We start from the raw sequence: 60,948 nt of genomic DNA on the forward strand, positions 1-60,948 counted from the left end.
TGGCTCATATTTGTGGTTCACATTCTATTTCTGTTGCATGGCGCTGGTCTAGAGTCTGAAGCAGTGGACAAAGCACAGGCTTTAGGGTCAACAGCTCTGTACTCCAGTCCAAAGTCTGTCATGACCAACTTTGTTGACAGGGCAAGTCATTGAAGTCCCGTGGTGCTCGATCTTCCCGTATGTGAAGCGGAGGTAAGAGTGTATTTCACAGTGTTGTGGCGAGGATTACGTGGAATCAGGTACAGAGAATGCCCAGCAGGAGTTTGTTACCTGGTAGAAACTCCATAAATGTTCCTTTCTAACCCCCTGGTTAGTAGGAAGAGAAAACCATGCTGTCACTTCTTCTTAATCAGCACCAGCTGGAGGGCTAGTGGCTTTGCGAAGATGGAGTTCTGGGCAAACGCCGGGGACGAGAGGAAGCTAAACCACACGACGTCCTCAGTGTGATTGTGTGTGCGAAGTTTAGAGTTCAGGGGCAGAAAGTCTTTATTTGAATGTCTCTGCTTGTATTTCTTGAAAGCTTGCTCTAAAATGTGGCATTTGCCCTTGAGAAGTAGAGAATTGTGATGGCTCAATGTCGGTGCCGTGTGTTTTAAAGATGTCACAGCTGCCTAGAGCATGTTCAGCCCTGTCCTCCGCGTCCTACACGCATCTGTGTGGTGCCCTCGTCTCCCGGGTCACAGGCTTCGCTCTGCCCACCGGGAGCTCCTGGAGCTACACATGACAACACCCATGGAGACTTGTCAGGCATAACCGGTCTCGTTGAGCCAGTCCTATACATGTTATTGAGATGAAAAGCAATTGAGAGAATTGGATATCTAGTCCTGGAGAGAAGGGTCTTAGCTTAGCTTAACTTAGTTGCCCAGATGTTCATATTAAAAGCCTGGGGCAGTGGTGGTGATTGTGGACTGTAAGTTGGGTAAGGACCACGGTGGCCTGCGACTTGCCACACTGCTCAATGCAGCAGAGTCTGGAGGCACGGGGTGTTCAGAACACAGATGCCAACAGCTCCTGGGTGGGGGGGGTTCATCTGAAGAATCGCCTAGTTCTCTACACCACATTCTATGAGGGAAATTGAAACGCGGAGCTTGCCCTAAGGAAGATAAGCAGGTAGGAACCAGGCCAGCAACGGAAACAGTGGGAGGGATGGGAGTGCTTCATCCAAAAGGAGACCTGGAAAGTCTATAAACGTTGGATTCACTGCATGTGAAGAAAGTTCTAGCCTCACTCTTCTGGCCCTTTGGGTGGGACAGTAGCCAGCAAGTGACATCTCTAGAAGAGAGACGATTTGCTCCCATAAGAAAGAGTGTATTTATTTACCTATGGCCTCCCTTATTCCTAAAAAGATGTAAAAAAAATGAAAAGAACAGTGTGGTCCCCCAACGCGACAAGCTGTTTTGTTAGGCTGTGGGCTCTGTGTCTCTGGAGACACCCCAGTCGTTGTCCTGTGGGATCCAGAGTGGAGGGCTTCATTGAGTGAGGCCCCCCAACCCTGGGCTTGGAAGTGCAGACACAGCTGCTGACAGCAGGTGGGGTGTTCCCAGGAAGCTCAGGGGGCCTGCCTGCTGCCTGCTCCTCTGAAGCGCTGACGCCCACCCTCAGCTACACTGCAGGTTTGTGAAGCTGGAAAGTTGAAAAAAGTGAAACCGCCTTCTCTCCTTTACTAATGCATCCTCCTTTAGTAAAGTTCACTTTTCCCGGACCTTCCCCAGGCCCTGATGACCTCAGGGGCTCCTGGCCCCATCATCAAGCTGAAAGGGACTCCCAGACCAACCTTCTCTCCAGTGCTCAAATACAAAGGAAAAGTAAAGCCAAGAGAGGAAAATGAGCACCTGGTGTGGATGGAGGAGGGGTAAGACAGGCTGGAAGAAGAGTCTTTGATGCCCCAGGGGACCCTGGGCTGGGGCAATAGCGTGTCCCCACCCTGGCCGGGATGTTGATGTTTTTGTCAGCCCTGCCTGGACGCTGGACTGAGTGAGCCCCAGGGAAGGGCTTCTGTTGGGCAGGGTGGAGGTGATTTCAGTGTTTTTAAGTTGCAGTTGCCTTTGGGGATTGGGAAAAAGTGAGTCAGATGAGTTCTTTGAACCTGGGACCCCTGGCCTGAACTTTGAGGGGACAGGAAGGCACTCTGGTTAGTCACTCTGTTTCTGTAGGGCCATGCTGGGGGCAAAGCCTGCTCGTGGGTGTTGGCACTATGGGCCTTTCCACGGGCAGGACCAGCATGCTCAGGAGCAAAGGCTTCTGGTGGAGTTGTCCAAGGGTAGTGAAGCGCCCCAGCCTAGAATGCTCTTCAACACCTCTAAAGACGCTGCCCACAGCTCTGGAGGGTAGACGAGGATGGAGAGTGAAGAGAGCCCCTTACAGAGGACCAGGTGGTCAGACTCGGGCCACTGTGCTGGGCTAGGACCAGTGGACAAGGGTTCTGTGAACAGAAGACTCTCACTGCTCCCTCTGGGCAGACGGAAGGTGGAATCCTAAGGTCAGCCTTTCCCACAGGAGATCAAGAACCCAAAAGTGTTCCAATCCTTTGAAGTGACAGTTCCACTCTGGGAACTGACCCTAAAAAATAGATCCCAAAGTTAAAAAATAAACTTCCCAAAGATGGTCACTGCAGGGTTATTTATAACAGCCAAAGCTTAAAATGGATAATTAACCAACAATAGGGGATTGCCTAATTAACCTCCTGCATGTCCTCAGCCACTACTTGCGATATTTAGGAAAAATTTGTAATCACATGGGAATATGTTTACGTCTTTCCTATTTTTTAGGTAAAAAATAGGAAATCATGATATGAAAGTGTGCAATTGTATAAGCATAGCTGTGCAAAAGGACAGAAACATACACAGGAAAAGTCAAGGATGGAAAGATAGCAAAAGGGTAGTTAGCACTGTGCGATAGGAAAGTGGATTGTGTTTTCTTTTCTTTCTGGTATTTTCCAAACTGCCTCTGATGAGTGGCTATGTTTGATAATTATTTCTATGTTTTACAAAGTAACTTCAGGCTTAAAGGAAATCGGCAGCCCTTCTGTGCCTCTGTAAGTGGCTCCCAGGGTGGTACGAGAAGAAGCTTTTCAATGCAGGAGGCTTCCATGTTGATGGGACTTGATGAACTTTGAAGACACATAATCCATAGAATTTTGCCTGAGGACGAAGGTGCTGGTTCCATGATGCGGCTGTTGGTCATGGTTTCACCCTCCCATCCCCCACAGGACGGCCCACAAGGCCTCAGAGAAACCCAACCATTCTCCAGAGGGGAGGCTCGGTCTCCTGTGGGATCATAGTGGAGGGGACGCCTACCCTCCTGGGTGCCCATTGACACAGCCCATGGATGGATGGACCCAGAGAGTGAACTGACCATGCATTCCTAGCCCCCCAAATTTCAACTCTGTCCCCTCTTCTCATGTTGAGGGTCACAGAATGATTTCCTCACTCTTCCCATGGGTCTGTCCCCAGGACAGAGAGACACAATTGCCACATGTGTCTCATTTACTGGCCCCAGAGACCCTGACCTTTGTGGTGCCAGAGAAGTGATGCGATGACTCACGTGTGGCAGGACTTGGCACACGTCTTTGTGTTTCTTCATCGCCACTGTTATTTTCCTGTTATTCCCACCAAAGGAGGATGTTTTTGTCCTTCAGTTGGGTGTGCTTCTGTAGACTTGTGCAAAAATAGTATCATGGTCCCAAAAAAGAGCATCCCAAAATCTCCTACTGATCAACTTGAAGACTCAAGTATTTTCAAATAGGACAGCTGAGGACTTTGACAGATGGTGGGGCCCCTTGGGCCAGGGATCATTAGAGCTGTGTACATGAGGAACTTTTATGCTCCACAGTTGCTCCTGATACAGATGGGGAAACTGAGGCTTGGAGAGAGGCGAAGTGGCAGGCCCAAATTCTTTGCAGAACCAGGACAAGGTCTAAGATGCATCACACCATTGGCATCGTGGACACCTAAGGACCACTTCTCCCATGAATGCAGTCAAGCTGGAAAATGACCCAGGGGTCACGGATGTTTGGAACTTCATGTACACTTCTTCTGGATGGTGGGGTCTTTCTAGAATCTGTGGGATCTCCAGAGCTAAAAGAACTCCTATTTTCTACTGTAAGCTCTGTCATCAGTTGCCAGCCAGTGGGCCACCAGTCCCCACCGCCACCACCACCACTCCATGACACATAAAGGAAAGGAACTTGTTGTTCTTCCCTCCTGCTCTCCATGATGCTCAGACCCATGGGTTCCTGTAGAAACAAGCCCACCTTCTGCCGGAAATCTCCTGATGTCCCCAGAGTTCAGGTGGTGGGTCTGGAATCTGCCTCCACCCCTGAGCAAGGGGGTGGAACAGCTGGGCTGAAGAGACCCCAACCAGAGGAAACCTCACAGACTCTCCCTGCTGTGGACACTCAGTTGGATCACAGAGCTGTGACTAAGACGTATAATATATCTCTCCGTGATGGTGCTGAGAATCCCTAGCTACGTGTCCCTTAGGAAAGGAAAACAGCAGAGAGTGAGCACCTACCATACGCTTGGTGGGCTGGGAAGGGGCAGGGTGAACATCTCCATTTTACTGCTGGGGAAACTGAGGCTCAGAAAGGTTGAGGGACTTGGTCAAATTAACCTAGTCAGCACGTGCTGGGGCCAGGATCCAATCCCAGGAGAGCCTACCTCCGAGCCCCATCCTGCCTCCCCCTCCTGGCTGCCTCCAGGAGCTCCCTTGACCACAGGATCATCTCCCCACATGAAGGAGAAAACTGAGGCTGGGAGAAACGGTGGGCTGTCGACTTCCATCAAACATGGTGGGTAGATGTGGCATGGTGTCTACTTACTCCCCAAATTCCAGGAAGATGGCCAAAAGGAATTAAAGCTATAAACTTATATGGGAAAAAAGAAAAAGAAAGACGACAGCAGATTAGAGATGTCGAAAGAATCTGGGGAAATTAGAAAGGTGAAAATTAAGCTTCCAGTAAGGAAGGGAATAAGAAATCAGCTGATTTCTCCCAGTAAAACCTTGGAAAAGATCTGGAATAGGAGGTGCCAGGAACCACGAAAGTGGGGACAAGACATGGATCTGAAAACAGTTTCTGTGACCACTCTGAATAAGGAACGTTATGTCCCCCCATCCTCTCCCCACACGGCACAGCCAGGTGCACTCCCTCCAGAGCACTCAGAACACCCACAATGTCCTTTCTGGGGAAGCTGAGGAGAAGCAGCTCTGAATTCAGGGGCAGCAATTACTGCTGAGGGCTCGGGGAGCCACCTCACTGAGGGGGGGATTCCAGAGCCCCTCCCCCACTCCACGTCCTCAACCCTGGCAGCCACACCTGCCCCTCCCCAGAGAGCAGGTGGGGACACTCCTGACCTGCCCTTGAGAAAACAAACTGATGTTTTGGGTGCCCCAATGGAGTGGTCATGTCCCCACATGGTCACACTGCTTGGAAGTGAGACCAGCCCAGCCCTCACTCCCATACACACCTTGTACCCAGAGTTTCCAAACAGTTTTGGTCCCTCAGCCTGGATTTCAATTTTAGACTTTGTTTTGATTTTAGAATGATGAATTCGAGTCAGTTGAACCCCTCATTGAGGGCGCACCATTGGTCCACAAGCCTCTCCTTTGTGTTAGTTTGTTTCTCCTCTAACCTCAGTCCACAGTCCCATCCCCGCTAAGCAGCCATTCTGATATATTTAATATCATTTCTGAGCTTCCTCAGGTCTCATCAGGTGTCTCCTCCCCTGACAGGCCCCCGGCCACCCTGCCATTGCCATGCTCTCCCAGAGGTCCCTGCTCCCAGCCTTTCCTAGAGCCTACCCTCCCGGGAACGGTCTTGTTACTTTGTCTGCTTACCTCCGCTGGAACACAAGCTCACGGGGCAGGACCCTGCTGCCCGTCCCGAGTTCCCAGGGCCGAGAACAGCCCTGCCAGGGATTGGAGGGACCTTGCTGAATGGACCAGTGACACTTCCTTGGTTCAAAATCCTTGTGGCCCTGAAGCTCCCACCAACCCCAGGCTCCCAGGAGCCTGTCCTCTGCCTGCCCGCCCACATCCTCTACCCCCTCTGCCTGGCTCAGCCCAGCTGTTTCATGAGCAAATGGAAACAAGCATCTCAGAAGAGAAAAGGCCCAGCCAGAGAAGGCCTCATCCCTCTGTCCTGTGGCTGGGCCAGGAGGGCAGCCCCAGCGGCCTCTGCTCTTGGGCAGCACAGCCAGGAGCACAGATGCTCGCAGCTGACCACAGGCTGCGTCAGATGCACATCTGCCTGGCCACAACATAAAACCCTAACTAGGCACATAAAAGCTGCCTGCCAGCCCACCGGATGCCTCCGCTGGCTCCAGAGAGGCGCTGACCGGCCTCCAAGACAGACAGGGGCCAGGACGCAGCAGCACCAGGCTACACAGGTCCCCGGATGCCTCGCACCTCGGGACAGAGAGTAGCTGTGGCAGGGCTGTGGTGGCTGGTTTGAAGAACGCCACCTGGCCGTCCTATCACTCGGAGGCGGAAGGGACCTGGCATCATGGAGAGTGATTTAAGAAATGACGTTTAAACCTTGCATCCACCAGGCGAGGCAAATATTACACTAGACGCAGACACTGTGATGGGGAGGTGAAGGTTGTCCAAGGTCACCCAGCCAGACAGGCAGAGTCTCCTTGTCCACCCCTTGCTGTCTGGTGGGGATGGCCACTCTCCCTGCCCACTCCCCTCCGTGCACCAGGCTTCAGAGAACCAGCTCTGGGTCTGTGGGAGGCCAGACTTCCTCTCCCTTGAGAGCAGAGAGCTGTTGTCTCCAGAATCCCAGCTCCTGCCAGGGTCATGGGCTCTAGCCAGGGATGGATGGCAAGATGAGACTGAAGTCCCACTTCTTGAGTCGTCTGGTTCACTGCCCCGCCTGCAGGCAGCCCCCAGCCCTGTGCCTCTGCCCATGAATGTCTCTGTGTTTCTCTGAGCTGCCCTGCAAAGCCACGTCTCTGCTTCACAGACCCCATACGCCTCTTTCTTCTCTCCCAGTGGCCTAACTGAGTGGACCTGGTGGCTGTGATCTTTTGAAAGGCCTACAAGGACCAGGGGTCCCCTTACCTCCCACCTTGCTTACAACTGCTGGGAAGACCATGCTGTTCCTCTCTCTCTTTGACTCTGTATATACACTCCCTTGGCCTGGAACGCCCTTCCTTCTTCTTTCTTATGTTGCTTTCTTCTCAGTCCAGTCACCAGCTCCTCCAAGAAGCACTCCAGGGCCTCTCCACCCAGGCTCAGTGAGGGCCTCTCAGTGAGATTTCTACCATCAAACCCACCTCATCTTGTGGCCAACCCCACCTTGCTCTCAGTCTCTAGAAGGACCACCCTCCCTATGGCCTTGAGCACCCCTGCTCTTTGTTTCTGCTGCCCCAGTGCTACCTGCCCAGTGCTCGGCTCCTCACAGATCCTCGGGAAACATTGTCAAATGATGTCGAAGAGGAGAAATCTACAAATCTCACTGGGTGCAGAGAGGCCAGAACCAGGACTCCGAAGGGCCCTGTGCACTGGGCTGGGTGAGGGCAGGGCCAGGGCCAGTGCCTCCTTGAGCTGTTCTTTAGGAAAATCCTGGCACCTGCTCCAGTCTCCTGTCAGGTGCATGTGGAACCAAACCTCATGCCGGGGGAGAGGCTGCCCAGGATTGGGAGGGGGGTGGGGCACAGCCTGGCTGCTTGGGGACCTGTGGGTGCCCCAGAATGAGGCTAGAGTGCAGGGATGCAGAGAGAATAACTGGACCACCCAGGGAGGAGGCCTCCTCTGCCACACAGTTGCGGGGGTTGCCCCTTTTACAGCACAGCCCTGCCAGAGGGCTGCCCAAAGCATCACAGCATCCCATACTTCCTTACAACCCGCAAGGAAGGCCCTCGGCTCCCCCAGGAAGGATGCGCAAAACGACTGACAGGTTCAGAGGAGGGAATGTGGCTGAGTTTATCCCTAACTTTCATGCCCCAGGCAAGTTCTAAGCCAACTGAGAAACCAGCCACCTCACCTCACATGGTGAGCCAAAGATGTACCCACCAGACCAGACAGACAGCTGTAACAATGTACAATAACGCAAAGGAAACAAAACAAACCACACAAGAAGACACTGTAATTGACTATTTAGCCTACAGAAGAAGATGTGACAAGGTTTAAAAGTATCAATGATATCGGAAGCATTTTTATTAAAAAATGTGAAACTTGATACATTAAAAATGTAAGCTTAGTAATGTCAGCATTTTATTGGATATCAGTTTAAAATAACAGGCACAAAAGCTCTGTAAATATTCATACTCTTTCATCAGATAATTTCACTTCTGGAAATCTGTTGTTTGGGATTATTTAGCAAATCATTTGCCAAAGCCACAACAATTCTAAATATGGAAAAAATATTTATGGCACAAAGATGTTCCTTTTGGTATTGTTTACAAGAGGAAAAACTAGAGTAATCAATAAAGAATATTGGTTAACTGCCCTCGTGGTAAAGCTAACCAATGAAATATGCAATCAATTAAAATGTACTTTTGTAAAGTTTTTTGTGATATAAAGAAACACTTATGTTTCAATGTTTATTGACAAGAGGAAAATCCAAGGAAGTGAACACAGAATGATCTCAACTGTGTGAAAACAACAGACATTCAGAGTAAGGATGGAAGAGAACAGAACCAGCCATGGACAATGAGATGGCGCTACAAGAATACAGTATTCATTTTTGTGTGTGTGAGGAAGATCAGCCCTGAGCTAACATCTATTGCCAATCTTCCTCCTTTTGCTTGAGGAAGATTGTCACTGAGCTAACATCTGTGCCAATCTTCTGATATTTTATGTGGGATGCCGCCACAGCATGGCTTGATGAACCGTCCATAGGTCTGCACTGGGATCCGAAGCTGCAAACCCTGGGATGTGGAAGCAGAGTGCACAAACTTAACCACTATGTTCACTGGGCCAACCCCCAAGGGTATTCTTTTTATCTCTGCCTTTTATATTTTCCATATATTCTCCAATGAGTTTTAAGTATATTTATAAGAAATAAGCAAATCTCTCTTTGCAGCAAAGCTAAAATTATTCTGCCTGTGTCAGTTAGCATTTCTGCTCTGTTGTCTGATGCCATGCTGACTTAGGAGTAGGGAGCTAATCCAGCGCCATGGGCGCAGGGTCCCTGGTCACAGAGGGTGCCCACCGAGCTGGGACAGACACCATAATCTGCATCATGCACAGAAGTGGGAGACAGTGAGACTAAGCCACACAAAAGAGCACAAACTGAGAAGCGCTACATTTGGTGAATTTTACCTGAAGGAGGCAAATTTAATAAATACAGTAGCCCCCCTTATCCACGGGGGATATGTTCCAAGCCCCCCAGTAGATGCCTGAAACAACAGATAGTACTAAACCCTATGTATATATATGAATGTTTTTCTTATACGTATACACCTGTGATAGAGTTTGATTTATAAACGAGGCCCAGTAAGAGATTCACAACTTCTCTTTGGCACATCCAAATTGCCAGCGTCACTTCTCTTGTGCTTTGGGGCCATTATTAAGTCAAATAAGGGTTTCTCGAACACAGGCCCTGTGACAGCATGACAGTCGATCTCGTAAGGAGGGGCTACTCAATGACTAACGGGGGGTAGTGGATCTGCTGGACGAAGGGGTGACTCACTGCAGACAGGACAGAGCGGATGGCGCAAGATATCATCACCCTCCTCAGAACAGCATGCAATTTAAAGTTTATGAATTGCTTACCTCTGGAATTTTCCATTTTATATTTTTGGACCATGGTAATTTGGTTGAGTTGAATTTGAGGCAAGGGCACCACTGGGCAAACTGGCCTGAGAAGAATGGACCAGAGTCCAGTTTGCTTTGAGGGGAATTGCCTTTGACTGTCTGTCAGCTCGGCCCTGGCAGGGGGAATAGTGGCAGGGGCTGAGGACGCTGCACCCTGGTGTGACAGGCTGCATGTACAGCCCTCAGCAGGCACTGCGACCCTGGGAGGACAGAAGGCCTGCAGTCCTTTCCAGGAAGCAGGTAGTAGGGGACTGGGGAACAGTCCCTTACTACCTCTCGCCTGGGGCCCCCTGGCCCAGTCCCTCCCCAGCCAATCTTCGGGGCCCCTCCCGATCCAGCCCCTCCCTTCTGGAAAGCCCCCTGTGGCCACGGGAATGTCCAGAGAGGATATCAACCTGCAGCCTGGAAGTCTCGTTTCCTTCTCAGCCCAGCCCTTCCCATCCTGTTTCACCCAGTGGTCTCTGTGTTCAGCTCACCAAACCATTTACTCTTCCCCCGAAAATAGCTAAATGCTGAGGAAAAGCCTGAATGGGTGTCATCACAAATAGCGGGAGTCCCCGAGAGGCAGCGCCCGGCATCCAGAGAAGGAAGGAACGGGTGTGGATGGAGCCTGGCGAGGCAGGTGGGCTGCATGACGCCCTGGCAGTGCAGCAGGATGCAGGCGAGAGCAGAAGGGGCCGCTGGGGGTTGGAAGTTTCCACTGGCACGTTTGCCCCGGGGCCCGCAGGCAGGCCCGAGTGAGCATCAGCACGAACACAGGGGAGCCAGGACTCAGGTTTGGTGGACACCAGGGCATGGCCGCAGCCCTTACCACAGGTCCTGCACCCTCCCGGAGGATGGCCCAGAGGGGGAAAGCTAAGGCTGAGGCCAGCACACAGAAGGATGGAAGACTGCAGAATCGTCCCTGGGGTCTTAACACAGTGGGCCAAGGAGCTGTTCTCCACAGGACGGCCTGCGGGAGTCTTGAAACTGGACACGAAGCGTGTGAGGACCTGAGTCCCGTGAAGGGGCCACACTGGGAGAGGAGGAAACCCGCGTAGCACTGACTACAGGGTTCGTCAGCCCAGGACTGAGGGTGCAGGACTTTCAGTGTGAAAACTGGGTTGGAATCCCAGGACCGTTGGAGATGGTTGGTCACCCCAGTCCTGTGAGGACCCAGAAAGAGTGCTTGTTACCTCAATTGTTTACTCCTCACAACCCCCCTGTGAGTTGGTCCATTATTATCTGCACCTTACAGAAGAGGAAATAGAGCTTGCTGAGGTCTCACGTCTGCTCCAGGATGAAGCCAGGGCCAGACGCTGGTCCACAGATCCCAATGTGGTCTCTTCCCAGTGGGTCATGGTGCTTCCCAAGAGGCTGGGGATTTAAATAGTGCCCATTGAGGTCTCGGCTGAGGCTGGATGTGAATGGAAGCCAGAAAAGGGGAATAGTCAGCCAGGCCAGACAGAAGGCCCAAGAGGAAACTCCAGACAGGTGGGCTGACCCTAGAAGTGAGCCAGGCATTGGGTCATGGGGCAACCAGGGAAGGAGGCAGAGGGCAGGGTCTCCTCTGGGGTCTCTAAGGTACGAGGGGTTCAGCCACCAGCCTGAATCCACAGCACTGCTTGCCTGGGCCAAGATAGATGCCCAGGTCTGTGTTGGGCTGGGCTGGGTCCACAGGAAACTCACAGCATACACAAAGGTGGAAAGGGGTCAGGGGATTGACTGAAATTCTGATAGGAAACAATAGATGATGGAACATGATAAGAGAAAAAAACTGTTTTTTTAAAAAAAATTATGTGATAGTAATAATTACACTGATTTCACAAAAGTTGAGCTACTGTCAAGGGATATGGAATGTACTGGATGTTGACAATTTTATATACCTCAACAACACACCCTTCATCTGAGAAATGGCACATTCTTCCATCACCAAGAGCCAGTCAGATAACCCCTCCCACAGGCCTCCTGGAGAATGATGCAGAGTTGAGTATCTGACTAGGGCCAGGCCGAAGTCCCCCACTGGGATTCTCAGACTGGGCTGGGAGGGGGTCATGCCTTTCCTCATTGGCCTTAAGCCATGGAGGAGAGACCCTAGAGTCATGGACCCATGACCGCTGCACTCCCACCCCTCCACTCTGCTGGCATAGGAGAGAATGGAGCTGACACCTGAGGCAGAAAGAAAATGTGCACACCCGCAGCTGGCAAATTACAGCCGATGGGCCACATTTGGCCCACCACTTATTTTTATAAATAAAGTTTTATTGGTACACAGCCATGCCCATTCATTTACATATTGTCTGTGGTTTCTTTCACAGGCAGAGTTGAGATCTTATGGCCCATAAAACCTAAAATATTTTACTATCTGGCCCTTTACAGAAAAAAATTTGCTTACCCTTGGTCCAGACGGTAACCAGAATGTTAATAGGGTTCCCTTATATGTTGTTAAATTTTTTACTATAGCCAAGTAGTAACTACACAATCAACTAACATTAAAGCTGTTTTCATTTTGAAGAGGAAGGAAGGAAAGGATGGAGGGAGGGAACTAACAATGTTGAGGGCCCCAGTTCGAGGTTTCCCGAAGACTGGCTGCACCCCTCCCTCTGGGCAGTTTGGTCCTCTGAGCCGATCAATCTCTCCTTCTCGATTGTGCTGGCTTCACTGCTTTCTGTCAGTCACAGATGCCTGAGTAAATCATGGAGGATTAGAAAATCCTTCTAGAACCCGAGGAAAGTATCCATGTGCTCAGAGCTGACCATTTCCAGCCTGTTCCTTTTCCTCCCTCCTGCCTTGTGATGAGGGGCTCAGAGGGGAGGTGAGAGGAAAGCAGGGGGCAAAGAGCTGTGAATAATTGGAGAAGCATCACCCGCACACCTCAGGGTCCTCCTCTCCCCTCCCTTGGCCCTGAGTATCACCACAGGACAGACTCTTATCAGCTATGTGTCCCCAGGAGCTCCCAGTGTATGAGGGATGGAGCACCCGTAGGAACACCTCTACACAGGGCCATCTGGAGCAAGGCCCCTTCCTAGGGCGGAGAGAGGGGCTTCAGAGGCATGGGGTTCTGAGAGGGCTTCTGGGGCAAAATGGAACTTGACTCTGAGACCTGAAGGTGGGAGAGAAGATTGGACGATGAGTGTCGGGTAGCAGGACATTTCAGGCTGAGAGACGGTCTGTGCTTGGTAGAACGGAGAGCACAGGCGGGAAGTGAGAAGCAAAATGGGGGTGCCAAGAGGAGAGGATGCAGAGGAAATGGGGTTGGTGGTGGGTGAGGCCAACTTGTGAGGGCCTTCTATGGGCCTTATGTCAAGGGCGAGGAGAGTGAGTGATGTCATATAAACAGAAGAGTGACAGGGTCAACTTGGGCATTAGAAAGATTACCCTGCTGTCCATGAGGAGAGGGAGTGAAGGAGTAAGACGGATGGGGACAGGAGCAAAGATGACAAAGGCCTGGATAGGGAGATGTCCATGTGCAAGTGTGGGGTGGGTGGGAGATATTTAGGAGACAAGCTCTACGGGACTGGCAACTTTAGGCATGTGGTTAAAGTGAGGAGGAGCCAGCAATGAACCTGAAGCTTCAGGTCTGCATACCTGGTGCCCTCCCCGCCTCCCCGACAGGAGGAGGAGCAGGTGTGGAGAGAAGAGCATGCGATCCGGGAAGAGCATGCGATCCGGGAAGAGGTTTGATATCCAGGAGCTGATGGGAAACACCGGCTGTGATGCAGACCTGAGTCTGGGTGGAGATGCAGCGTTGGGAAACAGGTGGAGACATCCAGACAGAGAAGGAGAGAAAGCCGAGAAACCTGAGCTCAGAATCTAGCAAGAAACTGAGGCCCTTGGTCCAATAGCCTGCAGCAAACTGAATCCTGCCAAGAGCCTCAGGAGGGAACTTTGAAGCAGATCCTGCCCTCGTTGACCTCAAGATGACTGTGGTCCCAGCCAGCACCTTGACTGCAGTCTTGAGAAAGACGCTAAACTAAGCCACATTCGGATCTCCCCCTATGAGATAATGTGTATTGTTTAAGCCACTGTAAGCTTGGGGGCAATTTGCTACACAGCAGTAGATTACTAATATACCCTCCCTCCCCTCCACTCTTGTCTTCATTTCTCCTCCTCCTCTCCTTGGCTGGTGCAGGTTCCTTCTATTAGAGATGGGTCTCTCTGGCCCACATCATTCCACCTTAGCAACCTGACGAACGGGACTTTCCCCAACAAATCTGCTTAGAAAAATCCTATAGAACAATGACTGACCCAGCTTAGGATTCCTCCCTGGGACACACTGTGACCAGGACACGAGTTAGGATGGGCTAGGTTGTGAACCCAGCCCACCAGGATGGCAAGAGGGCAGCCTCTCAGACACACAGCCCTGCTGACCCCCACGCATGGTTTTAGGGTCAGCCTTCCTCCACGGGAAGGAGAGTGCTGTCTCAAAAAGGAGAGAAGCGGAGCTGGATGGATAAAACCACAGATGTCCACGGCAGGGTTTTCTCAGCGGGGTGATCCACTGAGGAGAGGAGGGCTGAGCAGATGTGGAGCTGAAGGACAGTGGAGAAGGTACAGAGAGGAGATGCTGTGGTGGGGCTGGTGGGGTCAGGGAGCAGGCGGCCTGTGGTGGTCATCACACCAGAGCCAGAGTAGGGGTCTGGGAAACCCAGGGCCAGGACTGGCAGGTGGCCTGAAGGAGCTCTGATGCTCCCGGTTAGGGGTGGGGCAGCGCGGTGGCAGGTGGGGCGAGGGGGTTCTGAGCACACTGGGGCGGAGAGGGCAGGCCTTCCAGGGTGCTCAAGTCAGAGGTCAAGGGTGAAGGACTCACTGGGGCAGTAAGGGAGAGGCACTCTGCCCTAAGGCCAGAGGGATCATGGGAGGAGCAGCAGGCCGGGTCCACCCCTAGCTCAGACCTTGCAGGGAGGCAGGGCAGGGGGCGGAGGCAGGGGGATTGACTCGCAGCTGCAATTAGAAAAGAGAGAGGAGATGGGGATGTCTTCCAGGGAGTGACCCAGTGGATGGCATGGGACACTGGTCAGCGCTGTAGCGTGCAGGTGAGGGGGCCGGCTCAGAGGAGTGCCCGGGAGATTCTCCCTTCCTAACTGACAGAGGGCAGTGCTCAATCTGCTCCTCATCTGTGCCAAGTGAGGTAGGGGCAGTTGGAAGGGTACTGCAGACCCTAACCTTCCCTTCCCACTCACCCCATTTTCCCCTGCGAGAAAGTTCCTACCAATCTGAGGACAGACCAGAAGCTGGTGAGCGGATTCGCTCACTCAGCTCCTGTCTGCCAAGGCTGCTAGTTGGTTTGCTCTTCCTGCAAAACAAATTTCCACCAATTTAGTGGCTTAAAATAACACATTCATGATCTCATGGCTTCCACGAGTCTAGAGTCTGGCGTGGCTTAGCTGGGTCCTCCGGTCAGGGTCTCACAGGCTGACACGTAGGAGGTGGCCAGGCCGCAGCCCTTGCTGGAGCTTCAGGTCCTTGTAGTTATGAGACTGAGGGCCCCGCTTCCTTGCTGGCTGTCAGCTAGGATGGCTCTTGACTCCTAGAGGGCCCCACAGTTCCCTCATGGGTCCTCTCCCAACATGGCAGCTTGCTTCTCAAGGCCAGCAGGAAGCGCTCTGTTCTCATGAAGGACCCAGGCCTTCTTTTAAGGGCTTTCCCCTGATTAAGACAGGCCTACTCAGGATAATCTCCCTTCTGATGATCTGACAATCAACTGACTTGGGGCCTTTATTACATAGGCAAATGCCCGTCACTTTTGCCATATAATAGAAGCTAATTACAGGAGTGACACGCATCACAAAGATCCCACTCCACTCAAAGGGTGGGATTATAAAGGACATTTGCCCTGGGGGTGGGATTCCAGGGGCCACCACAGAATTCTGCCCACCCCTCCGTGTCTTGGCCCATGCCGAGTGCTGGATTTACAACAGAGAGGAAGAGGAAGACCAGGCAGTCAAGGCCTTCACTGACCAGCTGCAGAATCCGACACGGAAACTGACCACGCCACACAGTGAGACGCATTTTATGGGAAGGAATGAATATTTCTGCTTAATGCAGGGCCAGTGGGCTTCACAAAGAACAGAGTTGTGGGACTAGTGCTTGCAGGATGCTTGTTCACCTGAAGCGGGGCACCAGACAGGAGAAATCGCAGGCGTGGGTGTTTCCCACATCACCATTCTTCAGTTAATTACGTTCAGCCGCTCCCGCCACAGCTATCATTTACTAAGTATCCTTTTCTTTAAACCAACTCACTTTTTTTTACTGAAATTTATTTTAAATAGAATCTATACATCTCAAGTATAAATAGAAGACCAGCAGTCCTTGTTATAAATAGAAGTTAACCATAAAAATAAATAAAAGAAACCCAGGCTTATAAATTTCCAGATCTGAACCTGTGGCCTGCTCTTTGTTAAAAAGGGGACCTAGGAAGTATGAGAAAGATGTCAGAGAAATAGCAGAAGGCAAATGATCATTTTCCTCAGACAGGCTAAAAGAGAATTAGAAGCAAGCGGGCGTCATGTGGGAACCCACCGGTTCACTGCAGATGCCTGAGAATAATTGTCGCACACCCGGCCACCCAGGAACCAGGCTGGGAGATGAAGACTCAAGTATAGCAGTTTATGGGGCAGGCAACTGGGAACATCCCCTGTGAGGGGCGAGGAGCCCGGCCGGACAACAGGGGAAGATGACTGAAGTGGTTACAATGGGGCTGTGGCTGCTCGCACAGGGGCGTCAGGAGCTGGGATGGCCCCTCAAAGTGGTCCCGAATGAAGACAAGGGAGCCCAGGCTTTCATACCACCACACAGAGCAGCTTTAGGACACAGGGGCCCTGGGGAAAAGGACGTATGACCTTAGGTGGCTCTGCAGGCAGCAGAGGGCAATCCCTGGGGAGGGTCTCAGCCGTGAGCCATCAGCAGCCAGCGCTCCAGACAGCAGGGGGGAAGAGGAGCGAGTCCTGAAGGGGTGCTGGGCAGCCACAGCATCCACTACAGTCTGCCTTCTCTGCGCCGGGGTCCATTTGCATCCTATCATAAGCCCTCCCATCTGGGAACAACTCCCCAGCAGTCCGCTGGGTCTCTTCTCCTGGGAAAACTTGTAAGAGGAGAGTCAGAGGGATGAATACAGCCCCTCTGCTGCAGCTGGCTCGGCCCGCCGGTGCTTTGCATCTCCCTCCTCTACTACGCACTCTAGATTCTTCTCCTTCTCTGCCAGCACCTCTGCTGGTCTCGGGGGCTTGGCTCAAAGGGGGGGCGACCCTGATTCTCACACTTGGAGGTCATCATGCCCTTTTCAAGCTGTGGCTCCTGCCAGTGTCTATTTGCCGTCAGAACTGTGCAGGGAGACCAGGAGAGGTACAAGTGGGCCACCTGGGTGCTAAACACAGCCTCCCTGCCCCAGTGTGCGACAGCACAGGGCTGGTACCCATGCAGGCTGGTGACTCCTGTCCCTTCCTATGGTCTGTAGGCACAGGAGCTGGGAGGGACTGGGCAGCACCTATTGCTGAATGTGGAAAGGGAACCCTGCTCCGTGACCTGGTGGAAGCGTTCCTTCTCTGGGTGCCAGGACTTCTAGACCCCCGGTGCCTAGATTTAGGGGTTCAGGGAGCACAGCTGCCCCTCGTGGGCCACCAAGAGGGAGGGTGAGCAGTCCCAGTCCTGCATCTATGCCCTGGTGCCTGGACCCACGTGTGCCACCAATTCAGGGCACAGCATCACCTATTGGTCATTGACTGAGGGGTGTATCATGTTCTGGAGGATGGCATCCCATCCCGTCAGAGCATCATCTCAAGATGTGCTTCAGCTACACTTTCCAGTGCTCTGCCAGGCTGGAAGCTGATGCAATGTGACAGGGCCAAAGGATCCCATTGGCCCACGTCCACTGCTGTAAAGTGAGTCCCTCGCTTCAATGCTGTGTTACATGGGATCCTGTATCAGGGTAGAGGATCCTTTCTTCCCACTGTGTCAAACCCTCTGTAAGTCTGGTCATCCTGGCTGAAGATGGCTGGGCCTTACTCCAAAACCTTGCTCCCATTGGGCCTTGCCATAAATTCCACATGGTACCTTTTCTCCACAGATTCCTTGATGCCCCGGGGTCTGACAGGTCCTAGGGTCCAAGCAGCAAGGCTACAGAGCCCTTTCCTGCTCTGGGTCCCACCCAAAGCTGGCAGCTCTCTGTGTCCCTCTGAGTGAGAGCAGTATTCCCAATGGTGGAATCTGTAGTCTCCAGAACCCCAAAAAGCCTACCAGGAGTTGTGTTTCATTTTTAGAGACAGGAAGTACAAGATATAATGTGTCACCTAGTTTGGAGGGGATGTCCCAGCATGTTCAAACCACTAGTCACCTAATAGTCTCACTGATGTGGCAGACCCCAAATCTTCATAAGGTTTATCTCCCATCCTCTGGAGCACAGGTATCTTTCCAGGGTCTCCAAAGTACTTGCCACTTCTCGCTGATTCAGTCTGCTTAACATAATGTCATTAATTCAGAGGACCAATATGATGCTCAGTGGAATATCCAGAAAGTCCAGGTCCATTCAATCTCTCACGACGTAGGCAGTGGAGTTAATACGGCCCCAGGGAAAGAAATACACACACCAGTAAATGTATACTAGTGCCTGCCCCACGTGAATCCTAAGTGCTTCTAAATCCTTGAAAGAGATGGAAAAGAACACACTCACATCATCAAAGGTGCACACTGCGTACCCAAGGCCACATCAAGCTGCTCTGGCTCAGATACTGCATGTAGCACCGACGCTGCAATTGGGGTGATTAACGCTACACTTGGTGGAGAATCTGCTGTCCTTCTCCAGCATCTGTCTGGTTTCTGCAGGGGCCAGTCTGGTGAAGCATCCTTTATGTTTTTAAGAATGGTGCTAATCTCTGCCATCCCCTTGGGACACAACACCGATTTTGATGTTTTCATCTGGCAGGGGCAGGAGAGAGAGGACAATTTCAGAGGCTTCCACTTGGACTTCCCTACTGGGGTAACTCTTACCCCACAAGCTTTCACTTGCCTTCCCCACCACCATGTCTTGTACCCTGCAGCCTATGGAACCAATGCAAAAGTTCTGGCGGCTACCAAGGATGTTCATTCCAGCTATGCATTTGAGGTTTGGGGAAATGTCTGGGATGAGCCCGTGGGTCCAGGGCGCTTGGCCTGTATCAGGATCCATTTATCACCTAGCCTCCATAAAACTGTGTTCTAACAGGGGGTTAATGATGCTTTGGGCACCCAGTATCAATGTCAACTTCAACCCTGTGTCCATCCATCCTTGAAGTGTCTGGATGACCCCCCGCCCCCATGTACAGTTGTTCCCTGAATCAATGGCCATAGGTCCCTTTGGAGAAGGATGGGGAACCATCACCAATCATCCTTGCTGTGTTATTGCAGGCTCCTTTTTTCTTGGAACCCAACCTCACTAGTCAACATGCCCCAGGCCCCAAAACTGGCCCAGGTCCAGAAATTGGGCAAGATGTGTGGCTTTTATTGGGGTGGCTGCCCTCCACCTCGTTCATCCATTATTTATTTAGTTTTGATGGTACAAATTGAGCAATACTCTTGTTGGCTGCCCATCTAGTGTCCCCTAGGGACTCCATGTTCTGGTAAGTACCTCCGCAGCCCTGTGTGAGTCAGGCACCCCGGCTGCACACTGACCATGCCTTTTGTTTTGATGATTGTGTTCACCTTGATTTGGACCGTTAAGCACTGCATTCATTTCAGGATACTTTCATCCCATTTCTGCTGGGGATTCCAGTTTAGTAATAAAACCTCCTACCCTGAGCCCTAGCCCACACGGAACAGCCGTCACTGAGCCTTTCATGATGTTGTTGCCCCCTCACCATTGAATTCCTTGTCTCTTTGGTGAACGGAGAGTCCTCCGAGCCTTCCACAGAACATACCGGCTTATGCTTCTCTGGCCTTGTGTACTGTTTCCACTCTAGCATGTCCACTTCCCTGGGCCTCTGATCTGCTCCTGTCACTTACTGTGGCAATTTTAGCATTGATACTTCACTTAGAGCAGGCCACTGCTTTTTCCAAGCACTCAAGAGCCAACCGAAGCGTATTAGCCCATCTCTTGATAGCCCTGGCCATGGTGTCAGTCCTGCAGCATCGACAGTGCCTCTGTGTTGATAACTTTCCCTCATCCAACCCAATATCCCGGCCGCCTTGAGCCAGCACCCCCAGGACTAGGTCCCAATCACACTCTCCCAGGTCCTGCTGGTGCATGTTGACTTTGTACTTAGACACTCCAACCTGCAGTACCTTTCCCCGTGGTGGGCCCAGTGCTCCCTGGCTGAGTTAGGTGGCGCCATGACCCTAGTTTTCATCTGGTGGCCAGGAAGGGAGGTGTGGGTAGTTTATGAGAGGGACACACGTTATGCCTGCATCATCTTTAAACAAGGGTGTGGGCTACTTACTCAGGCTCAGGCTACTTCCTAAGGTCTCGAGTGCATCAACCAAGATGCCCCCATCCCATTTCAGCATCCCACTCCTTCCCAACCAAGGCCCTGACGTTGGCGTAACAGACTTGCTGGGGTTAAGAATTCAGCCATCACCGGGCCTCTGCTACCTTCACATTTAAGTCCCAGACCTGATCTTCAGCTGTACCTGCTGCAAGAGTTTATTTGCCGCCAAGAAGGCTCTCTGATTTGCACACTTTGCCTTAAATTAGTGATTAATCACTCTCACCCTTTCCTTATCTATCTCCTGTAAATCCATCTTGCTCAGCAGGAGCCACCATTTCCATTGTCTTTATAACAATCACTTTCCTTGAACTTTTAATATTTGAGATATTGAATGCCCAGTTCACCACTGCACATGCCAAGGGCCATCCAGACTCCAGCTACACCGGTCAGAGAGTCCTCTTTGCCACTAGGCATTAGATGACTCAGCCCCAGATCCCATCTCATAGCTCACTTCCTCACGTCACTCTTGGCACCAACTATCTTAGGTCAGGTGTCCCTGGAAACAGACTCAGAGACGGAGACGTGCATGCAGAGTTATGGCAGAGTGCTTGTGGGAACTGGGATTGGTCAGAGGGAGATGATGAATGGGATGTGGCTGCAACAGGGGCCTCAGCAGAGCCCACAGGGAGTCCTAGAGCCAGACGGCCCTTCAGATCTGTCCTGCCTTGGGACAAAGGGGCCAGACCTTGGCACCCTTTAGGGCCTAGTCACTGCATTTGGGCTTCCTGGGCAGGAGGCAATTCCTGGGGAAGAACTCAGCTGTGAGCCATCAGCAGACAACACCCTGGCAACTGGGGGAACGAGGGCCGGGGTCCTGGAAGGGGTATCGGGTGGGACACCACAACACGACTGCAGGAAAGCACTGCAGGAGGAGGCTGGGAGGTATCCTGAGAGAATGGGCCCTCTAATTCCTGGGGCAGCAGAAGACTGGCAGGAAGAGACTGGAGAGAGGCTCCCCTGGGACAGACAGAGACAGTCGGCCAGAAAACAAGGGCTTGAATGCCAGGACAAGGATGCAAGGCTCTGTCCCTCCTGAAAACGTTTTGAGGAGGATGATTATTTGTGGGTTGTAAGAAGACCCTGAAAGGATCCTAATTTCCAAAGTGTCCCTTTGGCTACCTCCCCAAAAGACTTCTCTGAACTGGCTTGCTCTGGCCAACTCACACACACCACTGCCCCCCTCCCCCCAAATCGGCTGCCTTCAGATTGTCACTCCCCACAGTGCAGCATTCATGCATCAGTTCTAAATAGTCCCACTGTTCAGCTTTAACGAGAAGTAATACCCATTCCCATGTTTGCTCAGAGAGCACCATATTTCAGCAAACCAGAGGCCATGCCGGCTCAGATTACCGAGCGAGACAATGTTCTGTAATCCTGGTTTATTCACATGTCACGGGTATTTTAGCAAAACAGAAATGAATGGCCCGAGCCACCCTAGGAAGCAACGGGAGAGTTGGGTTCCCGCCCAGGAGAAGTCATGCTCTCTCCTGCCCCAGTTCTCCACGGAGCTCACTTTGATGCTCTGGGTTTTTTCCCAACCTTAAGAAAGAGAATATGGGCTGAGGAGGAGTCACAAAGTGGGTAGCTATTTCCCTATAAAATGTTCACTCCACGGATGGATTTTGCCAGAGCAAAAATAAAATCTGTCATTGATTATAAAGTCCTTTGTGCTTGTTATTTCACAGATTTATTGCACTCGGCCCAGCGGCCTGGGGAGGCCCTGGGATTCTTGTCTCTTGCGCCCCAGCAAACCCTTCAGCCACCTTTTCACAGCTCATGCCCCAAAGGGGAGCAGGGGCTCGCTCACATTTCTTTTGTGCTAAGGGCCAAGAGCTTTGGAAAGCTAGATGAAGAGCTGTTTATCACCCTCCCATCTTTGGACAGGGGACCCACAGACACTGATCATAAAGGCTTGTTGGTACAGCTGTATGACTTCCTAATCAAGGAAATATTCTCTCTCCTTTTCCTTTTCTTTGCAGCTCTTGGCCCTGTGTGCTAAGAAATGGATTTCCTCCGCAGAGTAAGGAACGGCCAGGCTGAACCTCTCACTAAGTCTCCCGGAGTCTGGGTCCACTTTAAATAGGCTACAATCTTCTGAACGCGGGAGAAATAAAAAGGACAGTAACAAGGATCAATGTTGTTTAGTTCCCTCTCATGTTAACACCTTACCTATGATGCTCATAGTATCCCGCTCTTGTCCCCATTTTAGAGTTGAAGAAACCAAGGACCACACGAGTCAAGTAACATGCTCAAGGCCACACAGCTAGGTAGTGGTGAAAATAGGGACACGAACCGTGTCCAGGTGACTCCGAAGGGTCATGTAGACTCTCACGTTCTGGTTGACATGAAGCCACAGACCCTCTGGAGCTGAAACAGAGCTCGGGGTCAGCCTTCTCATTTAAACAGGAGGCCACTAGGGTTCCAAAGAGGCGATGGGACTGGGCCAGGATGAAGGGAGCGAGATAGGGCTGCAGACTGACTCTACTACAAATTGACAGGGCGATCTCATGAAACAATTGCTCAGCAACATTTCTTCCGGGGGTTGACTTGGGAAGAGGTTTGGATGAAACCAAACGAGCTTGCTTCTCAGAACCATCTAGAGTTTGCTTTCTCTTTTACTCAGGCATAGAGCTTCGTAACTAAGGAGCCTCTCCCTCCTTCCTCAGGGTTTTCTGAGCTTATGGGAAATCTCTACCCTAGAGTGTGTGGCAGAGAGGCCCAGAAGACTGAGGGCCCAGGAACCTCTCTCAACCCTGGAGAGAGCATTCTCCATCCCTGTTTGCAAGTTTGAGCCCTCATCGCTCCTGGTAAAACCGTGTACGCCTGACACCACCGAGACTGGGATAATCTTAGTAGCAAGTCGTCAGAAATCACAGATCTTAGGACATGAATCCGCGGCCCACCATCTCAAAGCTTATTTCGAGCTGCAGCCTGAGCTATTAAAAACAAAACACTCTCATTGGCAAGCTCCACAATTAGCCTCACTTCCACGCTAGAAACACTGTTCTGCATGAGCTGAAATTGCACAGCGATTGTTTCTCGTCTTAGTGATGCTGTTGCAGGCCGTGCTGGGAGCCAGCGAGGATGTGACCCGGTGGTAATCTGAATTGCTTCACCAAACACATTTTTATCCCATCATCTCGGCTACATGAAAGGGGGCCATAGTGCTCCAGCGTTCGAGACTTTACAGTCCTGCTGTTCAGCAATAAAATGAGGCAAGAAATATTAGCTGTCCCCAGCTGATGCCTTAATTCTTTCCCCACAATGTCAGAAAATCTGTACCCTACAGGTTTTAGTGCCGGCTGAAGCCTGACCCTCGGGCCGGCTTGAATGGAGCGAGAATGAGTTAAGGAGAGCAAGAAGCCTTTAATGGACACAGATCCCGAATAGCCCAGCTTGTCCCGGCCTCCTGCAGGCTCACCCTCCTTTTCACAGGCTTCGATTGTGTATGGCCCCAGCAGAGACAAAACTACCCAGGAGCAGAGGTTACCCCCAGCCGGTACAGGTCAGAGGCATTCTAGGGGAGAGGGGAGAGGGGGGCAGAGGGGAAGTGAGGGGCACATGGAGAAGGAGGGCCGTGGGGGTGGGGGTGGGGTGAGGGAGCCGTAAAAGATGGTGCAGTTCATTTATAAGGAGCAATTCATGCAGTCCAAGGCCACGACTTGATCATCTCACCTCCCGGCGAACCATTTTTGAAAACGGTTTTGCAGAACAAGCGGGAGCTATATTAACGGGAAGATGAATGCCATGTGAGCTAATTACCAAAACAAATAAAATGCTTCTGGATGGTTTTCCAAAAGCTACAGGCCTGCGGTCCAGGGGCTCTTAATAGGATGGCCTCTAATTTGACACAGCAAGATTTTAAAAAATTACAAATGGGTTGTCTTTTACCCACCGACGGAAGCTTTTTCCAGCAATTCTTCAATTATTGCATTGTGAGCCCTCCAAGAAAAGTAACTATTTTGGCTCGTAGAGCCCAAAGTAACCAAGTAGAGGGGACGATGTGTTCACAGTTTGCAAGTAATCCTTTGAAACGTAGCACAGACAGCGTTCTTGACGCTGCTGGAGAAGATGGTTTGAAGAGGTCCCTTCCTTCCCTCAGAAGGATTTGTAAACCTTTCATGGGGGCTTTAGACTCCATGCTTCATCTGATGAAGGCTGAAGACCCTTTCTCAAAAGACTGTTTTTAGTATGCAGCATTACAAAGGAAGCCAATTACATTAAAACATAGTTATCAAAAATTTTTTTAAAACAACTTTGCAACATAGTAATCTACATGCCTTCTTATTAATTCATTAAATAACTAATAGAAAAACTACTTTAATTTCAAAACAATGATGAGCAAAACAATATTTTGAGAAATCTGAAACAACTTTCACCTGATATGAAAACATCCCTGGGTGGTGGCGATTGGTGACAAAAGTCACAGGTATGGTGAACACCACTGTGGTTGGTTACCTGCGTTTGCAATATTAAGAGAGGCTGTTTCAGGTCAGTGAAATTAAAGATGTCATTTTTCCCCATCTAAGTTCACAGAACCCCTGAAATTCTTTCCACGGACAAGAAACCTTGCTAACCGGCCAGACGCAGTTCAGGCCCTTCTGGCCCAGAGCTAAGCTGAGGGGCAAGGAAACAGGGATCCACTGCACCCTCGCTTCATTGCGAGTCCTTCTTGGGAAACCCTCTGCTTTCTCTTCTCCTACCCGGATGCTTTGGAAACGTTTTGTAAAGCAATTTGAAACCACGTCCTTTTTCAGGACAATCCTGATGCATACATGACCAAAGATTAACAAGGATCTTTGATGTGTTTCTTCAACTACGGCAATCATTGTCACCAAATAAAGGATCTTGCTCCAGTTGCCCTGGCTTGGTGGAACTGTGGAGTTAGGGTTTTTCTTTTCAAAGCCTGCCCGGGGAGGGTCCGTGTTCCCCTCACTCTTGCAATTTGGACACACACTCGCTCAGAGGCAACTGAGCAGCACACACACCCCCTCTCAGGTCCTAACGGCGGAGCTGTCATCTTAGAACCACACAGTCATCATCGCATGCCTTTGCAGGGGCAACGCGGCAGGCGGGCCCCCCTCCAAAGGCCAACCAGCCCCCGCGCAGGCCCGGCCAGGCTGCGGCGCCGACACACAGGAGCCGGCCCGGGTCCGGGTCTCCGGCTCTCGGCAGGGGAGCGGGGAGCGCGCTCGCCCGCGCCCACGCCCCCCGCACTCGCCGCGCACCCCCGGGCGCACGGCCCTGCGCGCGCACGCCGCTCCTCGCGGGCGCACGCACAGCGCAGCCGGGCCAGGGACGGCCGTGTCGGCGGCGGCCCCAGAGGTCCGGGGCGCGCAGCCGGGTCCCCTGGAGGGCGCCGCTGGCCGCCCCGCCCCGCCCCGCCCCGCCCCTCGAGCCCGCCGAGCCGGGCGCGCCGTGGGCTGCAAAGTTTCGCCCCGCGAGTCCGCGGAGGCGGCGCATCGGCTCCAGCTCGGCTCAGCTCCACGCGGTTCCGGAGGGCCGTGACCGCGGGCCGGGGCTCGCGCGGCGGGGACGGCCCGGCGCTTGGCTGCCCACCGCGCTCTGCCCCGCGCCCCGCGCCCCCGGTGCCAGCGCTGCCCGCGCGCCCTCCCGCCCGCCGCACGGTCGGTCCCCAGCCTCCGGTGCGCCCGCGCCCTCCTCCTCCTCCCGGGCTCCAGCCCTTCGCCGCCGCCGCCCACCATGGCTCGTGGCCCCGCTCGGACCAGCCCAGGACCGGGACCCCAACTGCTGCCGCTGCTGCCGCTGCTTCTGCTGCTGCTCCAGGACGCAGGCGGCAGCCACACGGTCCCTGCCCGCTCCGCCCTGCCCGCGGCCGCCGACGGCCTGGTGGGGCACAAGGATGCCCAGTGGCCCCTGGGGGACGAGGCCGCCGCTCTGGGCCCCGGCGCTCGGGACATGGTCGCTGTCCACATGCTCCGGCTTTACGAGAAATACAGCCGAAGGGGCGCGCGGCCGGGAGGGGGCAACACGGTCCGCAGCTTCCGGGCCCGTCTGGGTAAGTAGAGGGGGCTCCGGGCGGGCACCGCTTCTCCTCATTACCCTTTCCTCACTTGTCCATCCTCCCCACCCCTGCACCTCCGCTTTTCCTCTTCCTTCTATTCATTGACTCCTTCATTCATTCTTTCATTAACTATTCACCTAGCACTCTATGCTGGCCCCTGAGCCTCCAGCGGGGACACCGAAGTGGCAGAGTGACACAGAGTTCCCGCCCCTGGGGTGCTGCCAAGGCTGGGAGGATGTCACACTTGTGGGACACAGACCACCCCGTACACAAGGCTTTAAGCACAAGGTGGAATGGGGCTGGGATGGGGGAGCTCTGGGAGAGGCATGCATGTCGTAGGGGGCAGTTGTGCTGACTCGACAGATGAGGAGGGCACAGTCAGGTGGGCATGAGGCAGCCCTGAGAGAGGTACCAGGCGCTGGGCCCAGGCAGGGGCATGAACCTCCAGCTGGGGCCAGTTAGTGGTCTCCACGGCTGGGGAAGCAGACTGGACTGAGAAGGGCCTTGGGCGCACAAGACTGAGGCCTGCTGGGTGCCAGCATGCAGTGTTCACACTATGGGGGTTTGCGGAAGGGTCCAAATGCATGGGCAGTGAGGGCATCCCTCCGCTCCAGACCTTGCCCCACCTGGGCAGATCCCTTCCCCTCTCCCCACACCTTGGCTGGAGCCGGACAGAGGCCACTTTCGGGGTCTTCCCTGCCCTGCTCCGGGAGCATTTCCAGACTCCAGCCTCAGCTGTTGGCCTGCTCGGGCTGGGCTACCTCTGCAGGCCCCGGGCTGGCACAGACGAGGTGCAGACTGGTGGCAGGGGTGGTGGGAAGTTTCTGGTTGTCATGGAGACTACTCGTGGTCACAGAATGCCATTCCAGAAAATGTGAGTAGGGATCCCCTGCAGCCCTTGCAGGGGAGGAGGCCATTCATCAGAAGAAAGAGCATCCGTCTGTAGCCCAACATTGGGCCAGACAGCCTGGGGTCACATCTGCCACCTGTGGATCACTGGCTGTGTGACTCGAGGTAACGTCCATGGCCTCAGAGCCAGACCTGGGAAGCGTGGCCTCGAATAACTGTGTGCTGGCGAGCACCTGCCACAGAGAGCGCCTGTCCCCATCCTCCACTGAGCAGACTCGCTAGATCAGTGTCCCTGGGCTCCAGACCAGACAGTCTAACTCCGTCCTCCCTGGTACCTTTTATTCACCACCTGCAGTCCATTTCTGGAGCATCACTATTAAATTAAGTCACTTAAGAATCATCTGGCATGAACGTGACTTTGGGCAAATTGCCAAAGCTCTGTGGACTTGAGTGTTCTCATCCACAGAATGGGCAGCTCATGGCAGTATCTTCCCTGCGGGGTTGCAGGAAAGATGAGATGAGGTAATGTGTGTGAGCACCTAGCCCGGCACTGGCCAGATTAGGTGTTGGTGCATCTCGTTCCCCTGGGAGTGCAAAGCATCTGTGTTCATGTAGGGGTGGGCTTGACCTTGCATCCATTGACTCAGTCCTCAAAGCCTTGCATTTGAGGAAAACAAGGCCGGCGAGGCCACTGCTTCAACAAGGGGCAAGCGTACCCATTGTGCCCCCCACTTGCTGCAGCCCTGGGTGTCGAGGAACATAGTCTGTCTTTGTATTTTCACAGACTGGAGCTGTGTAAGTAACAGTGGGGCATAGGCTGTCAGCCCTGAAAAGGACTTGGAGACAGTCCTTCAAATCCAGCCCTCCCATTTTACAGATCAGGAAACTGAGGCTGGGGGAGCAGGGCTATCACACTGGCAGTGGTTGGTGCCTCCCTCTGCCAGGCCAGTGCTGTTCTCACTGCTAGCCTCCTCCCCCCGCCTCCATCAGAACGAAACTCAGGACTTAGGAGACAGATGGTGGAACAGACAGTTCTGGAAGAGTAGAATTATGCTGGACCAGTCTGGGACTGTCTGACAAATCCTACACTCTGGTTTGGAACCATTTGACAGCCAGGGGTACAAGTCCCAGCTCCACCAGCTACTGGCTGTGTGCCGTGGCACATGTCGCTGTACCTCTCTGAGCATCGGTTTATTGTGCACTGGGGAGGGGAAGATTCTGTGGGCTGTGGTGGGTTTGTGCCTGGCGTAGAGGAGGCCCGAGCAGCTTGTCATCCCCTCCCTTGATTCACATAGGTTGTTTCACACCCAGCCCTCAGAGCTGCCCCAGTGACCCAGCTGGGAGGAAGTGTGCGCCTGGCCAGGGACCCCTCATCTTATGGATGGGACACAAATGTGGGAGCGTCTGCTCTGGTCCTGGAATACACTGGTACCAGCCTGCTCCATGCCGGTGGCTTCTGCTGCCTCAGCAGGTGGTGCCTCTTCTGGAGCAACAGATGCGTCAGCCCCGGTTGCTGTGGAGCCATCCTCCTCACTTGGCATCGGACAGTGGAGCTGGGGTTCCATGTGGGCTGTGAGCGGACTGGAGGGTCCGAATCCTGCACCTGTGACCCGGGCGCGGGACTGAACGTGTCCGTCACTCAGTTTATTTCACTTCTAAAATGGGGCTAATAATGCTCCCTGCCTTCTAAGTTTTTTCAAATGACCTGAGATCTGTCCAGCACATGAAACAGTGTCTGGCACACATATGTGTCAATAACTTATTAGCTCCTACTATTTATTACTCCAGCCACCCCTCCCTCTCATTGCTCCCTGGAGTGTGCTTTGTTCTCTGTTAGGTCCACATCAGTGGGGAGAGCTTCTGAGCCTGACCTTACGGGTTAAGGTTAGACAACCTCCACCCTAAACGGCCTGTCTTTAAATCTAGACTTTTCCACCTACCTGTGTGATATTGGGCAAGTTGCTTAACCTCTCTGAGCTTGATTTCTTCATCTCTAAAATGAGAATAATAATCCATTCTGGTCTGTCAAAAATGCCAAAAGTCACGTTCATTTCAGTTCCCCAAATCTTTCCTGAGCACCTCAATAGGTGGCAGATGCTGTAAGCTCGGAGGACACAAAGATGTCTAGACTGAAAATGCATAGACAGAAAAGCTCATGAGCTGGCAGGCAGGGAGAAGTAAGCAGAAGAATGTGGACAGCAGGACCGGTGGTACAATGGAGTGACAAAGGGCTAGGGGTGTTCTGCGGGAGCCACAAGGGACAGCCCTGACCCGCAGGGGAGGAGCCGGTGGACAGGGACCAGTGAAACCTTCACAGAGCAGGCGAGGCCAGCAGACTCTGATGGGCCCGAGGCGTAGCCGGGTGTAGAAACGACGCCGTCCACTGTGTGCTGGGGGCTAGGACGAGTGTGGCTTAAATGAGGAAACAGCATGAGGAGAGAGGCAGGAGGGGGAAGGGGATGGTGGACCACCACCAGGCCATCAAGAGCCCTGAGGGTTATGAGTTTGCCTGTAGGGGGCAGTATGTGGGTGTGTCCACGGTGGGGGGGGGGGAAGGGCAAGGGGAGCGAGAGGAGAGAGAAAAGGGGAAGAAGGCGGGGAGAGGAGAGAGGGAGAGAGGGAGAGAGGGAGGGGGAGGGAGGAGGGAAGGAGAGACAGAAGGTGGGGAGAGAGGAGAGAGAAGAAAGAATGAGAGAGGTTACAAAAGAAATGCATACTTAATGGGGAAAATCTGGAAATCCTAAAAAATTACAGTAAAGACAAGAAGTCATCCCTAATCACAAACCCAGATATAATTAGAGTTAATATTTTGGTGGAATATATATATACGTACACATATATATATGTATACACGTATGTGTATATGGGCAGCATCTATATCTATGTATACATATGTATATATAGATCCTTTTATCCCTCTGTATATCCTTTGTTACCCTAAGAGGATCATGTTTTCAACATGGAGGTAAAATTTGCCATATCTGCACTGGTGGTTACTTTCTTTTCATTATTGGTCATCCTCAACTGGTTTTCATGCCTATTGGCCATTTGCGACTGTCCCTGTGGAAACTGCATCCATTTCTCAGGGTTCTTGTCCTTTTCTTACTGATTTTTAGAGGTTCTTTACATAGTAGAGACCTTAGCCCTTCATCTGTAATAGGTGGTTTCCTTATGAAGTGTGAGTGTGACGTGAGGGGGACATGTTCTGGAGTCTTGGTGGCAGCGGAGGCCGGGCCCTGGACGAGGCAGCGGTGGAAGGGGTCAGAGTTCAGGATGGTTGTGGACAAGAAGGAATGGAAACCTAACAGAAGCTGGGCTTGGTTAGATGCAGGAGGCGGATGAGGCCGTGAGAATTCTCCGGCTCCTGCTGGAGGGGCAGACAGTGGCCATGCCTCCCGTCGGGCACAGGGACAGGAAGCCTGGGTGTGTACCCTGCTGGAGCAGCAGCTCATGATGCCACATGGCCAGTGTTTTCTGAGCATGCACTGAGTCACCAGGCACTGTGCTGTGAACTCTGCAGAGATGCTCTTACAGCCTTAGGGGGCACGTGCAAATACTCTGCCTGGTTTACAGATGAGGAAACTGGGGCCCAGAGGGGTTCCCTGACTTGCCTCAGGACCCACAGCTAGTAAGTGATGCAGGCAGGATTTAAACCCTGACTCTGGGGCCTGTGTGAAACTGGATACTCGATACGTGTTGGTTCTCTTCCCTTCTCCGCAGCACCGCCAGCTGTCCAGCCACTTCCTTCCTCCAGCTTGTCGTTGCTTGCACCTCAGCCCTGTGTTCTCACTGTGGTCACCCTGATGGCAGTTTCAAGGGCAATGGATGAAGGGACAACCTCCAAGTGGCTTGGATTCTGTCTCTATAGGTCAGAGCAGTCTGAGGGTCCTCTTGGCCCAAGGGGTGGCCAGCAGGGAGCCTGGGGGGCCCTTGAGCTAGGGCCCTTTCCCCTCCTCTCTCCCCTCCAGTCCCGCCCCACTGAGTTGGAAGGAGGCTGCATGCCCGGCAAAGTGGCCCTGGCTTAGGGTTCTGAGAGTTCCAGAGACCTGCAGAGAGATCTAAGTAAGCCCCATCCTTTCTTTCTTGGAGAGTCAGAACTCAAAATCCTCCAAATAATGATTTGTATTTGTAAAACGTTTGAGAGTCCACGATGCATGATCTTTGTTACATTTGCTCTGAGGCAGATCATGATTCCACATTCTATCAGAGAACACGGGATAGGGCGGGGGTGGGGGACAGAAGGGTGTAGGTTGGGGGTCAGATGGCCTGGGTGCACACCCTAGCTCTGCCCCTTACCAGCTGGGTGACTTTAGGCAAGTTATGTCCCCTCTCTGATGCTCCATCTTTTTGTCCATAGACTGGATGAGCCATCCCTTCTCCCCTCATTGTTAACTGAAGCAGGCAGATGTAGCAAAGACCCCACTCTTCCCCGGTCCTTCAACAGGTATTTCTGAGCACTGACTAGCTCTTAGGTCTGGTGTTCAGAGGAAAAGAGGGAGGGAGGAATGAAGGATCTTCTCTAGCTGACCAAAGACAGGAGCCCAGGGCACCTGCCCGGTGCATAGGAAATAAGGACCTCTCTTTGGGGCTTCTTCTTGGCAGCCTGGGCTCAGCCAAGCTAGGAGACTGCAGGCAGATACTCCTTCTCTCAGCCACAGCCCAGAGCCCCTGGCATTGTGTACATGCAGGTGCTGTCAGAGAGCAGGGCCAGCCTGTGGCCTTTCAGGTGCCGGGGACAGGGCGGACCCATCTCTACCTCAACAGTTCCCATCAGGGAGGGTCTTCACATGCAGGCTGCCTAGTAAGCGGCCAGCTCCCTATGGCCAAGGGCTAAAGCCAAACAGAGGAAGGACTCCTGCCCCGAGTGCACTGATGGGCTGCATGACCTCTAAGGCTCCTCCCCATCTGAATCTCTGAGCACGCTCTCTGTGGTTCTCCATCCTAAGGGCCAGGCAATGTTTGCTGCCCCTCCCCCCCCCCACACACACACACTGTGCAGAAATAATCTGCTGGGAAGGCCAGTCCTTCTCTGCAGCACTTCTGCCCCATCCCCCCTCACCCCTGAGCACAGTCCTCCCAGCACCTTCCTTGGACCACGCCCACCTCAAGCCAAAGTGGCTGCCCCTGCTGTGGTGCTCACAGTGTCCTCCTTTATACCGCCTCTCGTTCTTTACCTTATTGCTGGAGGGGGGGCCAAAGTGCTTTTCTCTGGGGAGCCTTGTCCGTGTGCCACCAGTCTGCCATCTCCTCCTCACCGATGCCTGGAGGTTTCCAGGCTGGAGATGCTTGCATCCGGCTGCAAAGGGCCAGCTCTTCGGAAAGAGTCCGAAGTGTCTGTCCTCGAGCCTCTTCACTCTTTTCTAGTAAAGACTCCATTAGTAGAACAATAGAGTTAAGACTGGAACTGGATAAAAGGAAAACAGTCTATCTGCCGTGTTAGCTGGGTCACAACTCAGGTCTTTGGATCCTTGGGTGGGAGGTGCCCGAGTTGGTGTAGAAGGAGCCTGCTCTGCCACCACTCGTCCTTTAGATGAAAGTGGCAGGGAAGCACATTTGGGGGCTCCTCCTTTGTGCCTGGCACATGAGGTATGTCGTGTATTTAATCCTCCAAACCATCAGGTGAGATAGAGATTCTGTTGTCCCTCTGAGGCAGGTGTGCGCGGTGTGGTCCCATTGGGAACTTGCTCCCCACACACAGGTCAACCCCAGATAATGCGGCCACCGCCCACCAGAGCTCCCCAAACTTGCCTGATGGTTAGAATCCCCTGGGGTGCTGGTTAAAATACAAATTCCTGGGCCCCGTTGTCCCAGACCCTCTGAATCAGCATCTCTGTGGAGGAAGCCGGTGATGGCAAAGTCTGGGAAAGGCAAGCCCGGAGACTGTGACATTCAAGGCAGTGTTTGGGGAAGCCAAGCTTAAATGACCATTAGGACCATGCGCAGCTCCATGTGTGTGGAGCTTGTTAAGCGGCCACCATACCTCTCTGTGGGTTTGTTCCCAGGATAAGATAAGACAGCATCTCTAGAATGTCAGCTAAGCCTTGGCTGGCATTCATTGCATCTCCATAAATGTGCTTTTCCCTTCCTTCCTTGCTCTCTCTCCTAGTCCCTTAAGAGTGCACAACAATTTTCCCATTGAATTATACCTCTTTCCCAATAGAAACAAATAACCTTAAACTGATGATTTTGATTTTAAAAAAAAATCCCAGCTGATCCCATAGGTGTAGGTTTCAGAGATGCCGTGGCCCCAACTCATGCCCTTCGGTGAGCCCAGCGTCCCGCACACATATACCCTCCTCCATTTGGGAGCTCTCTTCCTCTGCAGCTTTACCTGGCAGACAGAGGCGGGGCAGCAGGAAACAGAGCCATGGGAGGGGAAGCCTCTGACAGGCAGCTCTGGTCCCTGCTGGTCTGTAGCATCACAGGGAGGCCTGGGAACGACTCCTCCCTCCTGTCCGCACCTAGAGAGGACTTGGCCATTCAGAACACTCATGCTGCCCCGTCTCGGGCTGGCTCCCTAGGGCTGCAGACCAGGGTGCCCTGCCCTGGGCCCGGGGTCACAGCTGGGAGAACCAGGTGAGAAGGAAGGGGCGGTTGAAGCCCCAGGGACATGAGGACCAGAGCGTTCTCGAGCTGCAGGTGTGAAGTCTGAGGGACCCTGGTCCTTATCATGGTCTGGGCCTCTGGAGAACAACCTGGACTTTGTAGATTTCATACAGTGATCTGGCACAACCCAGATATTGCTCTTTCTTTGTAAAACAAGCTTAAAAGCCCTAGGGCAGAACAAACAGCAGATGCCCAAATGCTCCTAAGCCCAGTTCCCTCCGAAGACCCTCAGAATTTGCAGAAAGTAGGAAGCGCTCTGATTATTTCTCCTCCTTTGGGAGAATAACTGTGCTTAACATCTGCATTATAGAGGCCTTTGCAAATATGAGAGGGGCTGCTGTCAGCAGGTCATGGACCCAACCCAAACCATCCCCAACCCCTGATGCCACTTTCTCTGGTTAATGACGGTATCAGGTGTGCTTGCTCGTTTGTTCATTGAGAGGCGTCAGAGTGCCGGGGAGGACACAGGAGGTGGAGGGTCCAGCAGGCCCCAGCACCTGCCCTGTCTGCTACCTTCTGTTTTTGCAAGTGGATATTGATAATCCTCAACCTCTCTGACCTCAGTTCCTCAACTATTCATTGGGGGTGATAAAGGGCGCCCTCCTCCGTTTAATGTGAGTGTTACACGAGATGAGGAAAGCCTGGCTGGCCTGTAAGTGCTCCCTAAATAGGTGTTCCCCTCCATCCCAGCCCTGGGCGGGAGACCCTCGAGCAGGGGGACCTGTCCGGGGAAGACCCTCACAGGCTGTGGTCTGTCCTTTCCTCGCAGAAGTGGTCAACCAGAAGGCCGTGTATTTCTTCAACCTGACTTCCATGCAGGACTCGGAAATGATCCTCACGGCCACCTTCCACTTCTACTCGGAGCCCAGGTGGCCCCAGGCACGTGAGGTGCCGTGCAAGCAGCGCGCCAAGAACGCGTCCTGCCGCCTGCTGCCCCCGGGCCCGCCTGCCCGCCAGCACCTGCTCTTCCGCAGCCTCTCGCAGAACACAGCCACGCAGGGGCTGCTCCGTGGGGCCATGGCCCTGGCGCCCCCGCCACGGGGCCTGTGGCAAGCCAAGGACATCTCCCCCATCGTCAAGGCGGCCCGCCGGGATGGCGAGCTGCTCCTCTCCGCCCAGCTGGATCCTGGGGAGAAGGACCCGGGGGTGCCGAGGCCCAGCCCCCATGCGCCCTACATCCTCGTCTACGCCAACGACCTGGCCATCTCAGAGCCCAACAGCGTGGCAGTGACACTGCAGAGATATGACCCCTTTCAAACTGGAGACCCGGAGCCCGGCGCAGCCCCCAACAGTTCGGCAGACCCCCGTGTGCGGCGGGCCACGCAGGTCACCGGGCCCCTTCAGGACAACGAGCTGCCGGGGCTGGACGAGAGGCCGGCGCACGGCCCCCACGCCCAGCCCTACCACAAGCACGAGCTGTGGCCCAGCCCCTTCCGCGCCCTCAAGTCCCGGCCGGGACGCAAGGACCGCAGGAGGAAGGGCCAGGATGCGTTACCGGCCTCCTCGCAGGTGCTGGACTTCGACGAGAAGACGATGCAGAAAGCCCGGAGGAAGCAGTGGGACGAGCCAAGGGTCTGCTCCCGGAGGTATCTGAAGGTGGACTTCGCAGACATCGGGTGGAATGAATGGATCATCTCGCCCAAGTCTTTCGACGCTTACTACTGCGCAGGCGCCTGTGAGTTCCCCATGCCCAAGGTAGGTGTAGGGGGGACGCCGCTGTCAGCCGCCCGATGTCTAGTGTGACTCTCAGGCTGCCCTCCTGCCGGGTCCCTCTGCCTCCTGACTTCCGTTTCCTGTCTGTAAAATAGGGGCACTAACCCCTCCCATCTATTCGAGGCGGGCCATAGGTAGAGGGAGGTCCCAACGTCGCCCCCCGTTGGGCCGATGCATGGATGCCGTCTGCCTGTGCTTTTGAAAGTGTTGACCTGATTGAATTTGAATTTTTGGATCAAAGCATCTTTTCTTTCGGGAAGCAGGAGAATCCATCGCCCTAGGTTCGTGTCACCACCTAGCAAAATCTACAGAGGTTGAGTAGATGCTGGCCCCTGTTCCCCTCAAGACGTGTCAGGTCTCCACGGCCCCCTTTTTGTCAAGGCTCTCATTTCCGTTCCTGGCCTGGACCTCAGGATGTTGGCATCTGTGACCAGCACAGGGCTGGGCTCAGTGGCTTACCAGTGTGGACTCCGGCCTCCCTCCCACTCAGGGCAGGAACCCACGGGGCAGTAAGCTGTCTGTGCACGAGTCTGCAAGACACACAGCACGCGGCTGTTTTATCCATGATGCTGGCCTGGGGTTTTCAGAGTCTCACCTTCTCTCCGGGCTGGGTTGTGGCTCTGTCCGTCCCTCTCCCCATGGCCTGAGCTGTGATGGGCTGGCTGCCAGGCAATGTGGCCCCCCGCCCAGCCCCCCCCAGCCCCCCACCCGGCACACAGCAAACACTTCCCTCCTGCTTGGCTCCTCTGCCGAGTCCCAGGCCATGTCTCCTCTCCAAGAAGGGAAGTCAGTGCATAAATCCACTTTGAACGTAAATAAATCGGCCAACTGGGAAATCCCAGACCCAGACGTGGGGCGGCGTTAACCTGTTTGGGAATTAAAGAGCTTCCCCAAGCCGTGCATGTGCAGAGAGGGGAAGGGAGGTGCGTGATAGAGAGACAGGCCTCTGCTGGAAGGTCCTAGCACAGGCCTGGGGCAGGTGTAGGACGAGTTTTCCGCAGACTCCAGCTGGCTGACCCCTACTTACCTTATCAGCCCACCCCTCGCTGCCTTCCCACATTCCCCATAAATCAGTGTCCCTGCCTCGCTCTCCCCACCTCCCTGTGCAAGAGGCCTTTCTCATCAGCACACTATACATAAAGCTCTCTTTGGGCGCGATCAGCTGAAGTGCATGTGACTTGGTCCTGTCCATCCTGTTGGATGTGCTTACGGAAGGGCATCCTCTGTACCCGCTGCTGGAACCCAGACTCCCCTGGATGCGAGAGGCTGCCTGGGGAGGGGAAGAGAGCCGGTGGGTGTGGCCCCGGGGAACATGGTTTCTAAGCCCGGCTACTTTCTAACGGAGGGGTCTCGGTCAAGTTACTTAGTCACTTTTAGCCTCAGTTTTTTCACCAGTAAAATTAAGGTAAAACCCGCCCCATAAGATGGTCACAATGACACAATGGGGTGATGCAGGTGAAGCAGCGCCTGCCACCCCAAAGTCAGACCCACCTGGAAAATGTCAGTTTCAGCCCATCACGCTGGCGCACACATGTCTGCAGGCCTCCCCCGTCGGTGCTAAGAACATGCTCACACGGGAAGCATGTCTGTACTCCTCAGACTGTAAAACCTGGGCGGCTGTGGCCCCAGACGGCACTGGCTGGGCATGTCCCTCAGCCTCCCCTCTGGACAGCTCCTGCCCAGCTCCCAGGGCTCCTGGGTGATGCATGACGCACAAGTGCCCCCAAGTGGCCAGTGGCGTTTAGGGGCTATGACTTCAACCCCCCTGGGACTTGGTCTGTGGCTGACTTTGGAGGAAACGAGTTCCCAGCCGTGGGACCTCACTTTTCTTCTATGCTGATGCCTCTTCCATGGGCGCAGTCAAGGACGTGCTGATGGCATGGTGGGTGGGTGAGGGCCGAGCACCGAGGTAACCGTGCTCCTTTTCCCGCCTTGCAGATCGTCCGCCCGTCCAACCACGCCACCATCCAGAGCATCGTCAGAGCTGTGGGCATCGTCCCGGGCATCCCAGAGCCTTGCTGCGTCCCCGACAAGATGAACTCTCTTGGGGTCCTCTTCCTGGATGAGAACCGGAATGTGGTTCTGAAGGTGTACCCCAATATGTCCGTGGAGACCTGTGCCTGCCGGTAAGACCGCCTCCTCTGGGGTGGAAGGAAGCCTCCACCCCACCCCACGCCCAGCAGGGCAGCATCCTTGGAGCCTTCTGGAGTGAGAGCTTGACTTGGGGTGCAGCGGTAAAGGCAGGGCAGAGCTCACAGGCAGCCTTGCTGGTCCCCAGAAAGATGTGTCCCCCGGGGCATCATTCTGGGGTCTTTCATTGCTAGTGACTTAGCCCCTCAGTGCTGGTGTGAACCCGCGAAGGAATCTGGGAATGGGCCCTGGCCTGACCATCACCCATGGTCCGTCCCCTCTACTCTGACCACCGAACGTCTCCACAATGTTGGCGTTTGTGAACATCATCTCATAACCCGGGAAGAAACTGCAAACCTGGGGGTGCTGGCTGCCCGCACCTGGAGAACGCCTCTGTTTAAGCAACCAGTTTAAAGCACTTCGGGCCACATACTGATCCTGGAAAACAAGGCCTGAATAATGGTCTAAGTGGAGGGTTTCTTTCCAGCTCCACTGCAAAAGCTTTTACACACACAGTATGCACGTATAACCGATTTTGGTTTCTTTTTCTTAATATATATTTTATTTTAAAACAAAAAAGAGGGAGGTGACGCCATCCCCCACAGAGGTCGTCATGCCGGTGAGGTGCGCATTGTTTAAACGTGCTTATTGAAATAACACACACAGTAATATGTTGGAATACTAAAAAATAACCAAGATTTTTATATTTTTGTAAATTATACTTTCTATACTGTAGATTGTGTATGTTCTGTGTTTTTATGGGAGGTTAATAAATTCAAGGCACAGGGGTATCTTGAAAAACTGAATGTTGCCCATTGCAAAATATCGATGGATCCCCATCTGTAGTGTGGCATTTGGGTGGCTGCTGAGGTCACAGCCCCCTTTAGGATCAGCCAAGGCCCCCCACACACTCTCATCTCTGTCCTGAGCTCCAGAAACTGGCTGCTCCTATGCCTTCCAGAGTCTGACCCCACCCCCGGCCCACAGCTCCACACCCTGGGCTCATCCAGGCAGGATATGGCCCCAGGAAGGCACAGTGGCCTCGCAGAGTTTCCTGGCTCAGAGGGGACATCGAGGGCTTGGGAGGTGTCCGAGGCATTTAAAGGAACTTCTGCAGTTGCTGGTCACAGACCTTTTTCTTGGGCTCCTTCAAGCAGGAGACTCAAAAGAAGCAATCAAGGGCCTCTCTTGTGGTCTGAGGGCTCCGGAGGGCCTGGAATGTCTACTTCTCCTTGTGCATGTTTGTAGAATGGCCACCCTGCTTCCTGTCAACAGCCCTGTCCCCAGATCGACTCCCCCACACGGCTCCCTTATCCCCGAGATGATATCACCTTCCAGTTGTAGCGCCTGAAGCTGGTTGACTGACATTCCTGAAGGAGAAGCTGGGTCTGTTTAGGGGCAAGTGTGTGACAGCCCCTTTGCTGGGACAGGCAAGGATGACATGGACCCCAGTCTTACTTGGAGGAGATGGAGAAGCCATGAGCAGTCCTCCAAGAGGGGACTCGGAGGGAGAAAAGAAGCCCAAGGCTCCTGTCTTAGGTCAGGCTCCTGAGACCAGCATTCCTGTGCAAGGGACGGAGAAGGAAGAGCTCCCAGAAGAAACGGAAGGGGAGGGGGAAGCAGGACAGGAGGGCGAGGAGCCCAGCATCCCACATCCCAGATCCTGTGGGGAGCGCTGGAGCTTAAGCTACACCTCAGGGTTAGTCCGGCATGGAGGCAAGGGAGCTGGACGTTCAGACCCACCCCAGGGTGCCCCTGGCTGGGAAGATGGAGAGCCCCAGTTCCCTGGCCCTCTGCACATGCAGCCGCGGTGGCTTCAGAAGCCCAAGCAGCCTCTGAAGAAGGCCACAGTGGCAGCTACTGGAGGCAAAGGGACCGACACTGGAGAGAGTGCCCAGAAGGGTAGGTCAGGGAGTCTGCGGGCACCTGGGTGGATAGCAGCGTGTGCCCAGCATCTCCTCTGAGGGGCTCCAGAGGGTCCTGGGACATGTGTGTGAACAGCTGCCCCTGACAGAGCTCAGTGCGTCGAGGGGCGCTGTCCTTAGAGAGGCTGTCTTACTCCCACAGACACTGTTCTGGGACTGAAGGAGCCATTCATTGGATGGTGGGGCGGCCTCAAATCCGTCTGCAAGCTTCGTGCTTGCTGTGCCATGTCTAACCTTTTTGAAACAGGACGGGGTATAAATTAATAGCAAAATAAGTCAAAATATTGGGGCTCAATAAAGCTTCAAGTGCCTTTCTTCTCCATATTAGATTCCTCATTTTTCCTTTCCCCCCTCAATTTTTCCTCATCCAACTGCTCCCTTTCCATTTCTTAATAAATATGGGGTGTCCCATAATGGTTCTATCTCATTCTTTCTCACGTTTTCAGTTTCTGGGATATCTTCAGGGTCATCACAAAAGCCTGCAACTCCTCTGAGCCTTCGTTTCTGGATTACAGGGGGTGGGAGGAGCGGGCTAAGAGGATCCCCTTGTGTCCAGCCATGGGCAGGGGTCCCGTGCTTGTGCCGGGATGGATGGCACCCGGTGATGATGACTTAGGAGTCGGGTGGAAGAAACCAGAGTCATTAGCCACCCCTCACGTTACGGAGCACCATGCAGTTTAGATAAAGCAGCTTGTTCAGCCTCACAGCAACCTTGCAACTTCCTACTCAATTGGTGACTCAGAAAAACAGGCTTGAGATGCTAAGTAATTATGTCCACCAATGTCTTACCAAGACCACAGCAATGTTAGCCTTGACACCCAGTGCTGCCTGAATCAAAGTCTATGTGGCTAGTGCTGGCCCCCAGCTTCCCGGCCAGTGACCTCCACCCCCAGCCCATTGGGGTCGTGCCAGTGGTGCTGAGGGGCCTCACAGTAAAGCAAGCTTGAACAAGACATGTATGTATGGAACAACTTTTTTTCCTCTTACATCTGAAATATCAACATCACGTTATCAGAAGTCTGGGGTAGGGGTGGGAGAGTATGAGGAAGGGGCTCCAGGGAAAGAGGTATCGAGATGGTTCGACCAGAATGGAAGAGCTGGCCTCGGCTGGCGGCATAAAGACGGTGTGGGTACCAGCCTGTGCAAAACGCGTTCGACAGCAGCACACGCCAAGGAGGGCTGGCGGGGGTTTCGATGGGAAGACGGAGAGGGCAGAGCCAGCCTACCGGCTCTGGCTAGAAGTCATGCACCAAAACACTGAAGTTAGAGTTCAAGGCTGTTTCCTTTTACCAAAAGCTAGACACATAAAATCCTTCACTGCTAAACTGATGCTTCTGAGATTTCCATTCCCTTCCCGTCTCCTGCTCCCTTAGATAAAGATGCTCGTGCAAGCTTTGGTCTGCTTTTCCTTCTCACTGAGGCCTTGTCCCAATCCTAAACTCCTCCAGTCTCTCCCAGCAGTCCTGTTGGTATGAGTAGGAGGTAGGTGAGCAGAGGAAAGGACCTGTGTGTTTATTCAATTATGTAGCATCTCCTGTGTGCCAGATACCGTACTAAGCAGTACACACATACTGTGCATCTTGCCAGGCTCATACGAATCTCTTTTATCAAAACCAGTGTGCGCACTTGAACGTGCATCCGAATCACCTGGAGGCCTTCACCAGTTGCTGGGCCTTGCCCCTGGAGTTTCTGACTCAGGCCAAGACTTCGCATTCCCCACCAGTTCCCGGGTGCTGCTGCTGCTGCTGGTCCAGGGACCACACTTTAAGAAGCACTAGTCTAATAAATGTGCTGACCAGCCGGGCGCAGTCCTGAGTCAGGGAGTTCACATGGGCTGAACGCTTACTATGAACCAAATGGAAGCAGGATGCCAGGAGGCCAGGCCCGGAGCTGGGAAGTGACCCACCCCTGCTCTGCCCGGCTCGTGCCCTCTCCTGACAGCCTCAAGGCGGGTCCAGTTTTCATTCCTCTGAGCAATGTGTGGGTGAGTGTGGAGCTTGAGAAGCTCACAGAGAGACGTGTGTCTCTAGGGGGTGTTCCTGACCCCCTAGAGGCAGCCATACCACAGAAGTTCAGGCAGATCCCGTCCCACCTCCGTAAATGAAGGCTGAAGTCAATGGCTGCTGGAAGGATGAGCTTCTGTGATCCTTGAAATAAATGGATGAGTCAGATCTGCTTCTCTTGTTCATTAAATAGTACTTCTCCCTGAACAATGGCATGTGATAACTCCGTTTCTGTAATTCACAAGTCCTGGGAGAGGATGCTACAGAGGCTTTCGTTAAAAATCACGGCATAGTACTGCCAAACTGTCTGGGCATTGAGTATAGACAGGGGGACAAGGGTGAGCCGGCAGCCATGGGGGGCGGAGCAGGCTGACCAACACACCGGGCAGAGCACCCCAGGGTGTTCAAGGACATATGCGGAGATGAGCACAGAGGCCTGCCCATGCGGGACCTCAGATCCACTGTGAACGCAGGGCCAGCTCATGGGGAATGTCGAATCGCGGGAAGGATGCACACAGTCAAGCCAACAGAAAACAACAGTGCCAGGGCCCTTTGTTGTGGCTCTAAGGCGAATCCAATAGGGTACCATTGCTCAGAACACAGAGGCTGCATGGCAGAGGGGAGCCCCAAGGAGGCACTGAAAGGCGAGCAGATGGGCCCAGGGAGGGGCATGAGACATCCGCAACCAAGAACCCAACAAAAGCAGGGCGCTGCAGAAAGGAAGGGCAGAGCTGCCCCAGGGGGGTGAAGACAGGGATAGAAAGATCGACATCATACTGACAAGAACAACAACGAACATTGTTGGGCCCTTACCATGCGCCAGGCTCTGTGCTAAAGCCGTTCAGTGCTCCTGAGGAGCACCTGGGCATCCATGGATCCCCCTGGCCCTCTCCCTGGACACACAGCGTGGTACCAAATATGATTCCTGAGCACGGCCCTGGACGAGCGCAGGTGAGAGGCAGCTAGTACCATAGCTTCTAAAAGGCTGAAGCCCAGACACTGTGGTCTGGCTCACCAAAACATGGGGAAAATATAGTCCAGCTCAGCTAGCAAAGCAAATTAACATTTTTTTGTTCATCAAATTACTGAAGACTAAAAAGAACTACTGGTGAGGGGGTGGTAAGACAGATGGCTCTGCTCATGGAGTAAACCCTAAAAGAGCAGTTCTGGAAAGCAACAAGAGCTTTGAAAATATGTACATATACTTTGACTTAGATATGCCACTTCTCAGGACCCATCTTAAGAAAGAAATATAAGATATAGACTATAGTAATGTGCCTTGCAACGTTATCTTAATAAGTAGTCTAACTGTCCTACAATTGGAGAATGTTGAATACGTTAGGATATGTCCATACGGTTGGATATTGTTCAGTCGTTAAAAATGAAGTATAGGGGGCCGGCCCCATGGCCGAGTGGTTAAGTTTGCCGTGCTCTGCTTTGGTGGCCTAGGGTTTTGCCGGTTTGGATCCTGGGCGCAGACATGGCACTGCTCATCAGGCCATGCTGAGGCGGCATCCCACATGCCACAACTAGAAGGACCCACAACTGAAATATATTACTATGCACTGGGGGGATTTGGGGGAGAAGAAGGAAAATGTTAAAAATGAAGTCTGTGAAAAATTTTTTATGGCACAGGAAGATACTTACAAAACCCTTAGGGGCATCTCCTTCTGGTGACCAGATCTAGACTCCTCTGGGAAATCATCCCAATCTGACTCTCATTCCTTGCTGCCAAGGACATCAGCCCCACCTAAGCCAATCAAGGCATTGCCTTTCCCGGCCACAGCGATTGGCTGGTGCATGGGCAGATGACCCAATCAGGACCAAGGAGAGACCTTGAGTGCAACCAGGACTTCCTGGAAAAAAGGCTTTTGCTCCTCTCTCACTGGATGTGGACAGGATGCAGACCTCCTATGGCCATCTGGCCAAGACACAGAGATGGAGCGCAAAGAGCACACAGCGGAGGGCAGCTCTGAGTGTGGAGGAAACATCACTACAACTCTGCCTGTGCTCTGGACCAGCCTGTGCTAAAGCCAAACCTTGGCTGAACTTTTCAGCTCTCATTAGCCAGAATCCACTTTGCTTAAGTGTGTTTGGATTCTGCCTTTCTGCAACTTGCGGCAAAAGGAACTCTAAAAGATATGCTTTTGAATTTTTTAAAATTATGGTAAAATATACATAGCAAAATTTCCCTTTTTTGTGTGTGAGGAAAATTGGCCCTGAGCTAATGTTTGTTGCCAATCTTCCTCTTTTTGGTTTTTGCATGTGAGATGCCACCACAGCATGGCTTGATGAGCGTTGTGTAGGTCCACACCAGGGATCAGAACCAGCCCATCCTGGGCCACCAAAGCAGAGCACGTGAACTTAACCACTATGCCACCAGGCCAGCCCCAAAATTTACCATTTTTTAAGTGTTCCATTCAGTGGCATTCAGTACATTTACATTGTAGAATTCCATCTCTAGAACCACATTCCATCTCTAGAACTCTTTTCATCTTGCAAAACTGGAGCTCTGTACCCGCTAAACACTAACTCCCCATCCCTTCCCAGCCCCTGGACCACCATTCTACTCTGTCTCTGGGCATTTGACTATTCTAGGGACCTCATAGCAGTGGAATCATACAATATTTGTCCTTTTGTGACTGGCTTATTGCATTTCGCATAATGTCTTTAAGGGTCATCCATGTTGTGGCACATGTCATAATTTCCTTCCTTTTTAAGGCTGAATAATATTCCACTGTCTGTATGTGCCACATTTGGTTCATCCAGTCATCCCTTAATGGACCCTGGGGTTGTTTCTACCCTTTGGCTATTGTGAATAATGCTGCTGTGAACATGGGTGTACAGATATGTCTTTGAGACCCTGATTTCAATTCTTTTGGGTATATATGCAGAAGTGGAATTGCTGGGTGATACGGCACACTATTGGGAGAGGAGAGGAAGGATGAGAGGATCTTTTGTGGCTCAGTTAAGGCAGCCCTTCCCAAGACCCCAGCAATGGAAAGCTGGTGGCAGGAGAGGGAGGGAGTCCTTTTGCATGAGGACCCCACACCTTCTGGGAAAGACAGAACAAGATCCAAACCCTGTTCCCTATGACCAAGACATGAGGGGATCTGTCTACATGGACCAAGGCCCATTTGTACAGCAAGCTAAGAAGGTCTCTGAAATCACACAACCTTGAGGAAGTGGGGAGTCTGGGCTGGTGATCCAGGCTCCGCGTAAGAACCTAGAGATTTGTGAGAGAGGGCAGAATGGGATCAGAGCGTGACCACAGCTGGCCTCTTCTCTCGACCCAGGCACCTGCCACAGAGATGTGCCTTCTGGAGAACGGGTAAGCCTGGCAGTATGCCTAAGAAAGCTGTTATCTTGGTGCCCAAAGGCAGACCTTACGGAGACCTGGGCAGAAACCTGGACCAGCAGGGGCATTCCGGCAGCTGTAGGTGTGTGTGGCCCATCCCAGCAGCAAAGCTGCATGTCACTGAGTAGCAACAGTAGGTGGGCCCTGCTATGACCCCTTTCTTCCTCCCCTCTTCCAGAATTACAAACCGGACATGATACCACCCCACCTCTGTCTCCTTTGGACTAAATAAACCTGCGGGGTACTCAGACAACTCAGGAAGAGATGCCTGAGAGGGAAAACTAGACTTCCCAATAAAATGGGTCAGGAGGCCTCATGCAACTGCTTAAAACAGGAAAGGACATGGGACATACAGATACTCTGCGTTTCTTGGGCACGTAATTCCAGAAATACACAGGTACGTTGCTGTGCACAGCTCTGGGGCACCATCCACATTACGGTCTGGGTGACTAGCGCCTCCAGGCGGTGTTCACATGCAGCCCCCACGCCCCGATGTGGTGACCCCCCTATGTAAATAGGTCCACAGTCCCTTTCTGAGATACCCAAACCCAAAACTATCAGAAAAGCTGAAGTTCCTGTTAACTCCTTTCACAGCCAAGCTTTACCTGAATGGATATTTGTGTTTCTACTTGTTTCTCTGCAGAAATAATGTGTTTGGCTATGGGGTGTTGTCCCCAGCTCCACTGAGTATATTACACCAAAGTTCCAAACTCTGCAGCTTTCTGAATCTCAAAACCCACAAGGATTTTAATTTGAGAATTGTGGAGCTATGTACAGAATCTCAAAATGTTCACTGTCAGCATCGCTGGATGGTGAGGTTGTAGGTTATTTTTATTTCCTTCTCTATGATGATTTGCATTTCTCAAATTATCTGCGCTATATACTACTGTTATAATCAGAAAAAGAAATCTGTCATGTTTTTAAGAAAACATCAGGTAGCAGCCTCTTGAGCTTCCCTGAGCACATTCAGGACCCCCCAACACGTCTCTTGGCTCCACCTCTTGACTATGACAGCCTCCTGGGCTGCCTACAGGGATGCACACAGGGGAGGAGGCCGCCTTGCTCTCCAGCCCCTCCCAGCCTGCCCCACTACGCAGTTGCACAGTTGCAGCTCCATTTCCGGGGCTCTGCGCCTGCACATGTTTCCCTGTCCCTGGGAGTTCTTGCACTGAGCTGGCTCAATGCCCCGCATGCTTCCTGCGCCCTCTCCAAAAAGCCCTTCTGAAGTTGTGCCGTTCCCACCCATCCTCTCCTGGCAGCGTCCCCAAAGGCCGGGGACAGTAAGTTCTGTCTGGGCCCGGCCACTCTTCGGGCCTCCTGGTTTCATCCTGCCCCCACTAGGGCTGAGGACAAAACTGGGCACACTTTGGGATCTGTGACCTCAGCCTGCCATGGCCCCTCCTGCAGCTTTCTGAACCTGCTCAGCTCCCTACCCACCCCCACCCCAACCCCGCCCAGGAGCCTCGCCAGCGTGGAAACCTTTCCTGTTCAAATCCTCCTCTGAGTAGACCCTCAGAATATTTTTAACTACGCTCATTCTTTGTCTTGGTCAAACTCACACATGATGAAAATGGACAGGGTCTAAGTGTGGACATGATGCTCTTGAAATAACACAGACCCCTTGCAGTGGCCTCACGGGCCGCTTCTGGACTGCTCACTGCTTGTCAGCTTCCTCAGGCCAGAGGACACCCCCTGGGCATGCACTGGCCTCAGAGCTTCCCTCCCCTCTGTCCTCTATCCTAGCTGACCAGCGTGGCCCAGTCAGCCGCCCAGCTGACTTGAGCAAGAACCAGCCCCCCAGGACCAGGACAGAGCTCCTCTGGGGTCCTGGGGCCAGCAGCTCTCAGTGTGTGTGTGTAATTCCTAGAGAGCAGGCTGGGGTGGCACAAGGCTTAGCCAGACCCAGGACAGAGAAGTGACAGCCCTAATGCAGCCACTGGACTGACCAGGGCTTGCAGTTACCGCCATGATGTTTAGCACACAATCATAATTGTCTTAAATCCTTATAACTCCCTTGTGAACTGGAGGCTCAAAGACGGGAAGCAATTTGCTCTGGTCACGCTTAGGAGGGACAAGTGAGGCGGCTGGGGTTTGAACCCTCAACTCATCTGACTCTGAAGTCTTCATCGCCTCGCTAAATTATAGGTGCCACATTCACCCACGATCTCTAATGCTCGGGAACTCGCTGGACAGATGAGAAACCGAGGCAGGAGTACATGAGGCACACACAGGGTCCACCTCCACAGAGGGCAAGCCTCTCACTGCCGCTGTGAGGGTCCCCACCCCCTCTCCCACCCTGCTGCAGAGGTGCCTGCGTCTTCTGGGAGTTTTGTGTCGTCGTGTCTATATTTGGAGGACTCTGTGGTCTTGTTTGTTTCCTGGATTCTTCATTTCGCCGCCCCGGAGATGGAGCATTTGTCACCCTGTCTCGAGATTCTTCTGACCAGAGCTGGCAAGGAAATGAGAGTGGATCCTAATTAGGGGGCGATAACCCCACAGCGAAATTCGGGTTCTTTGGAGCAGGCCGTGTCCTTCCCACAAGCCCTGTGTGTTTGTCAGATGTTTACAGAGCCTTCATTAACTGAGAGTCCCCTAGATAAGAGGTCGGCGCGTGGCATCAGGACCAGATAAGCCCAAGTGGAGGACGCTCCAGGGCTGCACTGGAGAGCCTGTGAGCCTGCCGGCCGGGGGCTCCGTGCAGAGTCGGGGGCAGGACGATGCAGGCCCGCGCCTCCCCGGCTCCTCCCCGCGCCCGCTAACACGCCCGGCACCCGCAGTCCCCTGTCCAGGGTGAGAGCGGGTCCCAAGATGTGCCGCGGGGCGTTACGGGTGGCCTTGCTCGCCCTGCTGGCCTGCTCCGCTCAGGGGAAGCCGCTGGAGAGCCGGGGGCGAGCAGCAGGAGGGGGAGATGCCCACCGCCCACGAGGGGGGCCTGGAGGTGAGCAGGAGGCGGGCACCTTCGACCTGAGGATGTTCCTGGAGAACATGAAGGTGGATTTCCTGCGCAGCCTCAACCTGAGCGGGGTCCCCTCCCAGGACAAAACGCGAGCTGAGCCACCCCAGTACATGATCGACCTGTACAACAGATACACCACCGACAAGTCGTCCACCCCCACGTCCAACATCGTGCGCAGCTTCAGCGTGGAAGGTAGAGTCGGCACCCCGGGTGGGGGGATGCTCAGTGGTCCACAACTGGGCTGCTCAATATGGTGGCCACTGGACACATGAGGCTCTTTAAGTTTCCATGAAATATACTTAATAACTTGGCTCTTCCGTTTCACTAGCTTGGATTCCAGTGCTCAACAGTCATGTGTGGCTAATGGCTACCCTCTAGGGCAGTGCAGATTATAGAACATTTCCATCATCCCAGAGGGTTCTACTGGACAGCTTTATTCTAGAAGATTCTCTTTCCCTGGGCCCGGTGCCACATTTAACCCAGTAGTTGTGTGGGAATGCCAGCTTGGTTTCTTCCATCCCTTCCCTTCCCCCCCTCCCCCCCTCCACTGTTCCCTTCCTGCCTAGAAACAGCCAACTTATTTAGCCGCCAACCATCTGGGATATTTCTAAACTTTGAAAGAATGTCTATTTCTCACTCATTGAAAGGTGTCTAAAATTCAGATAAATTCCTCTGAGAGAGAGAAACATTGGCGGACAGCTTAGTGATTTTCTAAACATAAAATAATTTCCCTGACTTACGAGGACCAGGAGGTAACAAACGTCGGCTTAGGTCTTAGGTCCACTGAGTCACACGACGCGGGGGAAAGGATGGCGGGCAGGGAAGCCCAATGCATGGGGCACTTGCCAGGGTCGCATATTGGTTAAGCGGCTGGATTCCGACCCAGGCTTACCCGTCTGCACAGTCCGGTCTTCTCTTGCTGCTGCGGTCTCCCTCGAAACAGCCGGAGCACAGGGCTTCTCCCCTCCTGAGCTGGAGCCCTGCCAACTCCTAGCGGGCCCTACTCAGTGTCACGGCAGGCCACACCTGCCCTGCCCGCAGAGGATATGCCCAGACTAAAAGATGCGATGGTCATGATGCCCAAAAGAAGAAGAAAAATCTGGATTTTATGGGAACTTGCCTGATTCTTAAAACATAGGCTTAATGTTTTAAAAAATGCAGTCTGCAGGTCACCTAGATACTATCAGCAGCTCATCATGCCCACAGGACCTGTCTGTAATCCCTGCGTTAGGTGCAGGCTGGACCTAATCACCAAATCCCATAGTCTGGGAGTCCAGCGTCTGGAGCCATCTCGGTGCACCCCCACCTCCCCCCGCCCCAGCATTGTCAGTGTCCTGGAAACAAGTGCTCCACCTGTGGCCAGCACCCCTATGGGGGTCAATTATGCTTTCCTTCCAGGTGGTCCCGGTGCAGCTCAGGGAGGCAGGGCACTTGTTTTCTAGATGTCCGATGTGGTCCCACCGCCATTTTCAAGGCATGCCACCTTAAGAGCACGGTGGGTCATTAATGCAGTGCTCACAGACCCCACTCACCTTTCACATATGCCGTGGCAGCTCAGCTCGTTCTGCAGGAGTTAGAATGGCCCGTCCACACTGGGTGGGGGGGCCACAGAGAGCTGTGTGAAAGGCCACGTGCTCTTGAGGGGGCGGCATGCACAGATGGGGAGGAGGGCCTGGCGAGGACCCAGAAATGTAGACTGAGCATCAGCTGTGAGCCAGGGACCGTGTGGGGTGCATTTCATGCGTCATCCTGTGGAAGCCTCACATGGACCCTGGGAGGAAGGTGGGATGAGCCCCATTCTACAGATGAGGAAACTGAGGCAAAGAGGGACTCAGGTCTTCTAAAGGTAACAAGGTTAGGAAGGGGCCGAGTCAGCATCGACACTTCAGTCTGTTACACGCTGCCGGGTTTCACAACAGCACACAGTCTCCTCTCGTGTTGGCGCAGAGTAGGTGCTCAAAAAATGCAGCTTCTCTTCTCTCTTTGTGATCGAGCCCTGTGTGACAGAGACGTGCTAATGGCCGTGTGTCAGCCAGGAGAAGTGGGCAAGTGAGACAATCATGTGGCTAAAAGGCAAGCTTTGTTTTTACCTAACATGACAAAGCAGTTGAGGCTAAAGCATTTTTTCCCTCAAACATTAAAAAAAGTCATCCACTTTCACTTTGCTCGCAAGTTACAAATCTGAATGATTTCTACACTCTCTAGATGCTGAGATTTTTAATTGTCCTCGTGTTGGAATTTCACCATCCCCCCCCCAAGATCTCTCCTTTAAAATCACACCCTCAGGATCTGCACTCTGAGGCTGACAGTGTGCTTTGCTGTTTTGTTTATTTGATCCTTTTTTTTTTTTAATTAAGTGAGGATCTTTACAGGATGTGTGCACTTTGGCAGCTAAACACCCTAAACCCCAGCCTCCACGTCTGTCAAAGTGGAATAATAATTAGATCTTCCCAGGGTCAGTGTGGAGAGGCAAGTGAAATCTAGTATGCACAGCTCCTGGTGCCATTCTGGGCATACAGTAGCTGCTCAATAAACAGTTGGACCTGTCAATTCCAAGGCAAGGCATCTCTACCTCTGTTTGTCTTTGGAAGATGCTAAATGTACCTTTTAAAATACTCTTCTATGCTAAGGGCTTAAGTGTAACCAAAAAAGATTTGATAGGGACAGGCAATGTCATCCAGGATGCCCTTTCATCCAAGCCATGAGCCTCAGCTTTGGTGTCGTGAAAACAGATCTTCCCAGCAGATGCCCATCACCGTGTATTTGCATTTCAGATGCCGTCTCTGTAATGGCCACAGAAGACCTCTCCTTCCAGAAGCACATCTTGTTCTTTAACATCTCCATCCCCAGGCATGAGCAGATCACGAGGGCCGAGCTGCGGCTGCATATCTCCTGTCAAAGTCACGTGGACTCCTCTCACGAGCTGAAAGGCAACATGGTCATTTACGATGTTCTGGATGGAGCAGACGCCTGGGACGCCTCCATGGGGACCAAGACCTTCCTGGTGTCCCAGGACATTCGGGACGAGGGCTGGGAGACCTTTGAAGTCTCCAGCGCGGTGAAGCGGTGGGTCAGGGCAGACTCCACCAAAAGCAAAAATAAACTGGAAGTGACCGTGGAGAGCCACAGGAAGGGCTGTGACAGGCTGGATATCAGTGTCCCCCCGGGCTCCAAAAACCTGCCCTTCTTCGTCGTCTTCTCCAATGACCGCAGCAACGGGACCAAGGAGACCAGGCTGGAGCTCAGGGAGATGATCGGCCATGAGCAGGAGAGTGTGCTCAGGAAGTTGTCCAAGGACGGTCTGGCAGAGGCGGATGAGAACAAGGACGAGGAGGATGTGGAAGGCTCCATGGCTGTGGGGTCATCTTTAGCCAGACGGAAGAGGAGCGCTGGGGCCGGCAACCACTGTCAGAAGACCTCCCTTCGGGTGAACTTCGAGGACATCGGCTGGGACAGCTGGATCATTGCACCCAAGGAGTACGATGCCTATGAATGCAAAGGCGGCTGCTTCTTCCCCCTGGCTGATGACGTGACGCCAACGAAACATGCCATTGTGCAGACCCTGGTGCATCTCAAGTTCCCCATGAAGGTGGGCAAGGCCTGCTGCGTGCCCACCAAACTGAGCCCCATCTCCATCCTCTACAAGGATGACATGGGGGTCCCCACCCTCAAGTACCACTACGAAGGGATGAGCGTGGCAGAGTGTGGGTGCAGGTAGTGCCGGCCCACGGGTGGGGGAAGCAGGGTGGAGGGAGGGTCCTAATGACAGGTCCTATGTCCCCCTGGGCACAACAGGGACTAGTCCCTCTGCATGCCAGCCCGGAAAGGAAAGGGAGCCACCACGTCCTCAAGGTCAAGTCCTGCTCTGCCTCTCATGGCCCATCTCAAACTCACCCCAAGGGGTTTAACTGCAGGGGAAAGTGATGGCAAGGGGCGGCGGCCTTTGGGGAGAAGAGGAGAGCCTAGAGGGTTGTTGGGGTAGAAGGGGAGATGATGCAAAGGGGACAAGAGAAAAACTAACCCAGAGTCAGCAGAAAACTGAGCAGACATGAGCCAGAGGAGTATAGACAGATAGGTGGTGACTCACAGATTGATGGAAATTAAAAGCGACGAGAAGGACAAGGCTGATTCCAATGACCTCAGGGAGTGCGGGGGAAAGGAGGGGGACAGTGCTCTACACCCATCAGTTCACTGATCCCCACAACCCAGTGAGATGGCGCTGTGACCCCTAATTTACACATGCAGAAACCAAAACTTGGGCAGGTCGGTGCACGGGTCAATGACAAGATTCCAACCCAGAGGTCTCCATCGGTCTGCCCATCACCAAAGCCCAGGACCTTCCCAAGGGCCCCATCGCAGCTCAGCAGGTCAGCTTGCAGCTGAAGAACAATTAGATGCTGCGAGGTGAGGACTGTGGGGCAAGCTGGAATGAGACCCGGCCGGCACCCACCAGTGTGGCCGGGCTGCCTGTCACACCCAGGGCACCTTCTGACTGCTGGGTACCTGTGCTGATTCAGTGGCCAGATGTTTTTTAAGATCACCCCTGGATCACTGAAAAACTACCCCCCAAACCAACGGCAGGATGGAGAGAGCAGAGGATGGAAGCCTGCAGGCTGCAGTGCACATGGTCGCCGACAGTGCTTTGACCCGTTGGCACAGTGCTCGTGTGGCCACTGGGTCACGCGGGGCCCCTCACCGCCCGTGGACTCAGACTGTGAGGTGGTTGGGAGGGGCGGCACACTTTACCCTGAGGGGTGGGCAGCCTGCAGCCCGTGTCTCTGCAGTTACTCTGCATAGCCAACTCTCCAGCACAACCCGCCGTGGGCGTCCCTCCCACCAGGCCTGCCTGGGAGAAAGGGCCTGGATTCGAATTTGTTGGAATAAATGTGCTCTTGCTTTGGCATTGGCAACATCCCTGTTTTTACTCCTTGGTGACATGTACTCAAGTGACGACATCCAGGCATACTGGGCGAGGGCTCCTGGCCACTGAAGAACCCGGGTCCTTGTTGGGCATGGCCGGCTCTGCCTGCTTTGCTGGCTTTCTTGAGTATTGTGCATCGCAGCCCCTGTCCTGGGCTTGGGCTGCAGGACTGGACTCAACCCCCACTGACCCCAAAGGAGGACAGAGTTTCCGTTTCCTCTGCATTTCATCCTCTCTCTAGACTCTCGGGGCCGCACGTGGAATGGGAATGGAGTGAAGTGAGGAAGAGTCTAGAAGTGGTGAAGATTCCACTCCACGGCCTTCTCACGCTGGCCAGAGCAGAGCCTTTAGGAGGCCTCGAGACGCCTGGGCCCTTCCCACTGGTTGAAGCTCCCAGTATATTAAATAAAATGGTTTGTGTCGAATGTTTACATGGAATCAATGAATAGCTTTAACACAAAAATATGGTAAAACATCATTGTTTAATTACTGGAGTTATAGAGAATATAAGTCCTGGTACAATGATGTTCTTCAATCATAAAGATGGGTGACGAGCATCTTTCAGTTCTGAGGCTGTATTTTTGTGCCTGCATCAAAGTTTCTCTTGGAAATAGTCAAATATCTAATATATGGCCTTTCTTGAGTGTGAGACCTGGGCCTGATGTCCCCCAGCCCCACACCCCGCCCACCCCTCCTTACAGGCCCTTCTTTCCCTTGGGGGTGGAGACGAGGGGCACAGAGACGGAGCTGCCACAGGACGGGTGGACACGTGTGGGCAGTGTCTCTGCACATCGGGGGGAGTAGACGTGTCCATATAATGGCGCTTGTGTGGGTGTGCATGGTGGGCATGAGTGTGGGTGAATGTAGGTGCTTGCAAGTGGACAATGACAGGTAGCCCCATGCCTTCCTTGACCTCCCCACATGTCAGGAGAGGGACGCCCGGGCTCCCACTAAGAGACACATCATTTCCGCCCCACACCCTGGGGCCTGCCCAGCTCCCCAGCATCTGCTCCCGCCACACTCTTCCTCTGATGCCCAGCTCCAGCCAAACGCCCTCAAGGCCACTCCCTGTTCTCAGCCCTGGGGTGACTGCCCTAGCCGCCCCACTCCCAGCTCCACAGCCCGAGTCCACCTTCTGGGGCCCAGCTGTAGTGTCACCCTGTCTGTCCCCTCTCCCGATGCTCCAGTTCTGAACTCCCTGGCCCTGAGGAGCACTAGAATGCCTCTGTCTCACGGGTGTCCTGGGCATGGCATGGGGGCCTGCTGACCTCTTGTCTTGAACTGCCTGTGGCACCGAGTCCTCTGGGGACAAGGCCTGCGAGCCTCTGGCCTCTGTCACTCAGAGGGCTGACATGGCCTGTGGCTCAGGACAAACGTATTTGGATGGATGTGCTGGGACAGAACATGCAAGAAGTGCCCCCAGAAATGCTCTGTCTTCCATTTCACCAGGCCTGCTTTCCACCAGATTCCCCAAAACTTGCTCACGCCCAGCTGGAGAAGGAAACGCACGAGCTCCGTCCGTCCTCTGGACTCTCTGTGATGCAGCCAGTTAGCCCTCCGCCAAAGGACCACCACTCTCAATGCTGCATTTGTCATGTTTGCTGAGGCATTCTCATTTTTGTCATAGCAGAGTGGTGATATTATCGCTATCGCAAGTATGAAGAAGTAGAAGCCCAGCGAAGTGACGAGTTGGCAGGGTTGACGGGCTGTCCCCTGCCCCTCATGTGACCTGCCCTGTGGATCAGGAGCCAGGGCAGAGAGAGGCTCAGGGATGCTGAGCAGAAAGCCACAGGCAGACGCAGAGAGACAGTGAGCAGTGGAGCGACCGCGGGGAGCTGCAGAGAGGAAGGCCATGAGAGCCCTGAGCACCAGACCAGGCTTGGAACTTGTGCTCGGTGACTCAGACAACAACCTCAGATGAACAGACATTTTTATCCCCCCTTTTACAAACAGGGAGGCGATGTAGGCCCTTGGAGGCCTCATGCTTTGCTCAGAGCCACAGCCAGGATCTGCCGGAGCCGGGATGTAACCCCCAGTTGTGACGCCAAGCCCACATTCTCTCTGCTGCACTGGCCTCTGTCCTGAAGGCTTCCTCAAGGTCAAGGTCAAGGTCATGGTCACACTAGCAGAAAGAATCAAAGCTGCAGCGTGAGCTGGATGAACGGGACGGAGCCTGTGCTGTCCCTGCAGGGGCTGCCCTCCCCTGGGCTCTGCCCACCCTGCTCACTGCCTCTCTTGTCCTGCTCGTGTAGGGTCCTCTGGTCAGCTGGGTATCACAGGGTGCCATTCCCTGGAGAAGGAGGAGAATGACAGCCTTCTCGCCTTTGATTGATGCTCTGTCAACACGGTCACTAAACACTGTGGCTTGAACATCTTCCAGAATTCTACCAAAATTGGGAGAAAGGGATCGCTGGGTCAATTTTTGCTCGTGGCCTTTTCTTTCCCAAGCCCAACTTAATTCCCGTGTGAGCTGGGCTAGTCCAGGTGGGAGTGGGCGGTCACACTCTCTGAACTCAGAAACTCTTTTTCTCTCATGTACTAAGGTCTTGGTTCCATACCCAGCTCATCTGATCAGCTCCCTCTGTCCTGGACATCAGTTTCTCCCCAGAATCTTCTGGAGACTTCTGCTATTACCACCCACGGGGCCTCTGCATCTGGGCCCCTGAGATGGGCCTGCACAGCCCCAGATAGTTCCTATTCCATCACTTCATGGGGTCCTCATAGCAGCCCTCAGGGGGTGATGAAGCGTGGTGGACATACTGGTACAGGGCATGTAGTGGGAGCCCGGGCAAGCCCACCTCTGAGGGGGCTCCCTCTGCTCACACAGCTCCTGCTCCCCTGCCTTTAGCTTGGATGGGGCCCAGAGATGTGAGGAGAGGCCAGCAAGCCTGTGCTGGCCTCTCACCCACAGGGCACCTGTGCCCCCAGGCTCTAGAACGACACAGGTGTGGCGGTCTGGCCTGTACGGTGGCACATGGCCCATTTGGTTTCATATTCTGCTTTTGCCATCTTAAAATTCATAATAATTTTTGAACAATAGCCCCACATTTTCATTCTGCACTTGGCCCCGCAAATGATGTAGCTGATTCTGAAGGCGTGTGTGTGGACTTGGTTTCCCAAGACCCAGGACGCTCTGCAGGCTGCCTCCGGCCTCGACATTGCCTACATCCTGGTGTGGCAGGCAGTCTGAGCTTTGCTGCTGAGAGCTTGCCCCCAGGGTCCCAGCAATTGGATAAACCCCACCCACTCCCCAGTGGTGCACGCTGAGGAGGTCCAGAGGCTTCTCAGATTTGTGACCAAAGACAGCGACCCTATTCAGCTCTCAAAGGCCAGCCTGTTCCATCCGCACAGCAGCAACCTGGGGGGATCCAGGTTCCTGGGAGTGTCAGGAGCATCCAGGAGTGAAGAGATCCTGCTTTACCCAGACTCACCTAGTGAGGAGACCTGAGACTGTGCACAAGGCAGGCAGCACTGCACACAGGGGGTTAAGTGGCTTACGCTTATTCAGGTGACTGCATAAAACTTTCTGAACTTCTTTCCTTCCCAAATTAGAGCATCCACTACAGGCAGAAATCTCCCACCACTGGCCCCAGCTTCCCTGAGCACTGCTCACTCAGACAACCGCCGCTCCCCGAGGGAGCCCGTTTCATTAGCGGACGACTCCGCTCGTCAGAAGGATGTTCCTGAGCCTGGGCCAAAGTCTGTGCTCAGCCTCATTCGTGATCATGGAAATGATAATGAGGTTCCATCCTATACTCATTAGATTTGCATAAATGAAAGCATGTGACACTAGAATGCGTGGGCGCTGGCAAAGGGGGAAATGAGCACTGTCATTGGCAGCTGGCAGGACTGCCAGTGGGGTTGGTCACCCTGGAAGACAATTCAGCAGCATCAGTCAGAGCTGAGAGATCCAGAAACTCCATTTCTTTATAGTCATTCTACAGATGCACTTATAAGCAGAGAGGCATGCCCAGAGACAGCATTGCAACATGGTTTGTAATCATGAAAAACTGCGATGGCCTTGTAGTGGCCAGGTCACCCGTCAAGACCATCAGCTGACGGCTCACAGTTTACCTTTCCTAGGAAGTGTCCTCGGCTTCCTACAGGGATGGACTCAGGTTACATGCCCTCCTCAGAGACAGCCTCCATCCAATACCTGGTTGTGTGGGTGATGAAGGCCCCCACTGCAGCTCCATCACCCCCGACATCTCCCTCTGTCCAGTCCGGGTGCAGCTCCTGGAGCACTGCCTGTGTGCTTCTGCAGCCAGTCCTGTCTCAGTCTGTTGCCCTGGGAAGCTGACCTGCACCCATCAGTTGGCAAACAGCTGATTGGAGGGTGGCACATGCATATGGTGGAATGACGCAGAGCAAATAAAAAGCCTGCTAGTCGGTGTGCACCAGTGTGTATCAGTATCAAAGAGGCAACGCTGAGTGAGGAAAGCAGGCTACCGTGTGAAATGTACAGCATGATGTCAGTTACAGAACTAAAAACCCACAAAAATCTGCGTGCATTCTAAGCACATGCTTCCATATAAGGAAGGAGTTTATAAAAGGGCTAGACGGACACAGTAAATCGCAGGAAGGTGGGGAATGTCAAAAATGCATTTCCCTTTATCTAGAAAGGTCTTTTTATCCTACTTCTGTGATTCTTTTTTTAAATACATACACAGGAACAAGAACAGAAATGGATAAACTGGTGTTGAGAGTGTTGGTTTTGGGCAATTGAAATATGGGTAATTGTTTTGTTCCGGGTTATTTGGGAAATTTTTAGGATATTTTTACTTAAAAAAAATTAAAAAGACGAGAAAAAATATCCCATAGTCTTGGCCTCTGAATGGACAGAGGACTCAGCTGTCAGCCTCTGAATTGGGGTGTCCTTGGGTGTGGCCCTACTTGATGGACTGGCACAGACTTCATTTCTCCTCTTTTTTTAAGGCTTCTAAATCCTGGGACATCCAGCTTTCCCATAATGAATACTCCACATGGGCTTGGCCAAGCTCTGAAGACCAGGCTTTGAAAAGGCCTTCATTTCCCTAATAGCCACATCAGTTAGGAACGCTTTCAGCTGCAGACTTTAGAAAACAAGACACTTGCTAGGAGATTTACTTTTCTCACAAAACATGGGTCTGAAGGTGAGCTGTTGCCTAGCATTGGCCAACAGCTAGATGACGTGAGAGTCAGCATCTCAGCAATGCTCTGGCCTTTAGCGCACGCTTTGCTACTCATGGCCACAAGATGGCCACCTGGGCGTCAAGCATCACATATTTATTTCCCGCAGCAGGAAGGGGAAGCAGCAACCCACAGAGGTTGCTGGTCCAGAGGTCCCTAGCAGGCTTCTGCTTATATCTCATTCACTAGACTGGGCTCCAGGCCCACAGTTCTTTCAATCCTCACGCTGCCCCTCCTCTCTTCTCCTGGAAGGGAGTGTCCATTGGGCCCTCCACAGAGTCTTCATTGCACTTAGCAGTGGCCTCCGTAATCATCCTTGCGGAGATTTCTTCATATGTTTGCCTTCCCACTTGTGAGCTTGGTTTGTCTCTGGGTCCCAGCACAGAGCCTAGGGCCTGGGCCCAGCACGTGGCTAGATGAATGTCTGTCCCCTCCTCCCTCCTCCTTGTCTGGCACTATGCTGGCACCCACCTGTTAGCTCTTACCCACCTGTTTGCACTTCTGAGACTAATTAGGCAGAAAGGTAGGGAAGAGAGGTTTTCAAAGCCGGCTTGAACTCAGGTCTTCTGGTGTTCACAACTCCTCTGCACACGACGTTCCTCAGCGGGGGGCGGGGGGTGACATCCTTAGTGCCAGGGCATTTGGAAGCATCGGCTCTATGGATAACGAAGGCAGCAGCTGCCCAGGCTGAACTGGACTTTGCGCCCCTGACTCTCAGCAGCACACAGAGAAGGGAAGGTGAGACCCAGCTCAGAAAAGCATAAAACTGCAAACAGTTTTCTAATCCCTGATGACATCCAAGGCGTGACCTCCCCATGGGTGTTGCACAGCATCCCTGGGTCCACGGAGCTGGATGGTGAGAGTGTGAGCTCTGTGACCTTCTTAGGACCCCCATATCATGCTCACATTCTGGTGGCCACGTGGGGCCCCACCCCAGTGCCTTTGGGGTCATCGAAGTCAGCGCCTGGACTGTCCTTCCTCTGCCTGGACAAGGCTCCTGCTGGGCAGTGCTTGGCCGACCTCTTCCTCTGGCTCAGTGACTGTCATCCTGGTTTCCCAGGGACAGTCCTGGTTTACGCCTGCTGTCCCTGTATAATTAATATTGGGGCCCCCGTTTAGACGACATGTTATATGGTGTCCTTGGCCAGGGACAGCTCAGGGGCCAATTATAGAGGTCAGTTGGGATCAGCAGGGGGTGGGAAGAGCATGGGGTAGCCTGGCTGGGGCTCAGATCCTGACCAGGTCACCTACTGGCTCATGGTTATGTCAAGGGACACAGGCTCACTGAGTCTTGATGTCCTTGCTTACCACCTGAAAAATGACACAAAAATGCCTCCAGGGTACATAGGGAAAGTTCACTGGGGCCCTTGCTTCTCCTTCTGAGCGATGCTTGGGAAAATGTTAGAGCCTCTTATTGCCTCCTCTTACACTCCACTACTCTGGAACCTTCTTTTCTTTCCTCGGATCTTTTTCATCTCCCCCTCTTCATTTTCTCTCCCCAACTTCTCCGAGCATCCTCAGCCTCCCTGCCTGTACCTGGGTTGGAAATGAAAGTCACATCCACCAGCAAGTACCCTCCTCACGTGCACACACCAGAGGTGCTCCGTGTACTGGCACCCAAATCGGAAACCGAGCCACATCCTTGGGGACCTCAGAGACAACTCTCCACAGCCCTGATGCTCCTGGGAGAAATGGGAGATCCTGACGCCAGTTCATTACTGGGGTTCAGACATATACAGACACGTCTCACAGGCCTGGGAGAAACAGGAGAAAGAAGGGCAAGAAGAGCATTTATGTCTTAGGGGAAAATCAGCGTAGTGAGGACGGCATTTGGGGAGCAGGCCCTGCTCAGCAGCAGTGTGTCACTGACCCTAGACACAGGGTGAGGCCACCCCAGACAAGACACGCTGGGGATGAGAGGACCATGAATCAACCAGGCCGGAGAGCACCACTGAGAGGGAAACCCGGTGGAATTACAACACAGGGGGCACCAGCTCTCGACCTTCTGGACGAGGATTGGGCACCAGAAAAGGAAGACATTTCCTCAGAGGCCGGACAGAGAGACAGAGAGGAGCAGGAGAGGGCAGGAGGCAGCCCCCTGGACAGCAGATCTTCAAGGGACAGCAGAGGTTGAGGGCAGCTGAGCCCAGTGGCCTGAGCAGAGCCTCAATAGCAGCGTGGAAGCCCAAGGTGGAAGCAGCAGCAATGAGGCCAGTGGGCTCTGCTGGGCCTGTGGGTGCAGGTGGGCTGGTGGCACGGGCGCCAGCTCATTCAGGGTTGGAGACGACAAGCACTTTGAGAATGTCTCCAGGAGCCCATGTCTGATAGAGGATAGAAGAACTCAGCCCGTCCGCCAGGGGCGAGGTGGAAGCATAAGTGGGATGCTTCAGACACAACCAGATCCCTCCACATTTAAGGAAGACCCTAAAACACCAAGAAAGGCTGGCTTGACCAACAAACAGAAACTCCAGCAGAACCCAGAGGACTCCTTTTGTCACACCACTGTGAATCAGGGAAAAGGCAGCATTGTCTTCCGAAAGAGACAGCTGGCTGTCATATGCGGGAGGGACAAGGCTGTTTTTCCACTTGTCAGTCTCTGGTTCCTTCGTGGAAACGCTCTCAGCTGGCACAGAGGCAGAGGCAGAGTGGGACTCGGCATCAAGCAGATGTCCCAGAAATGTTCTTAGGAGGAGAAGCGGATGACATTGAGCCATCAAAATTGGAAGTTAAAGTTTGGAATCCAAATAGTCCGATGGACAGAGTGACCAGCTTCTAGCACTTGCCTTTGGAGCATGTGCTGGAGCCCTTGGCTGCGGCTGCTCATGGGGAGCATGCGAGTGTAGGGAGGTCTGCACGGGACACCGTGACCGAGCAGCCAGCGAGTGTCTCCGTGCCACTGGGAGAAGCTGTTATGCACAGAGACAGAACAGCAGGATGACCCACTTCTGCAGGCGTTTGCTAAAGGAGGCGTCGGAAAACCATGGCAAGACTCGAACAACATATTAGGGCAGCAAAACACTCTAAGATACTATGATAATGGGTACACGCCATTAGACATTGCGCCAAACCCAGAGAAGATGCAAAACCTAATGAAG

At 53.2% G+C, this 60,948-nt stretch overlaps 2 protein-coding genes across 2 annotated transcripts; both read left to right on the forward strand.

The window, feature by feature from the left end:
* The first annotated feature begins 25,630 nt into the window (after positions 1-25,630).
* On the forward strand, positions 25,631-37,989 carry GDF10 (growth differentiation factor 10). The gene is made up of 3 exons (XM_014841529.3): positions 25,631-26,217; positions 34,448-35,373; positions 37,330-37,989. The coding sequence occupies exons 1-3, from the start codon at positions 25,902-25,904 to the stop codon at positions 37,519-37,521; spliced, it is 1,434 nt and encodes a 477-aa protein (XP_014697015.2). The 5' UTR covers positions 25,631-25,901; the 3' UTR covers positions 37,522-37,989.
* A 9,383-nt stretch (positions 37,990-47,372) lies between these two features.
* Positions 47,373-53,234, forward strand: GDF2 (growth differentiation factor 2). The gene is made up of 2 exons (XM_014841528.3): positions 47,373-47,955; positions 50,538-53,234. Exons 1-2 carry the CDS (start codon positions 47,616-47,618, stop codon positions 51,479-51,481), a joined length of 1,284 nt encoding a protein of 427 aa, XP_014697014.3. The 5' UTR covers positions 47,373-47,615; the 3' UTR covers positions 51,482-53,234.
* The last annotated feature ends 7,714 nt before the right edge of the window (positions 53,235-60,948 follow it).

Source organism: Equus asinus, chromosome 2, assembly GCF_041296235.1.
Source record: "Equus asinus isolate D_3611 breed Donkey chromosome 2, EquAss-T2T_v2, whole genome shotgun sequence".
Classification (NCBI taxonomy): Eukaryota; Metazoa; Chordata; class Mammalia; order Perissodactyla; family Equidae; genus Equus; species Equus asinus.

Excerpts from the sequence above, each read along its gene's own strand:
- GDF10 (XM_014841529.3), top strand. The coding sequence starts at position 25,902 with ATGGCTCGTGGCCCCGCTCGGACCAGCCCAGGACCGGGACCCCAACTG. Across the intron at positions 26,218-34,447 it reads CAGCTTCCGGGCCCGTCTGG|AAGTGGTCAACCAGAAGGCC; the intron begins GTAAGTAGAGGG and ends CTTTCCTCGCAG. Across the intron at positions 35,374-37,329 it reads GTGAGTTCCCCATGCCCAAG|ATCGTCCGCCCGTCCAACCA; the intron begins GTAGGTGTAGGG and ends CCCGCCTTGCAG.
- GDF2 (XM_014841528.3), top strand. The coding sequence starts at position 47,616 with ATGTGCCGCGGGGCGTTACGGGTGGCCTTGCTCGCCCTGCTGGCCTGC. Across the intron at positions 47,956-50,537 it reads GCGCAGCTTCAGCGTGGAAG|ATGCCGTCTCTGTAATGGCC; the intron begins GTAGAGTCGGCA and ends TTTGCATTTCAG.